The sequence below is a fragment of the Miniopterus natalensis genome, chromosome 1 (genome assembly GCF_054644295.1).
Source record: "Miniopterus natalensis isolate mMinNat1 chromosome 1, mMinNat1.hap1, whole genome shotgun sequence".
Classification (NCBI taxonomy): Eukaryota; Metazoa; Chordata; class Mammalia; order Chiroptera; family Miniopteridae; genus Miniopterus; species Miniopterus natalensis.
In genome coordinates this window covers 113,945,661-114,017,749 of record NC_142081.1, presented here as the reverse complement: position 1 = coordinate 114,017,749, position 72,089 = coordinate 113,945,661, and the positions used below count along the sequence as shown (strand labels likewise).

The 72,089-nt window shown below is 42.3% G+C and overlaps 1 protein-coding gene and 1 pseudogene across 1 annotated transcript; both read right to left on the bottom strand.

Annotated features, from left to right (window-relative positions):
- Positions 1-24,220: 24,220 nt before the first annotated feature.
- On the bottom strand, positions 24,221-70,486 carry LOC148094339 (cyclin-Y-like protein 1). Its single transcript, XM_087815773.1, has 10 exons — positions 70,400-70,486; positions 59,073-59,147; positions 57,755-57,789; positions 51,757-51,857; positions 48,769-48,804; positions 46,382-46,433; positions 45,417-45,536; positions 41,890-42,056; positions 26,192-26,354; positions 24,221-25,044 (listed from the first exon to the last, which is right to left on the bottom strand). The coding sequence occupies exons 2-10, from the start codon at positions 59,077-59,079 to the stop codon at positions 24,934-24,936; spliced, it is 792 nt and encodes a 263-aa protein (XP_087671899.1). The 5' UTR covers positions 59,080-59,147; positions 70,400-70,486; the 3' UTR covers positions 24,221-24,933.
- Positions 33,153-33,214, bottom strand: LOC148094340 (U6 spliceosomal RNA; annotated as a pseudogene).
- Positions 70,487-72,089: the final 1,603 nt, after the last annotated feature.

The window sequence follows — 72,089 nt, the reverse complement described above, 5'->3', positions numbered from 1 at the left end:
CTCACCCCTTCCTCAGGACCCCTCGACTCTGCAGACGGGCTCCGGCAAGTGGCGCCCGAACAGGACCTGAGAGTAAGGAACCGGTGAAGGACGTCGAGGAGGGACGGGTCCCAGAACAAAAGTAAGAGGTTGGTGCGCGACAATTTACAGTCGGGAGTAATAAATCATGGGACAGGGAAATAGTATAGAACTGTTGGTTCAGGTGTTGAAAAGCATGCTTAAAGCCAGGGGAACTAAGGTCACTAGTGCACAGATATTGAAGCTTCTGAGCTTTGTAGAGGAGAGCTGCCCCTGGTTCCCGAAAGGGCACAGTTAACAGGGAAACGTGGCAGCGGGTTGGAAAACAGCTGCAGACGCACTGTTCGCCCCATGGGCCCTCGGAGGTGCCGGTACAAACACTTTCCCTCTGGGCCCTGACTGGGGACTGTCTAGATCATGACCCAGAGGGCAAGCGGTGGGAGACGGCCACAGAGGACGGCGGTCCCGGGGCTGCGGCTCCGGAGGACAGAGAGAAGCCTCTGCCGGAGAATCCTTGTCCCCGGCCTTAGAGGCCTTAGCGCGGGTTGATGGGGGCAGTGAGGACGGCGACGAGCTCCGTCCGCGGGACAAGGCAGACTCAGAGGACGCCGCGGCTCGATGCCGCGAGGAGGACGAATGGCTCCTGGTAATGGAGGGAAAGCCCAAGGAGGAAGGGTCTGGAGGGCGGCTGGGACATCTAGAGCAGCTAATGCAAGGGCTACAAGAATGGATGCAAAAACTGCATAGCTGTCTACAAGAGGCGCAGAGCGTGCCTTTGTGGCCCGCCGTGCCGCAGGCCAGTCCTGCCCCGGCCGCAGTGGCAGGTCTTTGTCCTGAGCCCGCGAGACCCACCTCTGGTGGCGCTCTTGGGGGAGGGGGCCTTCGGCCTTTGCAGGTTGCTCTCCCTCGGCCAGTAGTCGGCCAGGGGGCCAAGGTCTCTCCCCCCTCCAGTTGACCATGAGCCAAGCAGCCGCTGCGCCTGAGGACTTACAGGGCTTTCCCCAGGGCTTCCCCATTTTTGAACAGACGCAAAATGGTCAGGTGGTGCGAGTCCACCAGCCCGTCTCGTTTCAGCAGCTGAAGGAACTGAAAGAGGCTTGTGCTCAATATGGCCCCAGCGCCTCATGCACCAAGGCTCTGATTGAAGCGATGGTGGCAGACGCTCTGCCTCCCAACGATTGGAAAAGCGTCTGTAAGACTTGCCTTAGCAGAGCGGATTATTCATTGTGGAAGTCAGAGTTTTACGAGCAGTGCCAGACCATTGCAGAGATGAACAGGGCTCAAGGGATTCCCATTACATATGAGATGCTGCTGGGGGAAGGCCGGTACCGGGACACTCAAAATCAGTTACACTACGACCAAGGGGCGTCTGCCCAGATTAACGATGCAGGCACTGAGGCCTGGAAAAAGCTCCCCGCTACAGGCAGAAAGACTGAGGACCTCTCTAAGGTGCGGCAAGGTCCAGATGAGCCGTTCCAAGATTTGGTCACAAGGTTGCTCCAGACAGCAGGAAAAATGTTTGGGGACGGTGAAGCTGCAATGATTGTGGTCAAGCAGTGGCCTATGAGAATGCTAACTCGGCTTGCCAGGCCGCGCTAAGACCCTGGAGAAAGAAAGGGAACCTTTCTGATTACATCAGGCTTTGCTCAGATATAGGGCCTTCTTATATCCAAGGGGCCACCCTGGCTGCTGCCCTGCAAGGAAAACCCTTGAAAGAAATCCTGTTCCCACAGCAGCGGGGGGTGGGGGTGGGGGGGGTGGGCAGAAAAAAGAACATCCGGTCCCCCGCAGCTGTTTTAGCTGAGGACAGCTGGGCCATTTAATGCGTGACTGCCCTAAGGCAGGCCGCGAACTCCCAGAAGGGGTGGGGAAAGGAAGTAAGGGAGCCAGGACTATGCCCTCGGTGTAAGAGGGGGAGTCACTGCGTTAATGAATGTAGGTCCAAGAAAGATGCCCAAGGAAGCCCCCCTGCCGGGAAATGGGAGGAGGGGCCAGCCCCAGGCCCCGCAACAATGTTATGGGGCACTCCAGAATTTCCTCCCCGAAGGGACCCTCCGGGACACCAATCCATTCAACTGCTCTACCGAGCCATCCCAGGCAGCTCCGGATTGGACCTCTGTTCCACCGCCTACACAGTATTGACACTGAAATGGGGATGCAGGCCCTGCCCACTGGGGTGTATGGGCCCCTGCCACCGCAGGGACGGTGGGACTCTTGCTGGGTCGCAGCAGTAGCACCATGGAAGGGCTATTAGTAGCCCCTGGAGTCACTGACGAGGATTATACAGGAGAGATTAAGGTCATGGCTCACTCCCCCTCCACCATTTCAGTAGTACAGTCAGGGCAGCCGCTAGCCCAGCTGATATTACTCCCCCGAGTAGTACAGGGGCGAACCAAGTCCCGGAGGCAGAGGGGAAGCCGAGGCTTCGGATCCTCAGATGTTTACTGGCTTCAAGAAATTGGACTAGAATGGCCTGAGTTGATATTAAGTATGCAAGGCCGAAAAATCATAGGGCTCCTAGACACAGGGGCTGATGTTTCTGTGATTTCTAGGGAACAGTGGCCTCCTGAATGGCCTACTCAGGAAGCTATCACTCAGCTGCAAGGCGTAGGACAGGCCCGCAGCCCAGAGCAAAGCACGGACCTGTTGACTTGGACGGATGATGAAGGGCACCAGGAACGTTCCAACCTTGTGTGCTCCCTACCATTCCCACTAACCTATGGGGACGAGATGTGCTGGCTCAAATGGGGGTCTATCTTTTTAGCCCTGACGCCATAGTTACTCAGCAGATGCTTGATCAGGGGCTCCTGCCCTCTCAGGGGCTGGGAAAACGTAACCAAGGGATCAAACATGTGATAGCGGTTTCTAAGAGGCCTGACAGAGCAGGGTTAGGGTATTTTTAGCGGGGGTCATTGGTCGTCCTGCAATCCACGCAGATCCCATCACTTGGAAGTCTGAGGAGCCTGTGTGGGTTGATCAATGGCCCCTAACAGAAGAAAAAATAAAGGCCGCAGAGCAGCTGGTGCAGGAACAGCTGGAGAGGGGGCACATTGCCCCCTCAAGCTCCCCTTGGACTCACCCATTTTTGTTATTAGGAAGAAATCAGGGAAATGGAGGTTGTTACAAGATTTAAGGCGAGTCAATGAGACCATGGAGTTTATGGGGGCTCTACAGCCTGGATTGCCCTCACCCATGGCCATTCCAAAGAATACCTACAAGATCATTTTAGATCTCAAAGACTGTTTTTATACTATCCCTTTAGATCCAGCCGACTGCAAAAGATTTGCATTCAGTGTGCCCTCAGTCAACTTCAAAGAGCCCATGAAAAGATACCATTGGCTTCTGCTCCCCCAGGGCATGGCTAACAGTCCTACCCTGTGCCAGAAATGTGTTGCTAGTGCCTTAGCCCAGACCAGAGAGAAATATCCTGAGGTCTATATGGTTCATCACATGGATGACATTCTTATTGCCCATACCCAGGAAGGGGTCTTGCATGCGGCTTATGCTGAGTTGCAACACCAGTTGACTGCTAAGGGCCTTGTAATCGCCCCCAAGAAAGTGCAAAAGCAGGCACCTTATGAATATTTGGGCTACCATCTAGAGCCTCATTACTTTAGTCTCCAAAAGCTGGAGTTATGGAAGGACAACCTTAAAACACTCAAGGACTTCCAGAAACTGCTTGGGGACATCAACTGGATCAGGCCGCATTTAAAAATTACAACAGGAGAGCTTAAGCCCTGATTTGACATCCTGAAGGGGAATGCCGACCCTACATCTGAGGGGCACTTGATCCCTGAGGGGAGGGCTGCGTTGGCCAAGGTCGAGGAAGCTCTTGGTCAACGGAAGACCCCTTATTTCGACTATCATGCCACCTGGGAGGCTTCCATCTTGCCCACCCGGCACACCCCTATGCGGTCGTTTATCAGAAGGCTCCTTTGTTGCGGCTGCACCTGCCTGTGTCTCCAGCCCGGGTTCTCATGCCCAACCATGACACCGTAGCTACCTTAATGCAAATGACCAGGTTGGAATCCAGGAAGGTAACAGGCAATGAACCCCAACCATCTTTGTCCCTTTTACGAAGCAGCAAGTAGATTGGTTATTGCAGAATAGTGATGCCTGGGGGGCGGCGTTAGCTGGCTATTCTGGACAAGTTGACAATCATGTGCCATCTGATAAGCTACTTCAATTTGCGGCACTACATGAATTTGTGTTCCCGAAACGGGTAGTTACGGACCCTATCCCGCATGCGCTGACTGTTTATACTGATGGGTCCTCCAATGGGACCACCGCTTATTATGTCAACGGAACCACAGTCAGTTGGGCAACGGGCTCCACATCAGCGCCAGTAGTGGAATTGAAAGCCGGAGGCCGTGCTGCAGGAATGCCAAACTCAAGCCCTCAATATATATACAGACAGTCAGTACATTTATAGAGCCGCGCTGCAGATTGAGACCGTTCCCTTTATAGGGACCCAAAATAGTGAGGTACAAACCTTATTCAGAACTACACAGCAGGTTATTTGTGGTCGCCAACACCCTTGTTTCTTTGGCCACGTTCAGGCCCATACTAACTTACCTGGCCCTTACCTCTGGGCAGTGAGCTAGCTGAGGCTGCCACGCGTCAAGTCATGGTTACCCAGGAACAGCTTGCTCAGCAATCCCATAAACTACACCGTCAGGACAGCAACGGTCTCAGGCAGCAGTTTAAGATCACCAGGGAAGCGGCCCGACAGACTAACACAATGTCAGCAGTGCCCCACCGCCTTACTTGTTCCCCACCATGGGGTTAACCCGCGTGGGCTGATGGCAAATCGCCTCTGGCAAATGCGCGTCACCCATATCCCATGCTTTGGAAGGCTTAAATACGCCCACGTAACAGTAGACACTTATTCAGGATTTATGGTTGCAACAGCTCAGGCCGCAGAAGCTGCTAAACACGTTCTTGCCACTGCGTCCGATGCTTTGCCACCATGGGCCTTCCAGAGTCTATCAACCCTGACAATGGTACAGGACACAGCAGCCAAAAGTTCCAGACATTCTGCCAGCAATTACAGATCAAGCATATCACGGGCACACCTTACAGTCCCCAGGGACAGGGAATAGTAGAACGAGCCCACGGGACGCTCAAGGTGCAGGTGCAAAAAATAAAAAGGGGGGAGCTGTACCCCCTGAGTCCAGTGAACTACCTTAACCACACTTTATTTATCCTTAATTTTTTAACTCTGGACCGCCAGGGCCTCTGCAGCACAGCGCTTTTGGCAGGCCAAGTCTCGGTCTACCTACGCCCTGGTGTGGTGGGAAGATCCACCCCCGGGGCAGTGGCCGGGTCCCCATCCAGTGCTCACTTGGGGGCGAGGGCATGTTTGTGTTTTCCCACAGGATGCCGAGGCGGCACGGTGGCTCCCGGAGAGGCTGGTGCGGTTCGCGGGGAACCAGGCGACTGACCGAGGGGGTGCAGCGGGACGCGGACTTAGATTTGTTGGTATCGCACCAACCTCCGTTTGTAATGCTTCTGGTTAAGATGCAAGGACGCTGGTATGCTAATGAAGGACGTGAAGTGTTGCAAGAGTTAATGAACTGTTGGAGAGACCTAAAAGGTTCTTGGGACTGTTGACAGCCGGTATTGCTGCTTTAGTTTCTATTATCGCTCCTGCTGTTATTGCTGTTATTGCTCTTCCTCAAGAAATACGTACAGCGAGTTTCATTAGTGGGTTCGCAAAAAATGTATCTAATGCTTTGGGAACTCCAGAAAGAATTGATAAGAAATTAGAGGATAAGTTGAATGCCTTGGAAGAAGCTGTGTTACTTATAGGAGATCAAATTCAAAGTGTGAAGGTTAGAATGTCACTGCAATGTCATGCTCAGTTTTGATGGATTTGTGTTACTAAGAAAATATAATCACTCTGAATGGGGATGGGATAGGGTTAAAAACCATCTTATGAGGACATGGTTCCTGGGCAAGGAGGGACGCCCCCTGCCACGACCATCTTGGCCATGGTAGCGCTCTTGATGAGCCAAGCTCCTGCGGCACGGGCCAAAGTATATTATACTGGGCTTATGTGCCTGATCCCCCGATGCTCCACGCTGCGGAATGGGGCCCTCGGCCCGTTCCTGTTTATACCAACTACACATGGGGGCTTGGGGGGCTCAGCAGCGGCCACATAGCTGCCTTTGGTCAGTCCAATTTCAGGTTTGCAGGGACTACTGGAGAGCTGCCCATTTTTCTCTCTGCCATCACTGAGGCCACAGGGTGTGTCACCATTGACACAACCACCCACCAGACATGGACGCCTCAGTGGTACCTTGATGTGACTATTAATAACTCCACCTACAGGATAAGAGCAGGAAATTACACCCGGTAGAGAGTAACCCTCATGGGACTACAAAACAACGGGGCTCCAAAACAGGACAGTGGGGGAGCCGATGTCCCTCTGTGTGAGCCGGACACTAGGAACCATACCGGGGGCCTGTATGGGCTGCCTGCAGGAAGGTCAAGGCCACGGCGTGGAGCATACCCGGGGTCAGTGAGACCTTGCAGGACTGGAGCCCCTACAGGGCCAACCTGACTGAGCCTGGATCCACTCATCGGTGGACTGTTGAGGGCCTTTGGACAGTCCCCGGGGAAGGCCACAAACACAGCTGTGGAGGTTGGCTGCAGCCATGGGACCTAATATTTCCATCACACATGACGAACGAGGCCACATCCAGGTTGGCGGCCTCTCAGCTGAGCGGAATCAATGGGCTCAGGCCTGCGCGCCACACCCTTGGGGGCTTGTCGTCGGGACTGTAAACATTACCAAAAGTGACTGGGGCTATAATGGGACCTGCAACAGCTGTACTCTTGCCAACTGCGTAAGGGGGGTGGCCTCGGGGACTCAGGTCTTAGTGGTGCAGCAGCCCACCTTGATGATGTCGCCTGTCAGTGTGTCATGACGCGGGGCTCCAGCTGTGGGGAGAGGCAGAGCATGTTCAGCGCCACGGAGGCGCCGGCTCGTCGGCCTCCTGACAGCGGGCATCGCCGCCCTCGCCTCCCTCATGGCCACGGCTGCCAGCGCGGCCGCGGCCCTCACGACAGAGGGGCAGACGGCCCGTGGGTCAGTCAGCTGTCTAAACCCGTGAGCACGGCCTAGGAACTCAGGAGGCCACTGCTATCAAGGTAAGTGACAGAATTAACGCCTTATGTGATGTAGTTAATTATCTAGGGGATGAGGTGCAGGCATTAAAAATGAGAACTTCCTTTACCCGCCATGCTAGATATAAATGGATCTGTGTCACCCAGAAGGTATATAACAAAACTGAGCACCCCTGGGAAAAAATCCAACGCCATCTCCTAGGGGTTTGGCATGACAGCAATGTGTCCTTAGATACCCAGAGTTTACACAAGGAGATGGGAGATATTCGTAATGCTCCGCAGCGAGATGAAGACTCAGGGAGAACAGCAGAGAACATCATTAACAAAATCCTTAGCATAGTGCCAGCCATGGGAAGCGCTACACATTTAGCTATAGGACCGGCTTGCTTGGCTTTCTTAATGCTTACAATAATGTTATGTTTACCCCTCTTCCTAAAATTGGGTATAAAAGGAATTAAAGAGATTTGCTGTGATCTCCACATGCTGCGCCTGCAGGCAATAGAAACCGGTGTCTCAAAGTAATAAATAGGGGGGAGATGTGGGGAGACGTTGTGGCCCCAGGCACAGAGGAGCTGCCTGGGTGAGCTGCAGATGTGCCCCCCTGCTCCCAGGGAGATGTGGGTGAGCTGCTGTGGCCCCAGGCACAGAGGACCTTCCTGGGTGAGCTGCAGATGTGCTCCCCTGTTCCCTGACCCAGGCCTTGAGGCACCAAGGAGATACTAATTTAGCTTGCGGCCATAAATTTTAGGAAGGCTTATTAGGAAGGTGGCCCGGGCCTGAAAGGTTAAGGGACAGTCAAGCCACATACCAAGCCAAGGACTCAATTCTCCCCAAAAAGTTCCCATTAGAAGCCGAGACAAAGATAGTTACCAAGGTCTGAGCTCCTGCAGGAGGCAAGATGTTTACTCCAGAAGAACATTCATAGGGCCTTAAAGGAATTACTTTGTATCAGGCAAGGGGAAGGAATGCGGGGAGGGGTGCTATTCAGCAAAATCAACAGCGCCGGTATAAACTGAGCTTGGAAAATAAACTCGGGGCTGCAGCCGTCACGAGCTGCAGCCCTCCCGATCCCATCTTTTTTGTGTCTGTCTTTTCTCCATCCTCACCCCTTCCTCAGGACCGTTTGACTCTGCCGGCGGGCTCCGGCATGGAACACTTTGTATAATCATCTACAGAAGATGATCAGATGTAAAATTTTGTAAATATATTTAATTATAACAGAGCCTGGCACATATTAACAAAGGGAAACTTCAAAACACAAAATGTAATTAATTGTTGCTGAATATGATGAATCAGCTTAGAACATCAAAAATTTATTTAAACTGCACTTCTAAAGTCGATAAAAAACTAAACTACTCTTAGTTGCTTTCTAGAGTCAGGTATATTTAGAGTTGGTGGTTCAAGCTCAGAGGGAACTCATGTGCGCAAAGGGAAAGTATGAACAACCCTCTTGATCATGACCGAATGTTAAAACCCTAGTATATGAAATGCGTGCAGTGGAAAAACCCATCCAATATTTTAATATACCTGGTAGAAAGTTTCCAACTAAAATTACCTAATGGTATGCTAATAAAATAATTAAAAAATAATCAGAATAAAAATAAAACAGTCACTTCCCTTTTTATCCACAACAAAGTAATGAACTGGATTACCCCCTCTTTCCTTTATGCAAAAACAAACTCTAAAGGTGTTTCAAAAAGAAATACATGAAATAATTGTTCTCTGACATTGGGCAAAATGCAGTATAAATCTGTGATACTTTAAAAAAACGACAAGGTGAGTCTTGTGAATTTTCCCAAATGATTACCTGGAAACCCTTTTCTCACTGCAGGGCAAGAAGGGTTTCTGAGTGTAGAGTGGGGGTCAGTGAGATTTTCACCTTCTCATGTTTCTATAGAGTAAAGAACATCTCTCTGCACAAGACTCAACAGTGGAGTATTTCTGGCCTGTGGAGAAGCATTAAGGCATTGTTCTAAATTATGGGGCTGAGCGTTTTTGATCTGAATGAAAATTATCCATGAGTTAATTATATGTCTTAATTCATTAGTTTGATTAAACAATTGATGGAATGGTGAATTCAGCTAGTCTGTCAACATGTTGTGTAGCAAAGTAACTGTAATTAGAATAAATGGTTGTAAACCAGGCTTTAAACTCAACAATCTATGACCTTGGATCAGCCTATTAACTTTTCTAGATCTCAGTTTTCTCATCTGTAAAATGAAATAGCTAAACAGGAGCAGTAGTTGGTAATAATTGAAAGTTAGAAGAACAATTACTGAGCATCATTGGCATGTCTCAATAATTCTCCACAACATCTCTCTGAAATAAGAATTCTTAGTGCCTCATTTCACAGCGAGAGTAAGTAGCCCGTCGAAGGTAAAATAGCTAGAGGATGACAGAGCGTGACTGTGCCCCAGGTGTACTTGTGTCCCAGCTCTGTGGACTCCACCAGGTTGTAATGCTCAGAATGAATCAACCAAAAGCCATGTATCTGGACATGCGCTTCGTAACAGAAGGAATACACAGCAGTAGATGGTTAATGTCAATAATAAAAAAAGGAAGGTTGATGTAATTGTTCTAAATATTTACAAAACCAAATTCTAAAAACATAAAGACGCAGTCTGATCTCTTGGGCCAAGATATTTTGGCAGTCTAATAAACTTTAGTTATGATAATGCCTCTTTGAACATGAGGAACAAGTTCTGGTTTTAGTGGAACTGTTTTAGGCAACTGGACTAAACTCATATTGAAAATTAACCATGTTTTAATTTTTTCTATTTAAAATTGTAGCACAATGCACATCTTTGTTGAAAACCCTTTTATATATTTGTTTTATCTAATTCTTGTTACAATTTGTACATATAATCCACTGAAAGTGTATGATTCATTTTTTTAAAATATATCCTTACTGATTTCAGGGAGAGGAAGGGAGAGGGAGCAAAAGATAGAAACGCCAATGATGAGAGTCATTGATCGGCTGCCTCCTGCTCACCCCCACTGGGGATCGAGCCCCCAGCCCCGGGCATGTGCCCTGACCGGGAATCGAACTTCGATCTCCTGGATCCTAGGTCAATGCTCAGCCACTGAGCCACGCCCGGCCGGGCTGAAAGTATATGATTCTGTGAATTCTGAGCAATAATATACTTGTGGGATCATTACCACAATTAAGAAAAAGACCAAATCCAACATGGCAGAAAGATTCCTTATGCACCTTTGTGGCCCATCCCTTCACCTGCCCCTGGCTGCAGACAAGCGGCGATCTGCCCCTTATCACTATATGTTTCAATTTTCTGGAATTTTATGTAAGTGGAATCATGTAATATACACCTTTTAATGTCTATTTCAGTTCACAGAGGAACATTATTTTTAGATTCATCCAGGGTGCGCATGTGTCAGCTGTTCACTTTCTCTTCATTGCAGAGCTGTATCCCATCGTGTAGGTGGACCATCACCTTTAACCTAGTTATTTGCTGAGCATCTTATCATGTGCTTATTGACCACCCATGATTTTTTTTTTTTGTACAGTGTCCGTTAAAATATTTTGCTTATTTCTAAAGAAATCTTTTCTTACACTAAATGGCAAAGAATTTATCTGATATTTTTTCCCAGAAATTTTATAGTTGTAGCTTTTACATTTAGATCTATGATGCATTTGGAATGAGTTTTTGTGTATTATGTGAACTAAGAGTTGATGTTCATTCTTACTTTACCATGGGGATGTGCTTATGGAATAAATTTCAGTATAAATTTTGTGATACCAATCCATCTTGTTTTTTCTACTGCCCGACATGTCAGGCGGCTTCATCCAATATCTTACTACTCTTACACCATGGTGGTGGCAAATGTAGCTCCAAATAAAGAAGTTCCCACTTTTTCATGGTCTCTTATGTCCTTTATCCTGGGTAATACTACAGTGGCTGGTCCCCACTTACAAGGAAACATTCTCCCAAAGCTCATTTCGCCTTGTATTTGGATTCTTTTTCCTTCACTTTTGTTCTATGTGTTTCTTTTTTTTTAACTTTTATGTCTTCGCCAAGGAGAGCTGTGCTGCCTGGATGGCCAGCTGTGCCCCTGGTGCCCACTCGCGTGCAGGCTGCCAGCCGGAGCAGAGGCCTGATGCCGCAGGTGCTCTGGGCTCACAGTTAGTCATTTGGCTCCTAAGGGACAAACAATGGGGCAGGAGTGACAGGAAACTACCCTTTAAAACAACAGCTCGGCCACCACCTGGGCTCAGCATCGATCCATCTGCTCCTTGGTCAGCTCGAAGCAGCCCGGCGAGCTGTGCCGCCCGGTGCCCTCGCTCCCCACCAGCTCCCGGGGAGGTGGATGCCCAGGGCCCGACCCCCGAAGGAGCCTCCCCCCGTTTCTGTGCGCTTTTGTGTATTTGTGCTTCACAATGAGCTCACCCCACCCAGGGAACCTCTGCGCCCTGCTGGGGGAGGTGGCGTGTCCTTCCGAGGCTTTGCAGAGTCCTAGGGCTCGGGGGCTTCTGCTCCCACAGATGCTCCAGAAGCAGGACCAGGGGGTCTGGAAGGAGCTTTTCAAACGCTTCTCCGGTCGCCCTGCGTTTCCGTTTTCGGGGTCCCCGGTTCCCTCGATTGGATTTCAAGACCTCTGCGCCCCCTGGCCCCTGAGCCCGCCTCCGCCCGGCCTGGCGCTGGGTCAGCAGCGGCCGCGGGGGAAGGGGACAGTCAAGTTTACCCCCCGGTCGCCCCCTCCCTCCCCCTCCCTCCCCCGCGCCGCCACCTCGGGGCGCTGACCCTGACCCTCGCCCCGGAGGCGCGAGTGGCCCGGGCGCCGCCGCCCGCCCCGCGGGGCAGAGAAGCGGGCGCTCGGGGCGAACCCCGAAGGCGCGGAGCGTGCGGCCAGCGCGGCTGTTCCGTGCGTTTCATATGCAGCGTTATAAAAAGTCTCTGTAAATACTCTTTGTAAAAGGATCTACTTTCACCTGCATTTGTGACATATAGGTTTTTGTACATATTTTACTGTTGTTTTTCTAGTCCCAGTCATAATGGAATAATATCATTTGTTTGAATTAATGTTTTGGTTTGATAAAAACACATATATTAAGTTATTTTTTATTTCTCACATTAGAAAAAGTTCCAGAATAGGTATCTTGTAATGTCTTTTGAGTGAATTCATAGATTTTAAAAGTCACCATTTAAAAACAATTGTTGTATAACAGGTCGTATTCTCCAGTCAGATGGTGCCCAATTCATGGAACATTTGAGGAGCTGGGTGAGGACCTGCTGCTCACACATCTCACGCTGATCAGGGAATTGTTACAGGGTCTGGGAACGGGCTGCCTCCGCTTATCCACTAGGAATTCATTAGAAAAGGGTTTTCAAACATGACCTGTACCTGTAAAGTGATTGACATTGAGGATAGACAACGACCTTTTGTTCTTATATAAAAATTCATTTTGTTTAAATATGAATCATCTTGATCTCGCTTACACGTGGAATCTAAAGAACTTAATAAACTGATGAAGAGAATAGATTCAATGACATGGAAGCATAGAGGAGACTGACGAATGTCAGAGGGATGCAGGAGGGCGGGGGGGTGGAGGGGGAGAGGGACTGGGGAGGGGAAGGGAGGGGTGGGACGGATCATTGGGGAGAAAAAGGGACATCTGTAATATTTTAAGCAAAATTAAAATTAAAGTAAATTTATGGTTAAAAAACAAAAAACAAAAAATATTAATCATCTTACTTTCTGTGAAATGCAATAATAAGTTAATTCATTTTGTGTAAATGAGCAAACTATATTGATTATGGTGCTATGATAGTCATGAGAACAATGCACTTATTACCTGATATGTTTTATTAATAACTAAACATGCACTGCCAGCTTATCCAAAACATAACATAGCAGCATAGCATTAAGCAATTCCCAAATATGTTTGCAATGTGATTGTTGGAGGAGCATATCTAGACTACTCAATGGATATTTCTGGGACAATTAAAAATTATTTTCTTTTCTAGTGTTTACTAAAAAGGGAATTGACAAAACCCTGACTGGAAATCTGGAAATGTGTAAAAGAATCTCATGATTTTTTCACATCATGTGATTATATAATCTACTGTAGTGAGGGGTTATGCAACTGAGAGACTAAGCGCTTCCCTGGAAACCAAAAAAGTAAAACGAAATTCATGTTTCAGAACTTCCCTACCCCAAACACATGTAATGTAGTAAAAGAAAGGTGGCTTGTAATACGGGCTTTTATATAATTCCTATTCTAACATTGCTAAATTTACCATTGTTCAAAGCATTTCTGTGGTTAAAAGTGCTTGAAAATCTGTGACTCTGAGATATAAATGATATTTAATGTGAAAAATTCATATTAAAACAAATAATAAAAAATGAATATTTGAATTCTACAAGGTATTTAATTTTACCAATTTAAACCTCAATAATATTTTATGAAAGAAAAAAAGAATGTTACTCAGAGCTAATAGCACTGTTTCAATTTCCCACAGCACCTCCAGACTTCTACTTATATACCAGGATTTTTAAAAATGTCCCTTCACATGTTCTTTTATGTGACTTCCAGACTCTTTTCCCTGATGCTGACGTAGCAGAGTTCTTTATTGTTCTTTATTGTCATTTCCATTAGTTGTACAGCTCTCAGTTTTCATTACAGAAGATTTTGTATTTAATTCTTTACAAATGGATTTATGCGGCTCCTGCAGAGTGAAGGTTCCGTAATTTAAACATGACGAGACCGGCGCGGTGAGATTTGTTGTCCGTGTGTCTGTCCCGCTCCGCGGGCATGAGCCGCACCGCTCACCGCACAGAGCTGGTGGCTGTCGGTCACTGCGGGTCCCTGTGCATTACATTGAGCCGAAGGGGACAGGACACGGGGCGCGATCGTCCCCCCTGGGGCAGATTCGCACGGTGTCCCCTCCTGTCCCATTCTCTCCGCGTCCCTCTGAAGCCGTCTGCTGTGTGGAGGATGACAGCCTCCCTGCACGGGGACAACTTCATTTCACTTGTGAAGCAAGTGCTCTGAGCCTCTGTCACCTCGATAATATGTGAAATTATTTATATTCTCCTTCTTCAAAAGAAGGGGATTTGAGGTAACAGGTGTTTAAAATGTCTGCTGGAACTTTTTCCTATTAAGTGACAAAGTTGACAAGAGTAAGGCATGTCCAGGCACTGACGGGCCTCCCGAGGCCTGACACCTCTGTCACCCCTCAGGGCTGAGCAGCCCGAGGCAGTTCACTCAGCAAACCCGCCTCAGTCTACACTGACCCCGATTCCCACGGCACCAGGCGCCCCGAGGACAGAGGCCACAGCACTGCGGGCGACTCAGGCCACGGGAAGGGTGTGAGTGTGTCAGGAATGACACAGAGCAGGCCTGGCTGGTGTGGCTCAGCTGGTCGGAGTGTCGCCCTGCACATCAGAAGGCGGCGGGTTTGATTCCTGCTCAGGGCACAAACCTGGGCTGTGGGTTCCATCCCCAATCGGGGCAAATACTGGAGGCCACTGATTGATGTTTCCCTCTTCCTCCCTCCCTTCCTCTCTCTAAGATCAATCAAAATAAGTAAAAGAACAGCGGGCTTTGAATATATAAAAAATAAAAAAGAATGATGCAAAGTTCTATAGGGACTCGGAGGAGGGGGTGTTCCGATTCGGTTTATTACCAAAGACTTTCTGGAGTTTCATTCACAGCGGAGCTTAAAGAATTGTAGGACTGGAGAGATGGTCGGTGAGCACGTCAGTCCAGGCTGAGAAAACTGGAAAAGAGGCACAGAAGTTATGAAAGGTAATTTGTGTTTGAGGAATGGTCAGTAGTCCCCTTTGATTGGACAATGAAATAAATTGAGCGCTTCGTAAGGCTCCATCTTTTAAACACTTTATAGGAATTATTTAGGAGGAAACTGGCTTGGAGAGGTAATTTTCCAAGCTATTTACCTGGTTAGAAAATGGTAAAGCAGGACTTGGACTCCAGCAGTTTGGCTCAAGAGCCTGACTGTATAATGATTAGATCAGAGCTGGCTCCAAGGAAATGTGTGAAATAAAGTGAAAGTTAGGTTTGGTGTGGACTCTAGATGGCGGTGACCACGATGAATGGCGGCCTAAGACGTCTCAGCTTCATTTGAAAGTCATGGGGATCTTTAAGTTTTGAGGTCAGGAAAAGAAAGAATTTGAAGACAGTTTAAAAAAGTATCAATAGGTAGCAGTTTACAAAATGGATCTGAAGGTTAAATTAAGAGCCAGTGGAGGGGAGTCAGTAATTGGCTGGAGTGGCCCCGGCAGGCTCTCACCTGACACAGGGTCAGTGGGACAGAGGGGACTGGGGACGCTCTGATGGCAGCCGCAGGGAGGGTGAGCATGTTCTTCCAGAAACAACATCGTCACAGATAATTAAGACACGTCTACATTTTTTGCATTCAGGCCATGAAATTTTAATTAATATTATTAATTAAACTGACTTGACAAAATCCCCTATATTTTATAATATTATAAATAAAAGGAAGCTGGTAGAGATCAGCAAAGTCCTGACTGTTCCTCCTTGAAACTTTCTTCATTTCCTTCTTTTTTCCTTCCATTCTTTCTCCCCTCCTCCCTCCCATCCCCTCCTCCCTCCCTCCCCCTCCTCCCTCCCTCCCTCCTGGGACCCTCCCCCTCCTCCCTTCTTCCCTTTGTTTTTCTCTGCTTCTGTCTATTATTCTTTCTGGCTGGCAACACAGCAGAAAACTATAGTGATATATAATAGCCATTATCTTACACACAACTTTTTCAAGTTTCAGTAGCAAAAAATGCATTACTTTCAGTACAGGGAAATTGCCCACAGCTGCAGCACAGGCCGGCCTGTCCACAGAAACACTGGGCAAGAGCCTCTGTTTGTGTTTTGCATATATGTCTGCTTATCACCTTGAACTGAAATAGAGAAATGCTTAGAGCAGTGCCCGGTACAAAGCAAGTACAACAAGTGTAAGTAAAGTTTTACAAAATATAATGTAAATACATGGAAAACAGTTTGTACAGAATCACATCAACGCTTCATGTTCTTGGGTTCACAGTGTCTTCTTCCATCTTGTCCTCTGTCATCAGATGTATATTGTCCCATCTCTTCTCTTTTGAAGCCAGTTTCTTGTGAGAGTTCCTTCTTTTCTAAAAGGGGTTGTTTCTAAAACATTAAAGAAAATATATTGGTTAACATCAAATTACTACTTAGAAATGCAAAACAAATATTTATAATATGAGAGTACATTGGAAATGACCAGTATTTCCTGTCTTGTGACTTGTAAGGTTACTCTGAGTACAAATTTGGGAGAGCAGGAAGTAAGGGATAAATCCCAATTATGGTCAAACTTGATGGATACATATATTTAACATGTAGTAACACAATTTACTTCACTGCACATATTTGGGGAACTAGTCCAGTTTCAGATGAGAAAGGGTCTCTTAATCCACAGCTGTCCTGGGAAGCCAAGGGAATTTCTAAATCATCTTCAACCGGAGGATTTCTGAGTAAACATAATATAATACATGAAATGTGACTTCTGTCTGTGAATCTCTGGACTAATACTGATCTTCGATGCATCAGAAAGGATGTAATTTGCACAGAGCAAGAACCCCAGAACTCCTCAGAGGGATCCCCAGTGTACTCAGCAAGAGAATGGATCAGTGCATGCGTGTGAAAAAAACTACCCAAGGCCACGGACAGGACCATCCGAGAGGATCAGGGAGAACAGCGCCCCTCCCCCGCCTATCATGTCCATTCTCAACAGCCACTCTGGGAAATGCCACTCACAGTGCACTGGGCAGAGCAGTAAATGGGCCTTGCCTCAGGGCCGGGAATAAGGAGCCCCAGATTGAACATGCTTCTGGCTCCATCTAACAGGTTTTAAAAGGCAAGACCTATAACAATCAAACTGTTTCTAAATAAATTATCTACATCCAAGGGAAAAGCTAAAGACATTTATAAAACATAAAAATACTCAGCACCCAAAAAGTAAAATACATGGTACCTGGCAGCCAATCAAAGACTACTAAGCATATCAAGAAGCAGGGAAATATGACCCATAAAATGAGTAAATTCATCCAAAATGACCCAGAAATAACACAAATGTTAGAATTAAAGAAAAGAACATTAACTTAGATAACATATTCATATCCCACATATTCGCAAGTCAAAGAAGAGACATAAAAGATATAAAAAGGACCTAAATAAATTTTTAAATGTGTGAGACAGTAATACAATGGATACATTAACAGCCTAGTAGACAATTCAAAAGAAGAAACTAATTAATGTTTGTTGAGGAACAGAAACCATCTAAAAGAAAAAGAGAAAAAGTAAAAAATTACAAAAGGAAGAGAGTCTCAGGGAGATGGGGGACAGCATCAAGCAGCCTCATGTGTCTGTAGACAGGAGGGACAAAGACGTATTTGATAATGTTTATTATCACAGCTTCTATTCTACACTATACTAGAGGTTCTAGTCCACTATCAGGCAAGAAAAGAAATACAAAAAAGATGAGAATTTGAAAAGAAAAAATAAAGCTACCTCTGTTTACAGACAATATGATCACTTGTGTAGAATATCAATTGTTATCTGAAAAAAGACTACTAGAACTAAATAAATATTTCTAATAACCCAGAATATAAGATGAATATAATATTGGTTTTCTATAACATCTAATTTGGAAAAAATACAAATAATAATAGTGAAAATTATGAAATACCTAGGGATGATTACATCAAAAAGATGTGTAAGACTTGTACACTACAAACTCATAACATCGATAAGAAAAGTTAAGGATACCTAAATACATGGAGAGACATATTTGGTTCAGGAGTTGGAAAACTCAGTATTCTCAAGAGATCAACTGATTCCAAACTAATCTACTGAGTCAACACATTTCCAGTGAAACTGTCGGGAAGATTTCCTGTTAGAAATTGACAAGCCGATTCTAAAATTTGTATGTCTATGTTAAAGGGCTTAGATTAGGAATAACAACTTAAAAGAAGAACAGCCCTAGCCAGTTTGGTTCAGTGGTCAGAGCACTGGCTCAAGGACTGAAGGGTTCCGGGTTCGATTCCGGCCAAGGGCATGTTCCTTGGGTGAGGCTCAGTCCCTGGCCCTGTCGGGGTGTGTGTGGGAGGCAACCGATCAATGTGTCTCTCCAACATCAATGTTTCTTCCCCCTCTCTCTCCCCTTCCACGCTCTCTCAAAAGAAATGGAAAAAATATCCTCAGGTGAGGATTAAAAAAAAGCAATCTACAAAACAGCCTCTGAGGCATAACAACATGAGCTTATTTATTTATTGGAATACATGAACATTCAGAGAAATATTGTGTGTGTGTGTGTGTGTGTGTGTGTGTGTGTGTGTGTGTGTGTGTGTGTGTATACCAGTAAATAGGGTGACACTGGAATTACAAGCTATTTTTCTCTTAAACAGATTTAGACTCTAGCATGGCCGGGGTGGCTCAGCGGTTGAGCATTGACCTAGGATCCATGAGATCGGGGTTCCTTCTCCTTCAGGGCACATGCCTGTGTTGCAGCCACGATCCCAAGTAAGGGGCCTGCAGGAGGCAGCCGATCAGTGACTCTCTCATCATTGATGTTTCTATTTCTCTCTCCCTCTTTTTCCTCTTTCTGAAATCAATGCAAATATATTTTATAAAAAAACAAAAACAAATACAAAAAAACAGATTGAGACTCTAAATCATAAAATATTATATATTATTGAAAACTCAAAGCACTTACTCCAAAATTAACTGGTGGTAACAATTGAGAACTTTTCCCAAGAAATTCTGATTGTAAGAAAAAGTCAGTTATATAATTTATTTTTCGACAGGGATTGGAAGTATAGTTTATGGTGTGAGAAAAATTCAAAAGTAGTTACATCAAATAATAGTGCAATACTTTTTATATTATAGTCAAAATATAATAATGACAGATCTATAGTAAAAATTTCCCTAACTTTCAGCTTCGTATAACGCAGATCTTTGGGGAAGCTGATCCGTCGTCGTCCTGTGTAGTGTACTTTCAAAAATCAAAACCAGCAGAAGCTTCTCTGACAGCCGAGATCAGAGGCGAAGGGAAACCTACCTTCTCGGCGCCCTCTCCTCCGCTTCTGCGCCGCTGTCCCTCTGTCCCAGCTTCTCCTTCAGCATCTTCTGTGGCCTTTGCCAGAAGCAGCATCTCGTGCCGTCCATCCCTAGAGAGCACAGTGTCACTGTCACTGGTGTTTACAAGAAGCCTCTGCAGTGTTTCCACCACCAAGCAGGTCAGAGCAAGTCAGGAGCCCGACAGAAGCCAGGTCCTGGGTAATGAGAGTCGCCCTGGCTTTCGGACGGGCGGCTCCCTCCTGCCCTCCGACTGGGGGTGCAGCCTGGTTCTCTCTGGCAGGGTGATTTTTACTAAACCTAAACTGAAAAAGTCTCCACCTCACACTGAGGGCTGGGGGGGTTAAGTGGTGTCTATAACTTTCACAATCGTCTCCTTAAGAGCAGACACTGGCTCATACATACAGTTTGTGGTATGAGTCTCAGTATTTTATGTAACAACTTGTATATTATAGCTGTGAAGAAAGATTAGTGTGGGTAAATTATTTACACCTGAAATGACATCAAGAACTATGACAGACAGCTAAAATTATTTACAAATTAAACACTGCTCACAATTTTTCTCTTTATATTTTAAATGTATCACCCTGGCCAGCTTGGCTCAGTGTCAGCCTGTGGACTAAAGGGTCCTGGGTTCAATTCCAGCCAAGGAATGTCCCTCTCACCTCTTCAGTTTTGCTACGAAGACTGTTTCCTCCCTGTGTCTCCCGCTGTCGTCTGTCTTCTCTGTCCATCCACAGTGGCCGCTGCTCCTCTGCTGGGAGCTCAGGTTGGTGTAATTTCCTGCTCATCGTGTCCAAGTATCTGAATAAAAGCGCGAATGCAAGTGAAGGTGAGTTGGGTGCTTCCCTTCTAGTGGCATCAGCTGCTTTGATGTGCCCGACCCCCTCCTTGCTCACTTTACATTTCTTGAACTACAGGAATTTCAGTTTTTCCCTCGGTTCTGCTCATGGGCTTGTAAGCCAGCGCTCCCCATATTCTGTTACACAGGTCTCCCCACCATGCCAGCTGCTCTTATGGCCAAAACTACGGTAAAATGTGGAGCAGATTCTGTCAAAACATTTTGCACAGTAATTATTCATAACTGACTGGGCTTAGGGATATGAGTTTGCAAAGCAGGCTGGAATTACTGAAAACTGATTTCAGATCTAGAAAGAAAAACCAGATGTGAATTTCCTAAGAAAAAGATGTATCCTGGGCCCCTGCACCTTCCAAGGCCTCGATCAAATCTTCCACGTGTAGGCCGGGTCTCTGGGATGTCAACACGCTTAAGGAACTACCACAAATGAGCCCATGGAAGACAGAAGTCAGGCTGCGCAGACCAGCCCCTCAGTGGATTAGAAGATTGCTTTCCTTTCCTAATTTTCAGCCTCCCCCCTCTCGCCTCCCCCCTGAAAAGAGCCATAATGGAAAACACCTTGGGAAAATGAAGCCAAGCAGACATGGTTTTGAATCCTAACTCTGTGACCCTAGTTCATTTTTCCTTGTGTCTAAAATTTTCTCCACTATAAAAGAGGGAAAATAATGCCATCCTTTCAAGAAAATTTCTGTGAAGATAAGTGTAAAGAACATACCTGGTTGCTTCATGGAAACAGGTCCTCAATAAACAGTAACTGTTCAGTTTAAAATCCTACAACATTTTCCCCAAATTGCTAACATCTAGCACCTCTGTGTTTACCAATCACATTTCAGAAGTTGTTATGCATAAAATAATATGGACTTTATTTTTTTACCTTTGATCACATTTTGATAATTACATGTAAAATAATATTAAGTGATCTTCTTTCTTCTCTGCCTAATCTTTCAAGAGCTCCTCACTACAGCTAATATAAAATCCAAATTCATTACCATGGCATTGAAAAGGGCAACAGGACCTGTTTTCCGACTCTCTACAACCTAATGTCACGTCCACTAGAAACCTTTACACTCACTCAGGACAGAGAAACATTAAGCTAAGATTATTTTTCACTATAATGATGAAAAAGCTTTTATTGTTATACAAAGTGTAGTTTGATAGTTAATTTAGGAATTTAAATGATTTAAGTACACATTTACAAATTATTTTTTTAATTTGAAAACAGATTAAAACTCAGGCATAGAAATGTAAACACCTTTCCCCACTATGAAGAGATTTAAACGGCAATGTGTCCACAAGGTAAGTATTTTCAGGGTTTCAATGTTACTTACTAAATTATTCCATGAAATCACTGAAACACAAGCTCTTCCACAGCCAAGTCAGCTTTATATAAAGGACACTTTTTAGCAGCACACATGGCAAATAAGTGACACAAGATACACACGGCAGGCTGCAAACACCTTTAAGCAATCAGAATTTTCCCTCTTTTCTTATTCCCTTAAAATCCTCACTTTACTTTCAATTTTATTATAATATAAATTTATATTTCAACATCTTACTTAGGAGGATTATAATTAAATGAACAGAATACTGAGAGTATTGCCGGGCGATTTAATAACAAACACTTCTTGTCAATTCACTTATGCTTCGAAATTTTATAAAATATGAGAAAATACTGGCAATCATGGAGCTTCACACATTATTGTAATGTGTCCTGCACTTTTAAATAATCTTTCAAACCATAGATCCAAGTAAAATCATTATACCTAATCTTTCTCTTTGTAATATAAATCTTTAGGTTTAATGTTTAATTATTCAACAAATGTGTATAAAAAGGCATAGCGCTTTGAAACTACATGGGTTCAATGACAGCTTTGTTGACTCAGTAAATCATATAACTGTTGAGAAGTTTTCAGTAACTTATTTAGATTATGTTTATTAATATGGTACAATTATAAATTTGAAAAAAGTCCAAGTAAATCAAAGAGCATTTAAGTCAAAGGTAATGCTTAGTTAGCACTTCTCCAAGTGCCAGGCCCCTTCCCAAGTGCTCTACAGGTCTCACCTCACTTAATCCTCATAACCACCCTGTCAGTCCTCATTCTGCACAAGAGGAAACTGAGGCACAGAGAAGAATCCTGTCAAGTGCACACAGCAATAAAGAGAGCTGAGATTTCAACCCAGAGAGTGCTGGCTCCCAAAGTTAGTCTTTAATGATAAATCAAAATACCTACTCCAATTTATCACCACGAACAATTTCATAGGTGTTTATATACATTTGTAAAGCAAATCTTACTACTTTCAAATATTAACTCTCACTAGGGAAAGAAAATGATTCAGTAAGCATTAAAAGTTAAAATTTTTTGATTTACAATTTAAAAGGTCACAGTACTCTAGACTTTCAAAGTCTAGTTTTAATTTTGTGTGGGAAACAATCTGAAATTGAACTTGAGGATTCATTACTGCAAACAAGTGCATTACTGGAAGCCAAAACCATACACACCACACAAGCCAATGAAATGAGTGTTTGTGCAGAATGTAGTATTCACAATGGGGAAAACTTCAGGATCAAATAAAAATTCTATCTAACCTTTCACAAGTTATACTAGTTTTTCTGTGCCTGATTAATTAAATAATTTTACTGGCATACACTACAAAAGTTGACATAAATATAGTAATTTAGAGAAAGGAGGGAACCTAAATAAAAAGCTTGGCAGGCAGGATGCTGGAACATATAAAACATGAGAAAAAAGAACACAGTTGGGAAAGAGGGAAAAAGAGGTCAAATAGATTGTTACCTGGAAAAAAATTTCAATGTAAGTTAATTTAACTTGTCAACATGTAAGGTAAATTCTCACATTTTCAGCTAAGAAAACTTTTCAAATTTATACAATTATAAAACACAAACTTAAAATATGGTATTATTCATATCCACTTTTAAAATAAGGCCAAGTAAATTGGAAAATTACTAAGGTATATATTTTGGAGGGGAATTCAATAGAGTATGCCCACCAATTACAGGAGAACCAAAGTTAAGGTATTACGAGGCCATGGAACCTATCATGACGGAATATACAGCACAGTCTACAGTCCGCAGTATATTCCAAGATACAAAGAAAAAATGTTACAGAAAAATCTAACTATTTCCTTACATTTTAATACAGACTGGCTTTAAGCACCTAATCTTTAAAAGAAATTTTAATTTGTTCAACTATTCCTGCCAAAAGTTTGATAATCTTAGTGAACTAGTAAACATACTTACATGCAACCCAGTAAAACCTAGAAAATATTTAAAACAATATTAATGACATTTTTTACTATCATCCTTGTGAATATTTTCTACTCATTTTCTTCTACTGTATTACCAACTCTAAAAATGGTAAATTTTCTGAAAGCTTATACTTGAAAAGCCTGAAAAAGAGATGTGATAGAACTATTCTAATTTTATAAATTCTTCCTTGCCAATGTGCTGCTCCTACAATTTGCCACTGTAACTGCAGAGCAGGAGAGGAGATTCTGACGACACAGACACATTTTAGCTCAAGGAGGAAATAGGGCATCATAGACAGTCCCACAGGGAAAGCGAGATGGATATCACAGACAGTCAGAATTCACTTTCTAGAAATCAGTTGGCTAATTTCTTTAAAAATAATTTCCAGAGATGATAGTCGATGGAATGCATTATAGGTAGAATAAGTCACTTATTCAATATAAGCCCTTGGAACTACCGATTACCAAAGGCCACCTGCTAGCAAGATAGTTCCTAAAAAGAAAAAGAGAACAGCCACTCTTTTCCTCTAGCTTCTGTACCACCAGAAATCTCCATTTTACTAGTTCATTCTGGCAGCTTTTAGACCAATGACATAAGAATATTCAAAGGATAAAGGCCACAGAATATGTGATTTTCATAATGAGAGGAGTTGTTACTTAATCTCTTTTAAAGAGGATCTTTCCCTTGGCCAGGTGGCTCAGTTGTTGGAGTGTCGCAGGTTCAGATCCTGATCACGGCACATACCCGGGTTTGGGTTTGATCCCTGGTCTCCGGGCCTGTAAGGGAGGCAACCGGTAGACATTTCTCTCCCACATCTACGTTTCTCTCTCTCCTTCTCCTTACCTCCCTCTCTAATATCCATTTAAAAAAAAGTGAACTCTTCAAAGTCTGAAAAACTCAAATTAAAACTCATAAATAAAATTACTTTAAAATAATTCTTATACAGTAACAATGTCTAAAAAGTTCAGGAGGAAAGGAAATGACACATAATGGGGAAAAAAAGTGCCCATTTTGAACTAGGGAGCAACAAAAAATATTTAAGAAATTTCTGATGTCCAAAAAGGCCCTCCCTCCCAATATCAAAGTAAACATTAAAACATTTAAAACTATAGTATATAGAAATAGGTACTTTAAGCTTTCTAAATGAGAGCATGAAGGCTCAAAAGAGAATGTTATGTAGGTGGTTAACTAGAACTTTAGAAAAGTTTAAGATACACATTTCCCTTTTCTCCAAAAATGAAAGCAAAAATAAACAAATGTAATATCCTCTAGTAATTAAAATAATCAAAAGGGAAATGAAAAATACTAAGGCTCATGAATTAAGCTTAGGCTAAAAGAGTTCCTCATGATGTTGAAAATCTTCATTTCTGTTTTAAGAGGAAATACTAAACTTGCTGGAAGAGGAACCTTGTATTTCCACAGCCCTTGTTACTGTAGATGAGAAGCTGACCATGTTAATTCCCCTCATTTCTCCCCTAAAAGGAAATCACTTAGCTGGGTCTGAGCAGGAGCGGTGACATTTCTCCATTCGTGGCACATGAGGGGCTCACCATGTCCCAGCCCCTCACTCCTCATTTAAGATAAGATGGCACTGGCCCGCTGCGCAGCACTAAAGTTATCGCAGCTGCGGGATTTTCTTACAGCCGCCCTGCACAGGCTTTTGTTTTCACAATATCTGGAAATGGCCTAGGAGCAGAAATCAAAGAGAGCACAGACACGTTAGAAATCACAGGGCTGCAGCCTGAGCACAGAAAGCGCCACCGCTGAGCCGCACATGCCGCTTCCTCAGGCGGGTGACAGCTCCTGCCCGTGGGCAGCTGCGGGCTCCCTGCCGAGCCCTTGGGCTTCTCCTTTAAGCTAATTCACTGAGGCGAGTCTCTTAGGGGCTGTGATTAGATGGCCAGAGGAAAGGGGGACGGAGGGTTTATTTTAAAGTTTGGGTTTTCTCAATGGCGTCTAAGGCGTGACAGGCTCCTAACAACACTATCACCTGTTGCCTGCGCACTTGGTCCCTTAAATATAATAAACGCACGGGGGCAAAATCAGTGTTACTCAGCTATTTAAATTCTACCCAGTCTTTATTAGCTATTATCTGCTCTAAGCAAATTTAAATGAGACAGGCTTCTGCTGTACTTTCCTGAAAGGTAGGAAAGATCTAATGATTGAAGCACCACAAGGTACTGTTTCACTTGCAAGTTAATTATGGTAGAAACACCCCATTTCCTAAAGTGCGATCAAAGTCCCACAGAAAGTGTCCATTTTAAACGTGTCCATTTCAGTTGTGAATAATTTTGTTGTATCACCAAAGGTCATAAGCCATAAATATGACTGTTCCATGTACTTTACCATTTCCATTAAAAGCCCGTGTACTTTCTACTCCCAGTATTTGAAACACACATTCCACAATTAATACAGGTCCCTCAGGTGAGCTTGTCTCACAAACTCACGGGACTGAACTGTGACATACAGAAAAGGCATGAACTTGCAAAGTGAGTTAAGGTGGTAAGTAGGTTACGTTTGTAATATGACTAGTGACTCAATTTTAAGAAATTATTGAAATATGGTTAGAAAAAAGAAAAAGTTTCAAAAAAAACATCAAAGATTAAATTTGATTTAAAATACTCTGAATCATGGTCACAGAAAAGACAATTTTCTTATAATGTGGGATTCTTTCTATCAACCATAAGAGATACCAGAAATATGTGAAAGAGTTAATAAGTCTTCTTCACCCTGGTAGTTTAAAAAGCTTTTCATTGTCCTACATAATCTGACCTACCCACAGATGGTGTCTGGTGTCTGGTGGAAACCCCACTCTGTGACTCCGCAGCCTTACCTCCAGGGCCTGTGCTCTTTCTTTTCGCAGACAAGCAAATTCATTAGGCAATTTGCGGTCACTCGCTAGGGACCGAAGGTCAAAATAATATTTGGCATAGACACTGGCAGAGACGTGCAGACGAAACCGGAGTAGAAATAAATACTGCGTCTCCAGCTCATTTCTGAGGAAGAAGGAAAACACAAAACCCACACGGGCGCGTCAGTCCCGGGCGCCCGCAGGCCCGGCTCAGCCCGAGGCTGCTCTGACTTAGTTACGAGACCGCAGAGGCCCCGCTGCGCTGCTGCGCTAACGCTCAGACAGCGCCCAGGGCGCAGGGCGGGGGCCCTTCCGCACCCCAGCACTTTGAGTTCGGGACAAGGGGGAGCAGGGGACGTCCCCCTGAGCCCTGTGCTGCTGGCCCGGGCTCGTTCCCCAGAGTCCCGGCGGCGCAGCTGGAGGCTCCCGCTCCTCCCCGCGCACAGGCCCCGCTGCGGTGCGGGCGGCAGGAGCTGCGGGGCTGTTCCTCAGCTGAGACCCTGCGGGCTTCCTCACCAGGCCTGTGCCAGGAAGGGGCTCATGAAAGGAGAGATGTGCCAACACAGGAGCGGGCACATGGCCATGGCAGCAAATGGGGCCACTGAGAGCTGCCACTATTATCTTAGAGGGACAAGTCTTGAGGCAACAAGGATTCACCTCTAGTAAATAAATAAACAAAGATGCCACACTCGGTGGGAAAGGGGAACCCTCCCCGCCCCAGTGCACCGGGCTAATGTCAAAGGGCACATGCAAGTTTCTGTTCACCTGAACCTTACTGGGGAGAGAAACTGTCACTTTCACAGAACTGGACACACTTTTAAAACTTTGGAAGGCAGAAGATTACAGATCGATGTCTTGGCTGGACTAAGCCCACCTTATGATATGGCTTCTGAGCGAGCACTAGAGTCAAACTCAAACAGTGTTCCCCACGCTGGGATGAGATCCCGAAATGTTCAGCCTGCCCTGCCCCTTCCCAGAACAGCAGGGGGACATTCCCAGGTGAGGTGTGTTCAATAAAGCAGGAAAGGAAATTTGGGAGCAGTCCCTTTGCTATGTGACCATAGTGCTGTCACTTGCCAAGAAGTTAAATAAATATAAAATTACAGTAAATTGTACTACTTAAGTCACAGTCATCCCTTGATAGTCATTAATAAAATGATAAATACCTCAACAAACATAAGAGAAGCTTTTCAAACATATTTGCTTTCCTAGTTTTAAAGCTTTAATATTTTATCCATTGGATAGGTCAGCAAAAGCTTGACGTTCTCCGGTATGGAGAACAGTCAGAATATGAGCAGAGATGAGGTTTTCCTCACTTGTTACACTTTAAACCTAACTGAACCTACTTCCAAAATTAATTTCCTGTCCATTGGCCATAAATCTACAGAACTGTAAATCAGATAAAGTTCTGATAACCAGCTAAACAGGACTTACAACAGGAATAGATGCACTTTACTGTCCCTTTTACAATTTCATCATAACTGCATGTTAACTGTGACATACAGCACCTTCCTAGGGTCACCACTTCCCTTCACAGGGATTAATCATGAAGCAAAGCGTGATGCCTACCGATCATGCAGCGTCTGGTTTATTCTCTGTTGTTTTTTTAGTTTTTCAGTGGCTACATGGCTAGATGGCAGACCATTTAGGGCACAGCAAATTTTCTGAGTAGCAGGCTGTTCAGTTTACCTTATTCTTTTGAAGGGAAATCATATTCTCAAAAGACACATAGATGTTGGAAAGTTTTAAGAAAAAGCTGATAGACACCAATTTTCCAGCTTAGACTCCAAGGAGATCACTACCAATAGGAGACAACAGCAGGTGGATGATACCAATGTACATGAAACACGGTTATAGTGCCTTCCAGTTTCCACAGATCATTAACAAAAGCAGCCTATTATAAACATAGCTCCTGGGGTTTCTCTGTTCATACTCAAAGAGCATTCTCTACAACAAATCTATACCTAGACACTGCCGCCATTTCCCCTGAAGCTCACATCGATGACACGTCACACAGCTTCCTGCACGTTCTCTGATGTTATAACGAGAGCCAGAGGCCCACAGGGTGAGCTGCAGGTGTTGAGAAAGCTTCAGCTGCCACCACAGTGGGGCTACTGTTCATGAGCACAAATTATCCTTCCCTCCAGAGACAAGTTTGAAGACTGATGACAGTGGTGTCAAAGTCAGTTTAGCTTCTGCAACTTCCCGCAGAAAACTAATTCCATTGGTTTCAATTTTATTATTTGCTGTCATAATGTTTGCTAAGATTATTACCAGCAAGGTCACTCTGACTACCCATTTTACATGATTATCAAAGTGTCCTTTTCTATCAAAAGCCATTTTGAGCTACTGATAATCCCTGGACCCTTCTCTTCATCACAAGTATCCTCATGTTAGTTCTCAATATGCATTTTGGTCATTCTGAAAGGGTATTTATCTAGAGTAATGAGAAAAGGTAACAGAAACCAATTCTGGCTACTGCCCACCATCATCTCAATTTCCTATGCTGTCAAATATAATCTAGGGGGGTCTTCCCACATTTTCTTAAATGCCACCCACAAAGACATTTTTGAAAATTGTTATTAAATTTATTCGGGTGATACTGCTTAATGAAATTATATAGGTTTCCAGCATACAGTTCTCTGATATATCATCTGTATATGGCATTCTGTGCAGACCACCCAAAGTCAAATCTTTTTTCATCACCAGATATTGGACCCCCGTTACACAAAGACATTTTCACTGTCAGGTAGGCACTTTGTCTGCTGGAAATACCTTTTGGGCTCATCCTGCCTACCACCCTCAGGGCCCTTCACAGCAGTTAATGTGGCCCGATCAAAACTCCTTGTGATGTTTGGTGTTCCACTCCCATCTCTGCATGCCAGCTCTGAGGAGCACCCTCATGGGTAACCTATAGCTTCCCACAAAGCAATGCTGTGGTTGCTGAGTGCCCCTGAAAATTCTCAAATGGGGTGGGCACTGTGCCGCGAACCAGCCGCGGCGAGCAGGACTGTGCTCCGGAGGTGAAGAAGAAAAGAAAGAGACGAAACAATGGGGCTGGGAGGGCTCTCTCGCTCAGGGATGCTGAGTGAGAGTCAAGCAAGCTTTATTCAGAGCCACAGCATTTTATACAGCGTTTCAGGGCATCCGGCCAACCTTCTGACCTTCTACGACATTCCTAGATACAACACTTTAGAGGAGGTTGCAGCCACACTGGCGTCTCAGAGGACTGTTTCCCAGATAAGGTAGGGGAGTATCTGGTCTGATTGGATCTGGGAACCATGCGGGGCTGAGCACACGGGGCAGCAGACATGTAGGCACTCCCTGATTTACAGGGGGCCTCGGCACTGACGCGCCTGGCTGATCTCTTTCAAGAACACCAGTGCGCCGCGGTCCGCTGCCCCGGGGCCCAGGACCCCACAGCACTGGAAGAGGCCAGTGATGTTTCTCTAACTGCCTGAGAGGTAGGACCTTCCTAAATCAACAGACCTATTTTTAAACATGTGAAATGCTCATTCAAGAGCAGGAGAGAGCACAAGAATCTGAAACCTGTATATGTGGCTAATCTTCTATCATGGTTTCTTTAACAACACAACTTTAGATAAAAGGAGGAAAAAACCAGTAAATGCAAATATACAATGTGTGACTCAGGTTTGAGCTGTAACCCACTCAACAGTCTAAGGCCATAACAGTGGCCAAAAAATTATTTAAAAAGCCAAATGTATGCCCCTTAAAAACGGAATGGAGACAACAGAAAAATGTTGACTGGGATCCAAACGGGTGGTAGAGTAGGTAAAAGTTACCCTCACTCCTCCCAGGACAAAACTGGAATTATGACTAAAATATAGAACCATCACATCAAGTTGAATAACCAATAGAAGACTAGCTGAGTAGAAGTCTTATAACCAAGGATTTATGAAGAAGCCACATCGAGAGGCTTCTGGTAGGAAGGGTAGAGACTTGAAAAGGGCTGGCCCCGGCTCCCACGTGCACTGGCCAAGCACCCAGAGGGCTATCTCAGCCACAAAGGTCTCCTCTTAAAGCACAGGGTCTCAGCCCCACACCCAGCTCCCCAGCCCAGAGCACCAGAGCCAGGAAAAGGAGCCCACATAACATCTGGCTATGAAAATAATCAGGGATCTGTCTTCCAGGGAGAGAGAGGAGTCTCATAGAAACCCAGGTCCCGTCCTCAAGAGCCAGCACACAAAATCTTGTTTATGGTCACTTACCCCAAGCACAAACAAAAGGAGGGTGGCTCAGTGCACACTAGTGAAAAGAAACTGGGATGTGTGGCTCTGAGCAGAGAGCTAAGGGACAGCTGCCAGGATCTCTGTGCTGAGTCCCTCTAGCCCACTGCCCACAGACATCATCTTTCTTGGGTTGAAGACTCTTCTCCTATGATATCACACTGAGGGAAAGCATAATCTCACCCTTCCAATCCCTGTCCTCTCAACCTGCAGAGCTCATATCCGACAGAAAATTCAGCTACCTGGGCCGAGGGTGTGGAGGTCTGGGCAGACTCAGGGTGTGTCAGAGACTGAGTTGTGTGGCTTTGGGTCAGGGGCCTTTTCTCCCCACCCCCTTCCTTAGAGCTTAACAAGTCCCACCCCACCCCCATAAGAGATCCACTAGTTCCACCGTCTGGAATCCTAAGAGCCCTGCCCTACTGGACTTGGGGTCTCCAGGAGCTCTCAGCTAAATCAAGGAAGACTGAATTGTGTAGCTTCAAGTCAGGGGTCAATTTTCCCTCGAATATTCAACTGGTCTAGAACCGTCTCTTCACATCACCAAATCTTGGTCTGTTTGGGCCTGGTAAACTCTGTTGGTTGACCCCAGATGACTCCCTGAGACAGTGCTCTACCAAAAAGTCTGTGGGCACCCAGCATTTGACAGCTGGATTTGATGTACTCTGGGAACTTTTTTCTGAGTGGCCTGAGACTCGGCACGGACACCAAGTTTGAATATGTATCAGTCTGGTGAACACCACTGGCTCCTACCTGATGACTCACTGAGAACGTAACTCACCTAACTTGGTACTGCCAGAGGCTCTTTCAGTGACCCAACTTAACAGGCAGCCTACAAGTGGAGGCAGGTAAAGGTGGATTGTGAAGTGCCTTGGGCCTTTTGCTGACCTGCACTAAAGCTCACTGCTGCTGGGAGGTGGCCTTGATGAGCAGCTTGGCCCTTCCCATGCACTCCCAAAGCAAGGGCAGCAGCAAACTGTGACTCGCTTTATAGCTCCAAGATGATTGCCCAGGGCCAGTCACAGGTAGAGTCTGACACTGACCTGCACTGAGTCAATCCCAAAAGGCGTAAAAACCAACACACCCAGTGGCAAGCTTCAGACAACATCAGAGCAGGACTCAATTAGCTCCATAAGCAGCACATTCAAAGGGAGATCTCAGGAAGCAAAGACCCCGCTGAGGTGAATTCTGCTTCATGTGTAAGCTCCTGCATATCAGCTCATACACCGTGGTCAAGGTCAATCTCCATAGTCAACCAGCATGAGGGCCAACTCCACACATAGATGGGCCAACAGCAATCATAACTAAAATACAACAGAAGGCTTTACATATCTCACACAAGAACCATTCCTGGAGCACCAGTAAATGTGATCACATAGTGTGCCAAGGGTCCCACAGGATACCTACTACATAAGGCCACACCACCACGACAGAGACACATAGCAGAATGACTTAATACACAGAAACAAACACAGAGAGGCAGTCAAAATGGGGAGACAAAGAAACATGCCTCAAATGAAAAAACAGAAGAAGTCCCAGAAAAATAATTAAAGAAAATGAATGCAAGCAATCTACCAGATACAGAGTTCAAAACAATGGTTATAAGGATGCTGAAAAAACTTAGTGAGAACTTCAACAGCATGAAAAAGAACCTAGAAATCATAAAATAGAACCAGTCAGGCCCTGCCCGGTGTTGCTCAGTGTTTAGAGCATCACCATGAGGACCAAAGGGTCATGGGTTTGATTCCCAGTCAAAGGCACATACCTGGGTTGCTGGTTCACTCCCTGTCCCAAGTCTGGGTACGTGCAGGAGGCAACCAGTCGATATGTCTACCTCACTTCAATAATCCTCGCTCTCTCCACCTTTCTCCCTCCTTCCCTGCCTCCCACCCTTCCACTCTCTCTGAAAAGCAATGGATAAATATCCTCAGGTGACGACAACAGAAAAAAAAAAGTCAAAAAAAAAAAAGAATACAATATCTGAAATGAAAAGTACGCTTGAAAAAATAAATAATAGTTTAGATGAAGCAGAGGACTGAATCAGTGATTTGGAAACAAAGCAGCAGAAAACAATCAGAAGAACAAAAAGAAAAGAAAATTGTAAAAAATGAGGATAGTTTAAGGGACATCTGGACAACATAAACGGTAACAATATCAACATCATAAGGATGCCAGAAGGAAAAGAGAGAGAGCATGTGAGCATGTAATTAAGAACTTATTTGAAGAAATAATGACTGAAAATTTCCCTAACCTGATGAAGGAAAAAGACACAGAAGTCCAGGAAGTGCAGAGAGTCCCAAACAAGACGAACCCAAAGAGGCCCACAACAAGATAAATCATAATTAAAGTGGCAAAGATTAAAGACAAAGAGAAAATCTTAAAAGAAGCAAGAGAAAAGCAGTTAGTTACCTAAAAGGGAGCTCCCAAAGGACTGTAACTGATTTTTTTGTTGTTTTTTTTTTACTTTTAAAGCCTTCCTTTTTATCTTTAATTTTATTTTGTTGTTGAAAGTATTACAGATGTCTCCTTCCTCTCCCTAGATCCATTCCACTCTACTGCCACCCTGTTCCCAGGCTTTTATTGTACTATTTTCTGTGTCCATGCGTTGTGCATACATGCCTATAAGTTCTTTGATTAATCTCTTCCCAACTCAGCCTTTTCTTTTGATATACGTCAGTCTGCTGCATACTTCACTGTCTAAAAATATGGAACGCTGCACAAATTTGCATGTCATCCTTGTGCAGGGGCTATGCTAATATCTAGGAAGTGATCATCATGGTAACTGATTTCTCAACAAACATTTCAGGCCAGAGGCACAGGCAGGACATATTCAAAGACATTAAAACAGAGGATCTACAGCCAAGACTACTCTAACCACCAAGACTATCATTTAAAATTGAAAAAGAAATAATGAGCTTCCTAAACAAGAAAAAGCTAATACCAAAACAGAATTACAAGAAAAATAAAGTATTTTCTTTAAGAATATGAAAGGAAGACAAAAAATCAACAGGGAAATGCAGACCTTAAATGAACCACTAGACCTAATGGATTTAATTGACATTTATAGAACATTTCACCCCAAAGCAGCAGAATACACATTCTTCTCAAGTGCAAATGGAATATTCTCAAAAATAGACAACATGTTAGGGCACAAGGCAAGTCTCTAAAAATATAAGAAGATTGAAATCATATCAAGCATCTTCTCGGATCACAATGCCATGAAACTAGAAATCAACCACTATAAAAAAACTCAAAAATATTCAAACACATGGAGGCTAAACAGCATGTTATTAAACAATGAATGGGTTACCAAGGAGATCAAGAAAGAAATCAAACACTTCATGGAGAACAACAAAAATGAACAGACAACAACCCAAAACCTATGGGACAGAGCGAAAGCAGTCCTGAGAGGAAAATTCATAGCATTACAGACCTATCTCAAGAAACAAGAAAAAGATGTGATGACCTATCTAACACAACAACTAAAAGAACTAGAACAAAAACAGCAAGTAAAGCCCCGAGGAAGCAGAAGGAAGGAAATAATAAAAATCAGAGCAGAGATTAATGACATACAGACTAAAAAAACAATACAAAAAATCAATGAAACCAAGAGCTGGTTCTTTGAAAAGGTAAATAAGATTGATGCACGTTTAGCCACACTCACCATGAAACAAAGAGAGAACCCAAATAAGTAAAATGAGAAATGAAAGAGGCAATATAACAACTGACCCAACAGAAATACAAAGGATTGTAAGAAAATATTATGAGCAACTATATGCCAACAAATTGGACAACATGGGGGAAATGGACAAATTCCTAGAAGCATACAACCTTCCAAAGCTGAATCAAGAAGAGGCAGAAAACCTGAAGAGGCTGATAACAACTAATGAAATTGAAGCAGTAATAAAAAAACTCACAGCAAACAAAAGTCCTGAACCAGATGGATTTACAGGTGAGTTTTATCAAACATTCAAAGAAGAATTAACACCTATTCTATTCAAACTCTCCCAGAAAATTCAAGAGGAGGGAAAACTCCCAAACTCTTTTTATGAGGCCAACATCATCCTAATCCAAAAACCAGATAAAGATACTACAAAGAAAGAAAATTACAAGCCAATATCCCTGATGAACATAGATGCTAATATATTCAGGTTTTTAATCGAAATGGTTTTAGTTTTTGCCCATAGAGTATGATGTTGGCTGTAGGTCTGTCATAAATGGCCTTTATTATATTGAGGTATGATCCGTCTATTTGCTAAAATACTAGCAAACTGAATCCAGCAATATATTAAAAAGATCATACATCATGACCAAGTGGGAATTATTCCGGGGATGCAAGGTTGGTACAACATTTGCAAATCAATAAATGTGATACATCACATAAACAAAATGAAGGACAAAAATCATATGATCATATCAATAGATGCAGAAAAAGCATTTGACAAAACCCAGCACACATTTTTGATAAAAATTCCCAACAAAGCGGGAATAGAGGGATCATACCTCAACATAATAAAGGCCATTTATGACAGACCTACAGCCAACATCATACTCAATGGGCAAAAACTAAAACCATTTCCCTTAAAAACAGGAACAAGACAGAGATGTCCACTTTCACCACTCTTATTCAACATAGTACTGGAAGTCCTTGCCATAGCCATCAAACAAAAAGAAAACATAAAATGTATCCAAATTGGAAAGGAGGAAGTAAAACTGTCATTATTTGCAGATGACATGATATTGTACATAGAAAACTCTAAAGACTCCATCAAAGTATTACTAGATTTGATAAATGAATTTGGAAAGGTAGTTGGATACAAAATCAACATCCGGAAATCAATGGCAATTTTATACACCAACAATGAACTTTCAGAGAGAGAAACTACAAAAACAGTAGCATTTACAATTGCAGCTAAAAAGATAAGATACCTAGGAATAAACTTAACCAAGGATGTAAAAGACCAGTACTCGGAAAAGTACATGACACTGAAAAAAGAAATAGAGGAAGATTTAAACAAGTGGAAGAATATACCATGCTCATGGACTGGAAGAATTAATACCATTAAAATGTCCACACTACCCAAAGCAATTTATAAATTCAATGCAATTCCTATTAAAATACTGACAGCATATTTCACAGACCTAGAACAAACATTTCAAAAATTTATATGGAACCAAAAAGGACCCCAAATAGCTGCAACCATCTTGAGAAAAAAGAACAAAGTGGGAGGGATCACATTACCAGACTCAAACTGTATTACAAAGCCACTGTAATCAAAACAGCCCGGTATTGGTACAACAACAGGCATACAGATCAATGGAACACAACAGTGTCCCCAGAAATAGACCCACGCCATTATGGTCAGTTAATATTTGACAAAGAAGGCAAGAGTATCCAAAGGAGTAAGGACAGTCTCTTCAATAAGTGGTGCTGGGAAAATTGGACAGATACATGCAAAAGAATGAAGCTAGACCAGCAACTTTCACCATACACAAAAATAAACTCAAAATGGATAAAAGACTTAAATGTAAGTCACAAAACCATAAAAATCCTGGAAGGAAACATAGGCAGTGAAGTCACAGACATCCCACATAGTGGAATTTTCACTGATACATCTCCTAGGGCAAGACAAACAAAAGAAAAAATAAACATATGGGACTACATCAAACTAAAAAGCTTCTGCACAGCAAAAGAAAACAGCCTCAAAATACAAAGGAAACCCACGGTCTGGGAAAACATATTTGCCAAGGATGTATCTGATAAGGGGCTAATTTCCAAAGTGTACAAAGAACTCATAGCACTCAGCAAGAGGAAGACAAACAACCCAGTTAAGAAATGGGCAAAAGACCTGAATAGACACTTGTCCAAAGAGGACACACAGATGGCCAAGAGACATATGAACAAATGCTCAATGTCCATAATCATCAGAGAGATGGAAATTAAAACCACAATGAGCCAGGCCAGGTGTGGCTCAGCATTTGAGCATCAACCTAGGATCCAGGCGATTGGGGTTAGATTCCCAGTCAGGGCACATGCCCGGGTTGTGGGCTGGATCAATGATGAGTCATTGATGTTTCTTTCTCTCTCTCCCTCTCTTTTCCTCTCTCTGAAATCAATAAATATATATATAAAAAAACAAAAAACACACAATGAGGTACCACGTCACACCTTCAGAATGGCTGCCATCAACAAATCAACAAACGACTTCTGCTGGCGAGGGTGTGGAGAAAGGGGAAACCTAGTCCACTGCTGGTGGGAATGCAGACTGGTGCAGCCACTATGGAAAACAGTAGGGAGGTTCCTCAAAAAATTAGAAATGGAACTGCCTGATGGACCCAGTGATTCCACTCCTAGGAATGTATTCTAAGAATCCTGAAACATTAATCAGTAAGAATATATGTACCCTGATGTTCATAGCAGCACAGTTTACAATAGCCAAGATCTGGAAACAGCCCAAGTGCCCATTAGTAGATTAGTGCATAAAAAAGCTGTGGGACATTTACACCATGGAATACTACACAGCTGTAAAGAAGAATCTCATAACTTTGGGACAGTATGGATGGACCTGGAGAATATTATGCTAAGTGAAATAAGCCAGGCAGCAAAAGACAAACATCACATGATCTCCCTTATACATGGAATCTAAAGAACTTAAGAAACTGATGAACAGAATAGATTCAATGACATGGAAGCATAGATTAGGCTGACAAATGTCAGAGGGATGGAGGAGGGCGGGTGGGTGGAGGGGGAGAGAGTAACCAAAGAATTTATATGCATATATACACAACCCAAGGACAGGGACAATGGTGGGGAGAGGGACTGGGGAGGGGGATGGGACAGGGTGGAAGGGGTCATTGGGGAGAAAAAGGGACATTTGTGATATTTTAAACAAAAATAAAATAAATAAATAAAAAACAATATGAAAGGAAAAACAGGCATACAGTTATAAGGAATGAAATGGTATTAAATATATATCGATCAATAATCACTTTAAGTGTAAATGACTTGAATGCTTGAATTAAAAGACAAAGGGTAGCTGATTGAATAACAACACAAGACTTATATATATACTGTCTACATGAGACCCAGCTAGGATTGAAAGAAATATGGAGACTGACAGTAAACGGATGGTAAAAGATAGTTCATGCACACGGGAAAAAAAGCTGGGGTAGCAATACTTGTATCTGACATAATCGACTTTAAAACAAAGGCTATAATATGAGGCAAAAGGGACACTACATAGTGATAAAGGGATCAACCCAATGAGAGGATATAACCCTTGCAAACATTTATTCACAAACATAGGAGTTCCTAAATACATAAAGCAGATCTTGATGGATATAAAGGGAGAATCCACAGCAATGCAGTCACAGGTGGAGATTTTAACACCCCAATTCACATAAGTGGATAGATCTTCCAGAAAGAAAATCAACAAGGAGACACCCATATTAAATGACACACTAAACCATATGGATTGAATTGATATTTTCAGAGCATTTATCCTCAAAGAAGCAAATATACTTCAAGTGCACAGAGAATATTTTCTACAATAAATGGAATGTTGGAGCACAAAACAAGTTTCAATAAATTTATGGAAACTGAAATCATATCAAGAATTTTCTCAGATTATCTTTTAGTATTATACACTAAATTAACTTTTTTAGTGTATAGTACTAAAAGTTAACCGCAAAATAAACTGAAAAACACACAAACATATGGAGGCTGAATAACACCCAACTGCGCTGGCTGGGTTGCTCATTTTGTTAGAGCACAGTCATGTACACAAAAAGGGTGAGGGTTCGATTCCCTATCAGGACACATACCTAGGTTGTAGGTTCAATCCCTGGTGTGGGCACATATGGGAGGCAGCTGATGGATGTTTCTCTCTCTCTCTCTCTCTAAAAAAACAATGAAAACGTATCCTCAGATGAAGATTTTAAAAAATGAAGTAGCATTTAACTAAACTATCAATGGGTTAACAATTAGATCAAGAAAGAAATTGAAAGGTACCTTGAGACAAATGAAAATGCAAACACAACCCAAAATCTACTAAATACACCAAAAGCAGTCCTAAGATGGAAATTCATATACCAGTGTTCCTCAAAAAATAAGAAAAAGTTCTAATAAACTATCTAACCTTATGCCTAAAGGAATGAGAAAATAAACAAACAATGCCCAAATCGAGTAGAAGGAAGAAAATAATAAGACCATAGTGGAAATAAACAAAATAAAAATTAAAAAAATAATACAAAAGATCAATAAACCTAGATCTGGTTCTTTGAAAAAATAAACAAGATTGATAAACCTTTAACCAGATTCATCAAGATAAAGAGGACTCAAATACATAAAAGCAGGAATGAAAGAGTAGGAACTGACACCAAAGAAATACAAGGGATTATCAGAAAAGATTATAAACAACTATATTTCAACAAATTAGATAATCTGGAAGAGATCGATAAATTTCTAGAAATACACAATCTTCTAAAAGTGTACAAAAAGAAATAGGAAATCTGAATAGACTGATTACAGCTAATGAAATAAAAGTTTTAATAATTAAAAAAAAAAAAAAAAGCTTCCAACAAACAAAAGTCCTGAACATGATGGCACAGATAAATTTTACCAAATATTCAAAGAAGAACTGAAGGTAATCCTTCTCAAACTATTCCAAAAAATTTAAGAGGATGGAAGACTCCCAAACTTATTTTATGAGGACAACATTACCCTAATTTCAAAACCAGATAAATACACTAAAAAGAAAGAAAATTATACAACAATATCCCTGATGAACATAGATATAGAAATCTTCAACAAAATATTAGCGAACTGAATTCAGCAATACATTAAAAAGGTCATACATGATGATTAAGTGAACTTTATTCCTGGGATACAAGGTTGGTCCAATATCCGCAAATTCATTTACCTGACACACAAAAACATAAACAAAATGAAAGATAAAACTATATGATCATATGAAGAGATGCAGAAAAAAATTTGACACAATCCATAACCCACTCAAGATAAAAACTTTCAGCAAAGTAAGAACAGATGGAACATATCACAACATAATAAAGGCCACATATGACAAACACACAGCTAACATCATACTCAATGAAGAAAAATTGCTATAGTTTCCCTTAAGATCAGGAACAAGACAGGGATGTCCACCTTCCCCACTCTTATTCAACACAGTGCTGGAAGTCCTAGCCATAGCCATCAGGCAGTAAGAAAAAGTGAAAGGTAACCAAATTGGGAAGGAAGAAGCAAAACTGTCAGTATTTGCTGATGACAAGTTACTGTGTATAGACAACCCTAAAGATTCCACCAAAAAACTACTAGAACTGACAAATGAGTTCAGTAAAGTAGCCAGACATATGATAAATATCCAGAAATCAGTTGCACTTTTATGTGCCAATAATGAACTATCAGAAAGGCAAACTACAAAACAATCCCACATATAATTGAATCAAAAACTACCTAAGAATAAATGTAACCAAAGAGGTAAAAGACCTGCGCTTGGAAAATTACAAGACACTGAAGAAAGAAACTGAAGAAGATACAAATAAATGGAAGCATATACCATGCTCATGGATAGGAAGAATTAACATCTTCAAAATATCCATACTACCCAAAGTGATCTATAGATTCAACGTAATTCCTATCAAGATACCAATGGTGTTTTACAGAAGTAGAACAAATAAGCCAAAATTTTATATGGAACCACAAAAGACCCTGAATAGTCACAGCAATTGAGAGAAAAACAAACAAGGTTGGAGGTATCATGTAACCTGATTTCAAACTATACCACAAGCCTATAGCAATCAAAACAGCATGGTAATGGCATAAAAACAAAGCTATAGATCAATGGAACAGAATAGAACGTCCAGAAAGAAATCAACACCTATATGGTACATTAATATTTGACAAAGGAGGAGAGATCAGTCAGTGGAGTAAAGACAGTGTATTCAATAAATGGTGTTGGGTAAATTCCACAGATACTTCCAAAAAATGAAAGTAGACCACCTTCTTACAACATATACAAGAATAAACTCAAAATGGATTATTAACTTAAATGTAAGATTCAAAACCATAAAACTCCTAGAAGAAAAGAGGCAATAAAACCTGAAACATTTCTCTTAGTAATATTTTTTTGCTGATATATCACCTGAACATGGCAAAGACAAAAAAATAAACAAATGGGACTACATCAAACAAAAAAGTTTTAACACAGCAAAGAAAAATATGAACAAAATAAAAAGACAACACACTGATGGGAAAACATATTTGACAATAATATATCTGGTAAGGGGGTTATTATTCAAAATTTATAAAAAACGAATATAACTCAAAACCAAAAGTACAAACTATCCCATTAAAAATGGACAGAGGACCTGAACAGACACTTCTCTAAAGAGGACACACTGATGGACAACAGACATATGAAAAGATGCTTAACATCACTAATCATCAGAGAGATGCAAATTAAAACCACAATGAGATATCCCCTCACACCTGTCAGAATGTCCATCACCAATAAATCAACAAGCAGGAAGTGTTGAGAAGGATTTGGGAAAAGGGAACACTTTTGCACTTTTGGTGGGAAGGCAGATTGGTGCGGTCATTGTGGAAAACATTATGGAGTTTCTTCAAGAAATTACAAAGGGCACTGCCTTATGACTCAGTGATTCCACTTCTAGGTATGTGTCTGAGGAAACCCAAAACTTGAATTCAAAACAATCTATGCACCTCTGTGTTCACTGCCGTATTATTTACAATCCTCAAGCTATGGAAGCAACTCAAGTGCCCATCAATAGATGAGTGGATGAAAAAGCAATGGCATATTCCTCAGTCATAAAAAGAAATCTTAGCATAGAGTGAAATCTTACCATGTGTGAGAGAGCATGGCTGGACCTAGAGGGGATTATGCTAAGTGGAATGAGTCAGTCAGAGAAATACAAATACCACATGATTTCATTTTGCAAAGCGTATGATTTTCTAACCATTATGCTGCACACCTGAGAATAATACAAAATAATATTGAATGTAAAGTTTTATTGGAAAAAATAAGAAGTAAATAATAAAGAAGAGGGGGAAAAAGGACTGGAACGGGCAGACAGCTTTCAGAAAGCCATGAAGATATTAATAGTACTATTCTTTTAGGATGTGAGCTTCTAAAATGTTTGCCAATAACCATCAGAGAAATACATTTCAAATTATCACAGAGATTACTACAACAATAACATATGAAGGCCTACTGATTAGTGAAGTATATCAATTGTTATAGCAAATGTGCATAGAAAATTGAATGTACTTCTATGCCTCATTCAGTTCTCTGCACAATGGAACCTTTAAAAATATTTCTTAATATGTAAACTTTATGGGGGCAACTGAGGTATTGGAAAATGGTTAGAAAGTTCACCAAAACCTTTCCAACTCACATGTCCTTGAGTGTGATGCCCTGGTGGATTCGGCAGAAGTGCAAATTCCATACAGCCCGGTCTTTCAAATACTTGGCAGCAAGAAGAATGGCTCCCAGAACAATTCTTCTCCAGTTCGTGGGGCAAATGTCGATCTCAGCATACACTGTAAGTCGTTCTAAGTAAATCTGCAAAAGTAGAACACTGGTCTTTGATTCTAGTTCAGTTTAGCTGCTGCGGTAAGAACTGTTAGGAATGACAGATTTCATCTGTTTCTGACACGCCTTTTACTCTTAGGTTCTACAGAGGCTGCTGGGCCAGCCAAAGCCAGAGGCCAAGTCACAGCTGCAAACCAAATACTTTTGTTGCCTACTTTGCCCATGTGAATTCCCCGCCCATTTTTCGGTGACAGGAATGAATGGACACCTTGGCAAAGGGCTTCCTGAAGGAATGTTATTACCATCCCACTGGTAAAGGGCAGCACACCCAGGCCCGGCGCAGATGCCTGAGTGCCTGCCATGCGCGCTGCTTCATACCTGGCTGGTAGTTATGGGGCGATTTTACAGAGCACTTGAGTATGTAAATCCCTGGCAATACTGAGCACATTCGTATCTTCTTTACACAGTGACTACTCCTTTTGTGGCACAAGCTGAAGGAAAAACCTTGTTGTCAAGAGAGCCCCCCAGTGGCTGCTGTGGGTGCAGCAGGACAGGCAGGACAGACAGGAGTGCCTGAGGCAGGTCCGAGCAGCTGTCAAGTATTCCTGGACTTAGTGTCCTTGAAAGAAACACACACGCACACAAAGAACAGTCCTGTTATATCCCCCAAGCTTCACATCTCCATTATCATTTCATGAAATTCATCTCTGTCTCACACAACCAGAAGCTTAGTCAATTCTATTGGTTTCAGGTGGTAACACAGCTGCCAGCGTCTATCCCTGGTCCTCCTCTAAACCTGCCAGGTAGCTGGTGAGGTTTCGTGATTTCTTTCACATAGTGGATGTCTATTCCACAAAGAACTGGGTGAAGTTAACAGCTAAAGAAAGGCTATAGAGGCAAGTGGTGACTTGTTACCTCAAAAGGTGCTTTGCAGTACAGCATGTGTGCCATCGGACAAAAAAAAGAAAGTCCCATTTTGAAGAGTATCTTTACTGTCTGAGGTTATCAGATTGACAGCTCAGATTTACCAAAGGTCTTCAAACTCAACAGTATTTTAAAACACAAGTGGCTATTGAACATTATTTGTTAGTGAAAGTTTCCGACAATCTCCCAAAATTCAGCGCTGTCAGGTATTCTAAGAATGAACCTCCTTACAAGGTTCAACTTTCTACTTTATGGGAATAATTAGAGGCACTTATACAATGTTGGTAACCTCTCAACTTCCCATCACCTTCACTGGCAGATGTGCTATGTGCCACTATTCATTCATTTATACCACTTGCCCCCCCGTGTCAGTGGAATTGAGATTTCTCTTCTCACTGAAACTCTTCTATCAGTGAAGCCGATCTCGTCCCACTCCTGAAGAACACCTCCCACAATTGCCTCTCTCTGAAGAATCCTCTGTCTTCCAGAGATTGCCCCCAATGTGAATGTTTATGTTGTTCCCCTCCCACCCCCCACAACCCCAAGACTGCTTCCTCACGTTGCTCACAGCAAATGCCCTGATGCTCCTTCTCATCTCCCATTCTCTCCTCAACCCACTTTAGTCTGCCCCTGGCACTGACACTCTACTGAAGCTACTATTGCTAAGGCCATCGATGCCTTTGGCATACAAACCAGAGCTCTTCATCCCCCCTCCCCAAGGACTCCCTAACATCATATAGGGCACTGTCACCTAAGTGTTTGGCCAAAACCCGCCAATAAAGTTACCCTGCTCAAATCGATTAGCAATTCTTGTCATCTCCACCTGTCATTGGAAATCAGACTGCTATCTCCTATTTGTCACGTCTCACCTGTGTCACTGTTATTGTTTGCTGACTTCTTGGCCTCCACTTGGACTCCCAGCTACAGTCTCTTCTCCCCATAGCAGCCAGGATGGCCTCTAACTAAGAGCACTTCTCTCCCCTGCTCAATATCAGCCAAAGGATTCCCATCAAACAAATAAAAATGTAACTTCTTCCCATGGCTTGCAAGCTACAAAGCCCTGTAATATAGGACTTGCCCTTCTATGGCCTCATGTCCTACATTCTTTCCTTCATTCCACTCAGAGCACAATGGCCATACCTCACTGTTCCTCAATCACAAAAAACACATTCTCATCTCAGAATCTTGCACTTGTCCCCTCGGCCTGTAAGGACAGAGCTCCTCATCTTCCCAGTCCAGTGAGGTCTCTCCATCCTCAGCACTTAGATCTGTAAGGACTATCACACTAAAGGGAGAAGGCCCCAGGACTGGCTTAGAGTGGTGGCAAAAGGAGAAAATAATAAATAGAAGTCAAGATAAGTGAGGTTCAAGAGAGTGTGTTGAAAATGCTAAATGCTGCCAAGAAGTTGCTCATTCCATAAATGTCCACTGAATATCTACTCATGTCACTCTTCTGTCTTCTATACACTTTTTATTCACATTCTTTTTCTGCATTTGAACAGCTAATCCTAATTCCCTACCTCTAGCTCAGATCCATGCTCTAATTCCATGCATTGGAGTGATTTCTAGAGACCTCCACTCTGCTGTCTCCCAGGTGCATCGAGCTTAACTTGTCTACAAAAGACCCGCCTCCTCCAACCCAGATGCTCTCCCTCCTGTATCACTTGCTCCCCTCATGGGAGCCCCACTCCTGCCTTTCTCCAGCATGGGCTAAGCGCTCCAAGTGGCTGGTAGCTCCATGAAAAGTCCTGCATCTGACCCATTGCCCATTCAGGGGTCTCTATTCAGAAGCACAGGCTGCCTCTCCAAGGTTTGAACTGAATACTAAAGGAGGCGGCACTGACCTAAGGAATCTTTCCCTCCAGGCCAAGCAGCAGACTTTCCCCTTTAGGTTTGCTGGAGCAGGAATTAGTACAATCCCATTACTTCTCACTAGAATAGGACCACCTATTCCAGATGATACAATCTGACCATAGGAATTCTGTATGAATGACACAAAGGTCCTCACACAGCTGTAGCTTAGCAGGCAACTAGAATCCTGGGCAACTTCATGGGCAGGCACAAGAGGACAGCAAGGATGGATGAACACCCATCATCCAAAGAACAGATAATTTAGAGCTCTAGTTTCCAATGAGGACACACATTAGGACTGCCTGGGGAATACAGCCTGGGACTCAGCTTAGGCCTACACTGAATCGGTCACTGCCTGGGGCCCACAAGGTTTTGTTATTGCCAACATCCTGCCCCATCAGCACACCTTGTAGGTGTGCACATGTGTGCACTGCATGTGCACGTCTCGAGGTGTGGAGGGAGAAACCGGAAACCTCTCCTGCTGCCTTTAATAGCAATTCTTTTGGGATGACAAAAGCAAGGGGATTTGAAATTATAATGATTATTAAGCTTAAATGTGTGTATTTCAATTCCTTTGATAGGTTTCCCTTAATAAAGTTCTGAAAGAACTCTTACCAAAGTTGTTATTGAAAATTCAGCTGTTAGCTTTAGGGCATTGAAAAAAGGCCGAATGAATGTATAAATAGATTGGGGATCAGGATTATCATCAAAGTTTTCCTCTGGAACCGCTTCCTGCTGAAAGAAGGAAAAATGCAATGTAAGTATCCACTGAAGATAAACATGAAGTGCTTTCAGGAGACCTATCTCCTACCTGTGCCCACGTGCCCCTGAAAATAATTTTGATTGGGTGACATGTCTTTTAGTCTTTTAAATATAAACAATGAGACCTAAAAAAACAATAGTGATTCAATACCTACACTCATTTAAGATGAATGCAGGCACAACCTCAGAAAAGTTACATGTTCCTTTCCACCTTCCCCATACAGAATTCTATCTAAATGTAAACTATCTTTAGGCTCAAAGGACTTGTTCATCCTCATGTCCTACTTCTCTGCAACCAACTCTGAAAATGTGTTTCCAGTTTCCTGTACCCACAGGGCCCTAAGGCTGTGCCGTGCTAAACAGCAGGCAGCAGTCACATATTGCTCTAGGGCATCAGAAGATGGGAACTGGAAATTTTCTTGTCATTCTAATTAATTCAAAATTTAAATAGTTGTTTAATTTTCTTCATAAAGACCTTCACATATCTGTTAGGTTTATTTACAAATGTTCATATTGTTTGATGCTACCGAAAACTATCTTTTAAAACGAAATACTTTTCTGGAGGGGGCATGTTTACTCACCTTAGCTCACCACCTGTACAAAGCTGAAGCTCAGTTCTTACTGACATATTTCCTATACAACATTCTTTTTGCAAAATAATTAGATACATGAGGTGAGGAATAAAACCAAAAAAAGATAATTTTGACTTCAAGTTGGAGGTAGTAATTTTCTTCTAGTGATTAATTTCAAAGCAAATCATCATGAAATAAACACAATTATAAGGGAAAAAATACAACCTCAATACAACTGATACTTACTGTCAGCGGGTGCAGCCTTTCATCAAAAATGTCCTTGGATCTGTCTCCATCTCTATAAAATAAGAAGGTGATTTTAAAAACCCATCCAGGAATTGCTAATATTTTAGTAACACATGTGCTGGGAATAGAGAGAGAGGTGGAGGGAGAAGCTTAACCTTCTACAGAGTCCCACTAATTCTTCTTAGATTCCGTAAGAAGTTTCTGGCCTCTTTTTACCCAGCACATCCAATTCTGTGAAATCTCCTCCACAGTGAGCAGCCAGAGCTGCCCCTCCAGGCGCTGACCCTCCCTGACAGGCGACGCTGGTCACCCAGACAGACGCGATCCGCTGCCTCGCCCTGGGCCACACAGGAGCGCGTCACCGAGCAGGAGCGGGGCCATTCGTGTGAATACGAGACTCATGTTTCCCAGTTTCGCTTCTCTTGTTAGTTTCCTATATTATTATTATGTGTTTCTTCTTGTCTCTTTTAAATAGTTTGAGTTAAAAACTTGACTTTTTATTTTTAAAATGACCAGTTACTGGTTTTAGAGAGGAAGGGGGAGTGAGGGGAAAAATGCACATGGAAAGGCTGCCTCCTGCACACGCCGAACTGGGGATCGAACCTGAAACCCAGGAACGTGGCCTGATGGAACCGAACCCACAACCTGGGCATGTGCCCTGCCTGGGAATGGAACCTGCCCCCTTGGGGCGATGCTCCAACTGAGCCTCACTGGCCAGGAAAACCAGTCTTTTAAGTTTAATTTTCCACACAGTGGTTCCCCAAATGTGTCTTGCAGGCCTCTGGGGTTCCCCTAGACCACTTTCAGGAGACACATGAGGCCAAAACTGTTTTTATAGAAATCCTAAGGCATTGCCTGCGTCTACACTGACACTGCAATGACTGTATAAAAGAAAAGTCAGTAAAACTGGCTTCTGAGCCTGCGTCCAGGCAGGGGCACCGCCCTGTGCTAGGAGTCACTCTATTCCTCACGGCCACTGGTGGAAAAACAAATTCTGCTTCACTGGAGCACATCCTTGACAAAGCAGTAAGGATGGTGTTATTAAACGCTGATTCTTATTTCTATCTGAGTAAGGGGGAAGTATGCATTAAGCACTTCTGCATACCGAAATGTGGTTGTTGAGGAAAAGCAGTTGTGACTTAGTTGTGAGCTGAACAAGTGACTTTTTCATGGAATAACTTGTTTATTTGACAGTACAACTGTCAGTCTCTCAAAACTGAAGAGTGAGCATGTCACTTCAAGGAAAGTAACTTGTATATATGCTGCCAGTGACACAATTCAAGCTATCAAGCTAAAAATCAAGGCTGGGGAAAACCTGTATCTTTTTTGTGTTAGCTTGACAGCTTTTCAATACTTAAAGGATTTTCAGGGAAGACTGGTGGTGATATGATGCTAACTAACAAAAGTGAGTTTTAATACTGTGTAAAGAAATGTGAACCAATACTTTCCAAATGACCAATGTATTATATTATCATAAAATTATTTACAATAAAAAGATTCATTCAGCATATAAGATATCTGAATGGATATTAATTTAATAGAGACCTTACTGCAAGTTCATGGATATGATTTAAAATTTCATTGAAAATACTTTAAGAAACCAGCATTTGTGAACTTTGGGTACAGTATCAAAGAATATGCACAATTATCTGAAGGCTTTAAAAATACACCCTTTTCTAGCCATACAGCTACATGAGGCATGGTCTTCACATTGTTTCTTCAAAACAAATTATCGAGATGACTGAAGTAATCACAAATGACTGAAGACAGGGTATACATGAGATCAGCTGCCTTCTATTACCAGACATACGGAGACTTGCAAAAATGTAAGTAAACGACACAATTTCCACTCAACGTTTTTGTTGTGCAAAGTAATTTTCCTTTACACAAAATTATGTTAATACTATGGTTCCCAATCAGGGGTGATTTTGTCCCCAGGAAGCATCCCGCCCTGGCTGGAGACATGCTCTGCTGTCCCCGTGTGGAGCGGGGAGAGTGTGCTGCTGGCATCTAGTGAGGACAGGCAGGGATGCTGCCAAACAGCCTACAGCGCACAAGGCAGCCCCCAGAAAAAAGTATTATCCAGCTCAACATTTCAACAGTGCTACAAAAAACCATGGTTCAACATACAAGGGACTCATTTCTAAATTCTCAATTTTAATTTCTAATTTCTAATACAGTAAATATCAGTATAGCCCACATAAACAAATATCCTTTGGGATCAATAGCTTAAGGGTTGAGTCCCAAGACAAAAACGATTCACTTTAATAATGTAATAAAAGCACTCGACAGCTTACTCCAATAATGACTATATTTATTAACTAATACTAAACTTTATATCTTGTAAGTTTATTAGCTAGAATAACAAGACAGGTTTTAAAACTCACCTTTTCTTGATGTGGTAATATATTGCTAATACCAGGCTGTGGAGAGAAAAAAATGGAAGAACTGAGTCCATGTTAGGTCTGAAGACATGTCTTCAAAGGGACTGTGGTGGGGAAGGACCTTCCCAGGGCCCAGTGGCCATGAAATCCTCATTCAGAACAGTTTCTCATGGGCACTTTTTGCCTTGTTGCAGTTCTCTGGCTTTGAGCAAAATTAGGAAAAACAAAATGCTAGGGAATATGCTGTTAGAAGACATGTTGTGGTTGGTTATTTTAATATGTAAGTTATTACACACTTCTCCTGTCATTTCCCCTTCACCATAGAATCTTTGATCCTGTACAAGATAGATCTGTTTGTACACATGCTTAATTTTAAGCCATACAGTAGTTTTTCCACCCACCCATCTTCCATCATTTCCCTAAAGGTAAATAAAATTCTCTATGCCAAACCAAATCATTTAAGAACCTACAAAATCAACAGGTCTAGTTCTCCTAAAACAAGCAGTGCCAACAACACAGCATAACAGTATACAGTGTAATATTAATAACATTTATTTCCAAATTAGTTTTATAGTGTAATATTAATAACATTTATTTCCAAATTAGTTTAAGTGCAATCTTAATGAGCAGATGTACGTCCTCGGGTACTGTGTAAGGTACTGTATTCCTAAGGTATTCGCAGATTCCGTGTAATATGAAACAAAGGAGTACTGTAGATTAAGTTATATGCTTTTCCTCTTTGCTCTCAGTTTCTAAAATGAAGCTCAAAATAACTAAGGGAAAGCAAAATTGAATTTTATAACTAGGTCTATAGAATATGCGCACTTGTAAAAAGGCCTGTAACATTGTTAGTATCTAATGGGTACTTCTATAGGGCTTCAAACAGTTTCATGTTCAAATTGATTTTAAAATCAGAGAATTTGAAGCACATAAGCTGAAAAGAACCAAGGAAGTTGTGATGACATTTAATTCAACAACCCATTTTACAGGTAAGGTAACCAAGGTGAAAACTGACTTGCTCAAGGTCCCGGCAATGGTGAGCAGCAGACTCTCCCTCCTGCCCTCTCACCAGGCAGTGTGCTGCCCAAGCTTGGCTGTAATTGGGATCCTCAGAGGGGCTTTGAAAACCGCCTGGCTCCGCCCTGAGATGCTCTGACTTAACCGGCACTGGGTGTGACTCTGGGTTGCTTTGAAAGCTTCTCAGGTGATTGCAATGTGAACACATGGATTAGGGTTGAAATCAGGATCACCCTGGATGCTTTTCTCCATGTAATGATGCCCCCCATCCTTCCTCAGCTCATCAAAGGCTTGTGAGAGGGAGTGTGCTGGGGGAGGGGACAGGGGCTGCGTGTGTTTAGAGACACACATTTTGAAAAAAGCTGCATCCGTGATTCTAATAAGGCTCCCCCACCCCATTGGGAACAATGCGCTACTGCCCCATAATAAACATCTTTTCAAAACCATTCCTAATAATTTTCTCAGAAAACCTTTATTTTACAAATAGTAAATGTACTGATCATTTTCAAAACCTGATGAGAGCAAATTAAAGCTGACTGTACTTCCAAAAATTAGACTAATTTGATGAAAAAAAGCATAACACCTACTTGTCTGAGCAAGGTTAGTCTTTACTACTACTTTTGATTTATATACTGTAACATCAGAACCTGGGATTCAAAAGAACCTATGGAATGCAGCCAGAGTGGAGTTGTTTTCTTACTCCTGGATGGATCTGTGTCCTGCCTGGATAAAAAGATTAAATGATTATGCCATAGGTGCCAAAGCTCAGGACTTTAGAGAGGGATGGGGCTCAATTTTTGATGAGACACAATTTGACCTCAACTACTGTTATAAGTGAGAGAAGAAAGTTACAGTATTATGATTGTGAACTTGCTGTTTTTAATTAAAGTAGAAGTTACTGAGAATTAGTAAAAAGGCTGGTACAATAGAAACAAAATTAAGTTTATGAACAAACTATGTTTTTAGGGCTGAAAAATAAAATTAGGAATGATGGTACTAATATTTCAGGTAGCATTCCCCAAACTGTTCTGGAAAATCAGCTCTCATATCCCAAGGAGACACTGATAATGCTCCTTGGACAACCCCAAAGGGTTCAGGAAGCTCTACACCCTATTTTGGTTTTATTTCACTCTTAAGCAGCTTCAAAATTTCATCTTAGGGTGTTTTTAAAGTGCATCTGCAATTGTGGACTATGTGGTGCTCGCAGAACTTACTGAATAATTTTCCGCAGCATCATGACACTGTTATGTTTGCTTAAGTATACACCTAACTGTGGCTGCGTTTCCAAAACTTCACCAAAGTAACTTTTTTCTGCTTTTATTTTCTTATATATGGATCAATACAGTGTCTCAGAGGTGTATTTATATATCTATATACATATATAACTAAATTTAAAACATCTATAAAATTAAAACCTCAGATGAACAAATTTTATTCACGAAGAAATCAGCCTTGAGAAGTTGTTCCTTAACCCTGGTTTGGTGCATTTTTCCTGGGAGGAGAAGTGAATTTTAATACCGAAATACTGCAGGAAAAAGAGAACAGGGGCAATCTGAGCAAATCCAACTAAATGTAAAGGCAGATGCCCTGGGCCAGTGGGGGCCGAGCTGGTCCTCCTGCCAAGAGCAGCTTGCAGAGTAGCACATGTGGTTTTAGGCCTTTATCTCATAAAGAAACACTTTTCTCTACAAAGAGTCAATGAGAAGCACCTCTCCTTGCATTTTGTTCAACAACGTCTCAGCCACAGTATTTCCTCAGGTAAAGATGAATACTTTTGGGGGGAAATTTATATTTGCTAACTGGCTTTCCCGTCTTCCATGTTCTCAGATTGAAATGGAAATTGAAATCAACAATAACTGATACCAGTTTCTTAACCTGATCATGGAAAAGAACAATCAAATGAGCTCACACATGGGTAGGGCGCCTGTAGCATAAGGTGTCTGTCACTGAGCCCGGGCAGCCTATTTTACTCACCATTGCACACTGATTCTCGTCTCGGGCTGGCAAATTGTGCTGTTGTCTAAAAATATTGTTGAGCATGAGCTATATTTTTCTCTAAGGTGATCTGGAAATACCTGAAAGGAAAGGGGAATAGAAGAAAACATCACAGTAAGTTAAGAAAAGTATGCTTTTTCTTGGTTAAAATATCAAACATGAAAGCTCAGGGGGTGTAAACAGCCTGACCTGTGATATGCTAGGGAAGGAAAGGTCACCCTGGGGCAAGGTCCCCATCGCTAGGAACAAAAGCGTTCTACCCTGGTGACAAACCTGGCCTGTCGCTCCTACGCTGTTCATCTCTGCCTAACTGCCTACTGTATCGGTGCTGCTGAATTTTTATAAACTAATTCAGATGAGCCTTCCTTTCTCATATTATTATAAAGCAGCTTTCAGCATGCGGTCACACTTTCCCATCAGGATCTCCCACAAATACACAAAGACAGGACAGGGAGAACACCTAGCTGATATCTTTTAAAATACAGAGCATTTAAAAACTGCCAGTAGCCAAAAATCAGAAATATCTTTATATTATCTAAAACACAATTTTGCCTGTTTCAGATGTCTTACTTCAAAGCCACTTATTCCTCATTAGCCAAAAGTTCCAGAGGGCATAATCTGAAAAGACTCACTCTTTGGAGGAATAAATTCTTTCAAGCTACAAATATTCTAACTATAGCTAAAACTCTGATATGTTCCTTAATCTATGCAGTTAACCTGTAATTTACTTTTGGGATCTCAAAAAGACAAATACAGCATAAAATGTGAAAACTCATTCGAATACTTTTATTCTAAATGGAAGGTTATCTTTTAAGAGCACTGCTATACAAGTGTAATATGGCATATAAAACACCTTAATAAAGTCAATTATGACCAAAAACCTATATATGGGGAGGGGAGAGAAGAACAGGAAAAAAATGTACCAAGATATAGACTAGCTGGTAAAACTTTAGGTGATATTTCCTCTCCTTTTCCTGTAGTTAAAATTTTTTTCTACTATAAATGTATATTGCTTTGTATTTGAAAATATTCGTGCTAAAACATGGAAAATTTTTAATTAGGCATGGGCTCAAAGCTCCATGGGGTTCATTTAGTAAATCAACAACTTACAGTCTACTGGCCTCATCCAACCAAAGGAACACTCAACACTCTGCCATCAGTCCAGGCCTCCTCCCAACTATTCAGACTTCCCAGGATCGAGTATCTAGCATCCCCCAGAGGGGGCGCAATTAAGCCTCCTGGCAAAGCCTGGGTATACTGGCTGCAGGTTACTTTCCCCTCATCTTCCTTGAAAATTTAAAACAATTGTTCTTTGTGGTTAAAACCTTACTATTGATGGCTTACAACCACAATAAACTACAGTGACAAACATAAAGATAAAAAATGCAAATACAAAAAAATGCAAATACAAAAATACTACGGAAAACTTAGTGTTCACAGGTATCTGAACCCCTGGTGGGTCACTAGAATGGACAGAGACAAAAATCCTGCTGTATCTTCCTTCACTCGGCACAAACGGCAGAACGGATGGACTTTTACAATTTTTGCAAGAAAGGGAAGGGGTTACTTAGTAGACTTGAAGTTCAATAGCAAAGACTAGACAAATAACCAGCCTAGAAGTTTAAGGAGTGACAACCCAAACCTTACTATCAAGTCAAGTACTTGTTGAAATCCTGCCCCCGCCCATTGTGCCCACTGTCTCATCTTAACCCATTAAAAAATAAAGCTGAAGTTTACTGTTTTCTCTCTACTTTTTCACAAGACACATTTTGGATAGTAAGAACTAATGACTTTTAGTTAACTTGAAAATTTCTAGCACTTTATGCATTAATGAAAACTGCACCATCTACGTTGCACATAAATGGGACAATACTGCAAAGTGCATGGTTTGAATAGAATTCTTAACTAAGACTTTAGGAGGAAAGTGTAGTATGCTAATTATAGGGAGAAACCAAAATATTCTATGGATTAATATTAATTTTCTTGAATTAAAACTTTAAACTTTGATTTACACTTTAAATATAGGTTCTAAGTTTGAGTTAGAACCTATACATTTGAGATTTGTAAACTCACCACAAATCTATTTCCACTCCCCTTCCTTTCAGAGACATGTCCTGAGAATTAAAGGCATAAAAAAAGCCATACACACTATAAGAACAAAGGGGGGGAAGCACAGCCTTGGTGCCCACAGAGAGTGGCTAGAACAGGGGTCAGGAAGCCAGTGTGTCTTACAGAACCCAAGGCAGGCTCAGAATCCGCCCCAAATTCTTGCAGTGCAGCCCTGTCAGTTGCGAAACTTCTGCTCACTCCTAGTGCTTCCAGTTAGATAGCAACAGGCGGTCAGGGACCACCACACATCTGAGGGACGCCAACAAGTAGGACAGATCAAAACAGATGGTGACTATGAACAAGACAGGTAACAGCAAGCGTGGGAGAGGCTGTGGAGACAAAGGAACCCTCGTTCGCTGCTGGTGGAAACATAACCTGGTCCAGCCACCATGGAAAACAGTAGGGAGTGTCCTCAAAAATTAAGAACAGAGCTACCATATGACCCAGCAACCCCCCTTCTAGTTATATACCTGAGAAATTTGAAAACATTCATTTGCAGAAATATATGCGCCCCTTTGCTCATTGCAGCATTATCCCCAGTGGCCAAGGCACGGGAGGAAACAAAGTGTCCTCCGGTGAAGGTCTGGGTGAAGCAGCTGTGGGCACACACAGCGGGACAGCTCTCGGCCGCCAGCAGAGGGAAGCACCGCCACTGCGACAACACGGGGATCACGATGCTCAGCTAAACGAGGCAGCCAGAGAAAGCGAAGAGCCCCACGATTTCACTCACGTGCGGGATATAAAACGAAAACCCACAGACACAGACAACAGCACGGTGGCTGCCAGAGGGAAGGGGTGTGGGGGTGGTGAAGGGCAAGGGGCCCAGATATATGCTGAGGGAAGGTGACTTGGCTTTGGGGGCTGGGCACACAGTGCAATATACCGATCATGCATCACAGACATGCACACTTGAAACCTATGGGACCCGATTAACCAACGTCCCCCCAATGAATTTAATTAAAAAACATCTGAACTCATAAACAAAAGTTGAAAACATTTCCTAAAATCTACATGCTAAGAACATCACTTTATTGAGTGATTACTTTAATAAAGCAACTTAGAACCTATGGTATCAGCAAATGAGTTGTCCTATGTAAAATAAACTACTGCATAAAAGAAAAGAAAATTAATGGGAGTGATAAAATTCAGGAGCAAGTGAAAACGTAAAAAAATTATTCTTAACCTCAGAAAGGCAAAAAATGTCCTTGGTAAAAGAACAAAATGCTTTATAAAAGAATGACAGGATGTAAGAGACACTGTACATTAAAGACAAGATGGACAAAACAGAGAATTATAAAGGGCTGGGGCATAAAGGCAAGGAAATCTCCAGAAGATAGAAAAAGACAAAATGGGAAATAAGAGGGAGAAGAACTTACAGACTCATGCAGGAATCCTGGCCTGAGAGTTCCAACTTCTGAGTAATGGGAATACCAAAAAAAAGAAGGAATAGAGGATATAGGAAAGAATCAAAAACAATTCCCTGAAAGCAGATCAGACCTGCAGCCTTGATGGCCACAATAAAAAGGAAAGGTACATACCAAAACATATTATAAATTCCAGAATATCAGGAATAGGGAAGGTTCTAAAAGTTTCCAAGGAAGAAAGGGGTGGGGGAATTACTAAAATTGGTAATATATAACGTATCATCCAATGTCAACAGATTTAAGAACTGTGGTGATTAACAGTAGAAATGTCTTTAGAACTGAAAAAATTAATTTCAACCCAGAATCCTATATTTTATTAAACAGGAGGCATTTCAGAGAGGCTAGATCTCTAAAAAATTTCTGCCCATGTATCCTTTCCCAGGAAAAATTGCTCCAGTAAAACAAGGGAGTATAAGAAGACAGGGGAAAACATACCACCTAGGACAGCGATTTTCAACCAGTGTAAGGGCAGGACACTGTGGCGCAACAAGAATTCTTAAAACATGCAATACCTGACTATTCCCTTAGATTGTCAAATAAAACAATGACAACAGCCAACACAACAAGAGATGTCCAGTGTGACTTAATCAAAATTATAACTACCTTTTTTGTCAGATCAGCAAAAAATATATTTTTTGATGTGCCACAAAATTATATATATTTTTTAAAAAATATATCTTTATTGACTTCAGAGAGAAGAAGGGAGAGGGAGAAGAAGAGAGAGAGAGAAACATCCATGACGAGAGAGTCACTGATCAGCTGCCTGCTGCAGGCCCCCAACTGGGGATCGAGCCCGAAACCCGGGCATGTGCCCTGACCGGGAATCGAACCCTGATCTTCAGGATCATAGGTCGATGCTCAACCACTGAGGCACACTGCTTGGACCACAGAATTTTAGTCATTAGCTTATGTGTGCCGTGAGATGGAAAAGGTTGAAAATCACTGATCTATAAGACATAGGGGACCCCACACAAGAGAACAGTTATGTGAGCTCCCAGGTGACTTTAAAGAAATATGCCACAAAACAGGCACAGAGCAGGCCTAGGGAAAGCAAGTCTCTACTAGACTAGGATAACAAGAGGCGGGAGATTGCTTCCAATAAAACATGGAACTCTGTTTAGGAAATGGAAAATATTTTTGACAGGCCTGTGACAAATGTTACAGAATTTTGGGAAAAAATATTTGTTAGAAAACAAGAAGTGAATATAGTCAAAAAATTAATTCCACACACACAAAAGTGAAAACTTACTAGGTATTATGTTAATGTAGCATAAACGTAGTATTTCTGTCTGATAGCCATCTTTCTCTGCCAAATTACCAGATTGTTAGGAACAAAAAATGTATTTTGAAAGCAGGGAGACCAGCCTACTTGCTGCATCTGGCTGTGTGAGGTCATGGTGACTAGGAAGAAGGGGTTGGGATTGTCCTGGAGAAGTGCTCAAGTTTCAGTCACATAGGGGTCCCAAAACTGTATACACACTGTAACAGCTGGTAACACACTCAATTTTCACTCCTTTCCAGGTTTAACTGATTTGAAATAATGGGGGAAGACAGGCTAAGCTTTGAGCAGAGAAAACTTATCCTAAAGACCCACCAGACTTTCTTCTATGGGGATTCATACAAGATAAAGTTTACGGTACAAAACCAGCCAACAGTCAACAAATTGAGGGCCCAAAATACTGAACCAAATAATTCTTGCTGTTTGCGATTCCATTGCTTTGCCTTATCATCTGTGCCTGGACCAGAACGGTCATCGGTTTGAGAACAAGCAGTGACCAAAAAATTACTCACTTCTATAGATTTTTTCAAATTCTGAAACTGAACTATATGTTACTAAGCACTGACTTGATAATCATTCAAAGTGCATGTACATCTTTTGGGACACTGTGTATTTGAGAAAAAGAATGAAGGGTATACAAGAAAGAGGCACAGCCACAGATCTACATGGCTCAGCAGTAAAAAAATATTTACAGAATATAATAATGTAAACATTGATTCTGATTTAATAACAACCATGTTACATGTTGAGAGGAAAGGGGGAGGGAAAGAAGGCCACCCTGGAGTTGAGAAAGCTAAGCTTTCAGCTGCTATGACAATAAGTCAATAGATGGTGCTAAAAAGTGACTTAGCTATTATATTGTTTATTTTGTAAAAAACAAGATTAAAAGTTAAGGAAAAAATTTAAGGCAGATCTTTATATCACAACCAAGTTATTGAAATTTAACTTAAAGGTCAGAACCTCTTAAAAAGTGGGGATTACTAAGTCAAAAGCTTTCCTGAATATGTAAGTTTGATAATTAAGATAACAGAAATGATTTAGAAAATCTACCAAAAAAGGGCCATGTTGATGACACTGGGTCCATTATATACTTTTAAAAATCGTGGCAGACAATTTTAAATTCAGATTATTAATTCCTTACTTAACTTTTCCAGTGTTTACTTACATGGTGTGAAGAGCTGTTCCTCCTCTTTCCTTGCACTAAGAATAAAAAGAATAAGTGATCAATGCAGATACAAACGCCTCAGGGAAACAGTTATGATTCCCTGACAGATATCAACATGTAAAATAAGACAAATTAAGCTCCATTTCTTTTATCACTTCCCCAAAATTTATAATTTAAATCACCTGGCAAGATGAGTTCCATAAAGTAGAATCTTTAAACTCAGTTTGACTGTTTTGACCTAAGAGATATTCTGTATTGGTACAAATCAAAGCCGCTCCATGTACTGAAGAAAAGGCAAAGCTAATTAGGCCGGGTGAGAGTCAACTAATGAACAAGTTTAACTGCTGCATCTCTGAGCCACTGCTCAGCCCTGGTTCCTAATTCTGCATTTACACCCACTTTACGTGAGTCACCAGCATCTAGCAGTTGATGGCTCCAAGAACCAGTTTCTGGCCAGGCCCCTGGAAGCATCCTGCACCACTGACTGGTAACCACCTGGAATATCCTGCAAAGGATCCCATAGTTTAAATTGTAAAATGAGTGTGGCTAACCTAACTAAACACCTACAACACAAAATTGTTTTGCTCTCACAAAGATCAGAAGAAAACTAAAAGCCCCAAAGAGGGTCCTGGGCTGCACTTTGTGCCCCCCGCTGCCTCCTGGAAGGTGGGGGGGCATCACAGGCACCTTCCTAGGACTGAAGGCAGCTTTTCCTTTACTGTCTCCCCCTCTCTACATGAGAGCAGCCCATGGTTCTGGAAGAAACCGAAATACAGCAATCCTACCAAGAACGATCAGCTCCAGAAAGTCAAAATGCACACGTACCATGAAAAGGCATGTTAAAAAGCCCCACTGTTACTGCGCTGCGTTAATTCAGATACACTGGAGCCTGCCCTTCTTGTGCTCCTGCTGTCTAATCAACTGAAAGCTTGATCTGTGAGCCTTTTTAAGCAAGAAAACACGATTTAACATAACATTAAGGAAAATAAGCAGGCAAGCAGGGTGATAAAATCCTACAGTTCTGACCCTTTTCCTAAAACAAACAGGACACAGGAAGCTGACACTAGTTTCCCTGCTGATGCTGAGCTTCTGGGGCCCCGCAGGCCTGTCTGCTCTGATGCCCCTGGGCAGCCCTGCAGCAGGTGAGGGAGCTGGGAGGAGCTGGAAAGTTCTAGATGTGGGGAGGATGGAGCATTTGGTTGAGCGTTATGTAAAATAAAGCCAAAATCACAAATTCAATCCTCACACATGAACAACTGATTTTTTTGATTTGTTCAAATAAAAACCTAACTGTGACCTAAATTCTATCTTGACTTACCATGCATTTGATATTTCTTTAGGAAAATTGTTGTTGCTCTGGGATGGTCGGAAGGGATTAACTGTAAATACCACTCTGTATAGGAAGAAGAGAAATAAGCATACTGATTTAGTTGAGTAGAAAAATACAAAATTTAAAAAATAGCTATACATCCATTTTAATCACTTAAACGGAGTTAGAAAGAGTTTTTTGTGTTTTTTTTTCCATTTTTTTAAAAATGTATCTTTATTGATCTCAGAGGAAGGAAAGGAGAGGGAGAGAGAGAGATAGAAACGTCAATGATGAGAGAGAGTCATTGATCGAGCCTGCAACCCGGGCAGGTGCCCTGACTGGGAATCGAACCCTGATCGCCTGGATCCCATTTAGACGCTCAACTGCTGAGCAACGCCCGGCCAGGCAAAAAAGTTTTTAAGTAATGATAACAAGACAATTTTAGTGAAGGCAACAACATAAAAATTCTACCGGGGTTATTAAAAATTGCAAGATCTTTCTAGATATGAGGAATCAACCCAGGCTATATCTTAGACTTTTTTTAAACTTGCACATAAGTAATCTAATTTAAATTGGGGTATCATATATGTGCTTTCCCCTTTCCACTTATCAATTAGAAATATAGTCACTCTCTTTTATGCTGATATTACTAGCTCATTCCAGAAACAGTCTCAAGAAACAAGTTACACTGTGGCCAATTAGCATCAGATACCAGCTAATACATCAAATAGGCCCAAATCAAGTGAGCTGCTTTTGGAAAATGTTCTTTACACACGTAGGCTGATTCTAACTCCATTCAGATAATGAACTTACTTAGTCAGCTGAGGCTTACTTGGGGCTGTTCATCGTGGCGCATTTTAAAGGACAGCATAAAAGCTCAGTGCTCTAATCTACAGGAATAGTTTCATGACAGTGACTTTTTATACTTTTGACAAAGTGATTTTTTAGTTCTGCTCTCAATTTCCAAAGCTAAACTCTCACTTCTTCCTTCCATGCCCCATGATTAATTTGGGGCTTCAATAAGAATTCTTTCTCGGCCTGATCACAGGGCTGCTTGCAAACATGAAATCTGCTGTGAACACATAAAGTAGGTCCCTTGCAGCGCACCTTGCACCGAGGTGGGATAATCTTCTACTTAGGCAAGAATAACAAACACGTACTTGAATTTTAATAACACACAGTTCCCCACTATATGCAATTATAAAGTTGTCATTTAAAAAAACAAACCCTATGATAGGCCTTAGCAATGTCCATCTCAAACCATTTAACCAAACTTGTAAGAAAGTGGACCAAGGTCCTGACGGAATAATGGTTCAGGCGACACTCCCCACGTCACATAATAATGGGCCTGTTTTTAAAAGGACATTTGGAGGTCAAATATAAATAGACTATAGCCCTGGTTCTTGGGGAATCAAAATGCTCACTGATATGTTAAAACTATAGTAATGAATAAAGTCTAACGTCATGTCCAAATGTATTTACCTAGAAGACTTTCCCCTCCGACTAACACAGTTAGAATGTTGCCCAAACGTCATTCGGGACTGGCTGGTTAGCAGACATCTGAGCTGTCGGCTTTGACAGTCCCGCCAGCAGAGAAATTAAATAACTGAGCCAATTGCCTTGTGCTTCAAGGAAGCTCCTTCCCTGAATTTCAAGTTTATTAAATTGCTTTTGAAGACACTATTCTATTCAACATTTTTTTGTAAAAAACTCATACAATTATTTTAAAGGATTTTCCCCACATATTTGAAAAATGAGACAATGTGAGCTATTTGGAAAAATAAACCAACTCAGTTGTGTACAAAGTGAGAGGCAGAGACTATCAGAGCAGCCTCTAAGCTCCAGGTGCTGAGAGAATGCAAGACTATTTCCTACCAAAAATAATGCAAATATACTGAATTTGAATAAAAAATAACACATTTGCATAAGTAGCCATGTTTGTATAGGTCCCTATGCCATGATACAGTTAAATTAATAATTTCATTGGAAAGCCCAAGAAAAGTATGTACTTCAGTCAAGGAAGCTGCAGGCTTACACACACACACACACAAAACAAGATGTGCTGCTATGGCTCTAAATATAAAAATCAAGAAGGCTGGAATGAAAGAAATGACAATATGCAGAAAAAAACAAAATTAGCTCAAGTAACAAACAAAAAGCTGGAGCTTCCCCTACCCTACACCCAGTTCTAGGGCAGGCACATGCCCCAGGGCTGGCCGATCAATCCCAGCTGGTCTGGCACCTCCCAAGAACCTCAGAGAAAGGCAGAGCTGACCTCTAGGACCCTTAGGGCCTCTGGAGCTCTGGGCTCTGCCTTTACCAGCATGAGGAGGAAGCCTTTTCAGGAGAAATCCACAGGAGCAGAACTGACGCGAGTTCTGAGAAGCTCATTTCATTCCTGAACCAAGGAGTACCTTGGTTTTTACTCTGTGAACTCTGGTCATACAAGTCAGTGGTTTTAAACTTTTGAATCTCCTTAGAAAAGCTTTTTAAAACGAAATGACCAGGCCGAAATGTTTGGTTGTTTTTATGGCTCAATGCATACAACTAAGTTGCTTTCTAAAACAGGTGAGGGCACACTAGTGTATAATGCCTCCAAACATACCAGTTTTAGCTTCTACCCCAGCTTTAATACTTAAACAAATCCTAGTTATGTGAATGAGGAACCTCCCAGTGTCTCTAATTTGCATTTCTTTGATTATATGGTTTGACCACAGTTAACAGTGTTATTTCCACCTTGGTGAGTCGCCTTTTGTTTACAGGTACTGTATGTATTGTGCCCACGAGAACCCTAAGGTTATTAATTTGCATGAGCCTTTCATAAAATATTTTCTGTTTATAGCCTCCAACAATTTTATATATATGTATAACTTCCACTTTTTGCTAACGACAAATACTGCATCACTATTTTATAGTATGGTTTTAAGCAGCATTTTTCAGAAAGACATTGATTTCAATTTATTCCAATGAAATAGAAATGTCAGAAGTTTCTAGGCCAACTGCTGGGCACCTGTTCACTTAAGGTTCCTGCATGTACTGACTGCTCTATCCCTATACTACACATTGTGTTTACTGTACATTGTATTGGTTTCCTGACCCATAACACGAAATTTAGACTCTAACAAGTGGATTATACACTAATGATTTTCTCTCTCTGAGTCTGCACTTCCCCCCAGGCAGGTGGCTCCTTCCCCAGGGCCTGGAGCTGGCTGCCCCACCCAAGGGCACAGGGTGAGCTCCTGGGGCCCCCAGGCTGCTGCTCCTTGAGCCTTGCTTCCTAGGAAGCCTCTGCCCCTCCCAGCTCTGGCTTCCAAACCCCCTCTGCAGCCGGCTCGCCTTGGATCTCAGGGCTGCCTTGTTGGAGTCCTCAACACGTGTCAGTGACTGTGACCGAGACGGGACAGTTCCCACAGTGAAGTACACCCTTCTTCCATTATGTATTTTTAAAGGTACTTTGCTCAGTGTCTTGGGCTTTTAGGAACATTCCTCAGTAACAATTTACCTCAATTTCATCTCAAATTATGGAATGTTACTGTTTTAACCCTGAAGTTTAATTACTCTAATACACTGGAAAAAGGGTGTGTGAAAAAAGGTAGTATCCCCAAAGCTGATCACATGACATGTCACTCTATCAGTCCCATCCCTGTGTCCATCCATCTGAAATTCACATTCCTGCTCCAGCAACCTGATGTTCAAACCTCGGAAAACTCAATTTATACCACTCAGAGCCTGTCTTCTCACATGTAAAGCAGATAAAATTCCTATATTACTGAACTCAAAACACTGTAAGGGTCAAATGAAATGCAAGAGGAATTGATGTACTATATATAGAGCACCAAGAAATGACAAAAAAGCTTTCATAAGTTAATTCAAAAGCAAAATATGAACATTTAGTATCATTTCACAGGAAGTGTATGAAGTGCCTGCTCATTAACCAGCACCCCCACGTCATCTTAAGTAAATGTGAGCCTTGGCTGCCCGTTGAAGGGAAAGGAACCAAAGTCACACAATTAGCAGGAATTTCAGCATTTTTGTAAAATAAGCAAATACATATTTCCCCTGCTTTGTCATGTACATCACTGGATGTCCTCTCCTTCCTTTTCCATGTAACTTATCCTGGAGATCACCACATAGCAGGAAAGAGACATTTTATTTTTTAGAGCTCCATAGTAGTCGACTGTGGGGACGTACTAGTTTATTTTTCTGTGACTTGTCATTCCTATTGTGTCACTACATTTAGATTTACTTAATTTCCTTAACTCGGCCCATTTTAGGCCCTTACAGTTTCTGTTCAATCCACGGTTGACTCCCCTGCGCTACTCTGCCCGCCGTCTACCTGACACCCCTGCATCCCCCCTTCTCACCCGGGAGCTTCTCTCTCTCTCCCTTGCTGTTCCTCTCTCTCTCTTTATACAATTAGCATCATTTCCCTACATATAATCCTCCAGTGGTTTCTAATTACAAGACTAAAATTCGTATTTTTTGTCAAGGCCCACGGGCATGCAGGTCTGAACGCACCGCCTTCCTCCTCCCGGCGCCCGTCAGTCTCCGCAGCCGCCCCCCCCGTGCCTGCTGTTCGTGGCCTGCACTCTGCGCACCCCCACCTGAGGAACCTGCCTGGAGCGTGTTCACAGGGCTCCCTCATTTTCAGACCGGCTCAGTGTCACTGAAGGGAGCAGCCGTCTTTAACCCTGACTTTCTTGACTGTCCATGTGCTGTCCGCCCCTAGGATCCTCTAGAATGTAGAAACCTTTGCTAGGGTGGGAGCCTGGCCTTGAGTATCACTGTTTGTCCTGCATCTGGAATGGTGCCCAGTAAATATCTAACTATTTCAGTGTACCCCAAGTCAATTAAGTTTCTCCCAATTCTCTTATAACTCCTAAGATTTTACCTAATGCAGTCTTCTGATTTATAATCTAAGATCAGCACTTCTTTCAGATCTTAGCGTATTTACTCAGAATTAGAGACACAAAATCCCCCAAAAACCTAAAAGAGTTCTGCTGTCCAGTGAAAAACCAATGGTGACTTTACTTTGGGATAAGAATATTTAATGTTAAAATACCTTAACTGCAAAATGACATCCTAATCAAGATATAAGAAAGCATACCATCTGAAGTCTACAGGTCAGTATAATGCATCTGTTTTTATCTGGGTCCCAGAATAAAGCATTATAATGGGAGTGTGTATGGTTTCACTTTGGACAATGGCCCATCCTAAAGACTGGGCACCTGAGTGATGCTCCAACCATCTGAAGGTACAGGGACAGTTATGAAAAGGCCTGCAGCAGAGCTCCACGCAGTTGCATAGAAATGCCCCTTAGAGCGCCCTCCAGGGGTCAGGCACAGGTCCAGGGGCTTTATGTCATTACTTCTCTTTATAACACAGAGCTATAAAGCAGCATACAAACAATGATTTCATTTTTGTAGAATCACATGTTATGTTTATATGCGTAAGAAAGGTTCAGGAAGAATAAACACCGAAATATTAATAAACGTTCTGGGTGTTCTCAGCATAAGCAAGTGACTTTTCTGTATTTTCCAATCTTTTACATCAAATGCTTATTAATATTGTCACCAAAAAAAGAGGGTTTAAAATAGCTCCTGGAAAGAGTGAAGATCTGCTGCCCAGAGGTTTTTCCTCATAGTATTGCCAGTTCCTTCCTACGCACCCCTCAGGGGCAGCGGGAGGAAGGGTTCCCTGAGAGAGCACCTTGAGCCAGCAAATTAGCAAAGCTCATGAAGTCAGGACACGAAAGGCTGTGTGAGCAGTTGGTGAGTAATAACAACACTGCATGACAGGACCTTAGTGTCTTTTTTCTGTTACTGAGGCCACCATAGGTTATAGTCGATATATTGTTGATAAAGGCAAGGTGCTACACAAATTCTTTTAAGTCTGTCTGAAATCTGTACTAGGCTCTTAAGAATATCCCCTGGAAATGACTTCAAGAAACCACCTTCTGTTCCAGAAGAACAAGGCAGAGCATCATTCAAGCGTGATTCTGTGTAAGAGGCACATGGTTCAATTCTCCAGCACAGAAAAGCCAGAATGTTTTACATCTAAGTAGGTATTTCCTATTTCCAGGGAAATTGATGTAAAATTGTCTGAAATACAGACATTAAAAGCAAATTTTCAGTGTCCTTGGACTTTACATTTACCATTTTCACCTTGTTTCTATGGAAACTTAATAACAGGCAAATGCTGAAATTGAGGTTTCTCATATCACGTTATTGAATGTCCCTTCAAAATTAAAAACAATTTGAAATAGAAAATCTATCACATTAAACATAAAAGGCAATTCTATACTTTGAACCCTGTATTTCCAGCTTCTCTGGTTTACATTACTCACTACAGGCTTGTGCTCACTCCCTGGTCCTTGACCTGCCCTCTCACCAGCTTCTCACAAGGTCCCTCTGCGTCCAGAGCTCTGTCGGCTTCCATCCGAGGCCGTCGGAACACACTCCCTAAAACACAGCAACTCGCACCCGGGGAAATTCCTGGTCCCCCGTGACTTCTACTTTGACTCTTACCCACTGTGATGAGTTTATAGACACAGGGGGAGCAGCTGTTGCTTCTGAGTTGTATACAGTGATTTCAAACGGGAGTAATCACGATGGGAGGAAGTTAAAATGGGCTCACTTTATGGAGAAATATGAAATATAAGCTGCAATCTAAAGAGTTTGTAAGCACCACAGAAACTGAATTTGGCACATTGCCACCTGCACGTCAGCCTCTTCTGCTCAGCAGCTGTGCCACAGTCACTTCACAGCCTAAGTCTCGGTTTCCTCGGCAGCAATGGAGGGAGAGTATACACGGGCCTTATTTGCAGTGAGAAGGGCCAAAGGAGATATACGTGGAAGTGAGTTGTACACCTTAAAAGAATTAAATCAAGGTCCTCTTTAGCCTCTCATCCAACACTACCCATACACTAACTGGTTTATAAAATCACTCAGAGGCTTACCTGGCAGCGCCAAGCAGAGCGAGCAGAAGCTTTCACAGGTACTTACTTGCCTTGTGTTTAAAGGTACACTTAATTCACGTAATTTGTTCATTTCACAATATTTGAATATTCTGAAAAGCGAGTACTTTTCAGTTACAGAGCCATGTGCACCATCGGGGTGAATTCACACGGCTAATTATTCTAACATTTAAAGAAATTAAAAGCTCAACTAGAGTTTAAATAGAATAAGAGCTATAGTACATTTGCTCTATGAAATAATTTCTGGCATTTACATCAAACAAATGAACCAAGGGGGTTTTAACATCTTTGTGAAAGAATGTTTTCTACTTCAAAACCACAGTCTTCATTAGCTACACTGTCACTCAGGCTTATTTTCCAGCAAGTACTTCTTCTCCCTCCCTCTCTCCTCCCTCTCCTCCCCACCCCCTTTTAGGCACCTGGTCTTCAGAAGTTTTACCTCAACATTCCTACAGTTAGACAGGAATCTCCCTGCAGGAGGGAAGGGGACCTAGAGGGCGCCATGCAGACGAACGTTCTGAAGATATATTTGTCTCAAAGTAAATAAATTAATCAGACTCAGAGGGTTCTCCTTTGTGTAAAACAACAACCAACCAAAATAGTATTCTCGGTAGCACTGGCAGCACATTACACATCACTCAGTAATTTCAAGTCCCTCTCCCACCATTTCCCTCTGTATTCAAATTACAGTTGGGAGGAATAAAGCAGCTTCTAGGCAGCCAACTGAACACAGCCTACTTAAGACCACCACATAGAGTCCATGTCAGTTGTCTATTTTGAATTGAAATAATAAACTCTAACATCTTTGCAGTTGAACTGTCCTGAGTATCAACTATCTTAACAGGTGGGAGCCAGGGTATCTCCAGCCCCTACCTGGTTCCTTCATTTAAGTACCTTATGGATAAGTAAGGAGAGGGAGATGGGATGGATACTCTGAAATTGCGGTATTCAAGTTTTCACTGACAAAAAGGAGAAAATATACCCAAAAGTCTTTACAGAGGCCCACGAGACATTAAACAGAGGCATAAACAGGAAGGGCAAAGGACTGGAGTGTCTCAGGCTGGGTTGGGAGTAAGAACTGGGCGTTTGGGTACTGAACAGGGAAGGAAACTGGCCAGACAGGACTGGAAGGGAATAAGGGGTGGGGATGCCAGGAAGAGCCAGCTCCATGAAAGCCGGCTCCAGGCAAGGAGCCTGAGGGGGTGGCTCCCTGCTAGGGGATCCTGGGGTCAGCACAGGACAGAAGTACTCCTGAGAGCAGTGAACACCCGCCACCTCCTTACCATCGGGCATTTCCACGTCACTGAGGCGCAGGATAGGGTGGCCATCACAGAACAGGGAATGCAAGTTGTCAAGTTCCATGGCAGCCGTGGCTGGTGGTTCTGCCACTGAGTTCCTGGAGCCCCCCCCATACACAGGAGTCTCATATTCCCGAGGCCGCCCCCCAGAGTGCTGGCCCAGCTTGGGGCTGGCATTGGGCTTCAGGCAGCAGCAGGACAGTTTGTTCCCCATGAGGACCCTTCACTCCTTGCTGCTGTCACTGCCTTCACTCAACAGCCCCACCCCCCAACTCCCAACAGTGCCAAAGCCCTGTACAGCACAGGGGCCACTGGGCTGCCAGGCCCTGGGCAGGGCTCAAGGCCCGGCTGTGCCCCTGCTGCTGCCCCCGCTGCTGTCAGCTGTGACCGCCTCCACTGAGCTGACTAGTCTGTGAGGACGGCGAGCAGCCTGACTTAGTCCAAAGGTGTGGAGATCAGACAACTGCTGAGAATCACAGCCACCGCAAGAAGAGAGCACAGCCGAAGCTCCTCCTCCTTCCACAGCTGCTTCTCAACTGAAGGCAGTTCACCTGGTTGGCACCAGCCAACCAGAGCACATTCCGCGGTCACCTGGTTACGAGGGAAGAATCCCGCCCAGAGTTCCATCCAGGCCCCCACCTTACAGGGAAGGCAGTGGTTCAGGATGCCCCCTCCCTGCCCTGCACCCACTCCACCCCCTTACCAAGTGCACAGGCCTGGCCCGGTCTCAGCTTCCATACATAATTGCCTAACCAAGTCCAATGTTGTCAGGAGGGCAGGAAAGCTACAAATGTATTGGCTATGGCATTGGGGTGAAGAAGTAAACAGGAAGCGAGAAAGTGAAGACAGCAACTGAGGACTTCTCTTCCTGAGCATTTGGCTGAGAAGAGAGATGTGGCAGTAGTGAGAGGGAAACACACTGCTAGGATATGTTTATTCTTAGATGAAAAATACATGTATATTTATATGTTAAAGCATAAGAGCCAATGCAAAAAAAAAACAGAAGTCAGAGGAGCCGGGAGAATGACAGGAGCAAGGCCCCCGTGAGCAGGAGGGACACACTCAGAGCAGGGATGGACGAGCTCTGGAAGGACAGAGACGCCAGGAGGGAGCACGACCTGTGCGGCCACAGAGACATTTTTGGTAGAGGGGAGACTTAGGAATTGCTCGTCAGACGACCTCTGTCTTTATTTTAATAGGCTCCTACAGGGAAAGCCTCTCGGAGGTAGAGGGTGAGATGTCGAGAAGTGTGCACTTCAGAAAAGCTGGAAGTACCCAACAAAACCCAAATATCATCTTTCCTCAAAGGTGGGTGGGTTCAAAAGAAATTTGAGCAAAACTAAGGAGCTCTACTATAAATAGATGTCACAGAAGTAGAAGAGAAGGCTAATTATTTCCCCAAATAATTAACAGGAATAGCACCAACTTTTGGAGAAGAGTAGAGAAAAATTTAAGACAAAAATGACATGTAACTGAAAAAAGTGTGAACTTTTACAAGCCCTTTAATCACACATGTGCCAAAAAAATAAAAAGGAGCAGAGGGAGTGTTCCCCTTTATTAAAAGGACAGCAGGAGGGAAAGGTCAGCTCAAAAATCAGAGAAGCAGAGATTATTAATATTTAATAGTTTAAAAGATATAAGTAAGGTTTAGTGACAAGAACAAGCGATGTATTAAAATGTGGAGACCACAGTGAGTGGGAAAGGGCTCGATGAAGTTCAGTTTCAGTAAACAACATGGAGTTAAATCCTTAGGACCTAGTGAACGAATTCCATGGTGACAATATTATTGTCTAACGTCCTAGGAATGTCATTAGATACCATTCTGGATGACTCTTGTACACTTGATGGATGCCTAAGTTTATGTGACCAAGTAGTGCCTGCATTTATCAACAGATCCACACAAAAAGAAATGCATGACCTTGAATATTAAAGAATTTTAAACTTGTTAAGCCAAAAAATAATAGAAACAATTATTAGGAAAGTAGATTTTAAAACATTTTGTTTAAAGAAAACATTGCAGAGCAGTAAGAAAAAATTCTCTACTTCTATAACAGTAGCAAACCAGGGAGAGCAAAGGGAAGTGAATAGGAGTGATATGATTTGAGTTAGGGCAGAGTTTGATTTTGTGACAGAAACGGAGACCTTGGTTTTGCTCCTGATGGCTGAATATCCCCTGGGAGGACTGTATGATCAGTGTTTTACATGGTCTGGTGTGAACTCACTCCATTCATTCATTCATTCATTCATTCATTCATTCATTCATTCATTCAATACCCATTCAATACCTGAGCCTTTACCACAGCCTACATGCATTTTTAGGTGCTGGGGATGTTGCTTTCACCAAGATAAACAAGGTGCCTATTCGCATAACATTTATTTCTAGTAGAAGGGTCAACACACAGTGTTGCCCATCACACCACAAACTCATGGCTCAGGATGGCTATTGATCTCCAGCTATTCTGTCTTCATTACAGACAGCAGGGCAAAATGATAAGGGAGATTTTTTTCAGAATATCCACATGGCACAGTGCTTACATATTACTGCCTTAAAGACTAGTCACATGGCCACACCTAGCTGCAAGAGAGGCTCGAAAAATGTAATCATATAGCTCACTAAGTAAGACAGAAGAGAAAAGTGATTATTGGAAAGTAGCTAGCCCTGTATGCCACAATATGTAAGGAAAAATTAGAAAAGTTTCAACTTCAGGAATAATCATGATAAAATTTCATAGCCTTTTGTAAGCATAAGTGAAAATTTTATACCAGCAGGTCTGTAATAATCTTTTCTGAAGCAAACAGGACAGGAACAGCGGAGAGAGGTTTAAGCTATAAAATGAAACTAGGTTACATAGAAGAAAGACTTTCCCGCAGTCAAGTGATCAGGATTACATAGAACATGGGTATTGTGACTAATAGGGGTCCAGCCTGAGTATTATAACGAGTGGTTCTTACAGAAAAGGATTTTGTGTGTAAGTAATATGCATATTTTTCCTGATCTGAGCTGATCATCATCGTCATATTCTCAAAGGCATACATAACAAAAATGCTAAGAATTACTATACCTGATTTGATGGGGAACAACTCTCCTTCCCAACTTCAGAAAATTATAATCCAGATTTGTTAGGAAGTAGGGCATTCGATGATGTTGATATTCACATTTTAGTGAACTGTCCGGTGCCTCTTCCACCTGGCCCTTTCCAAGCCTTCTGAATTCTTCTCCCATCTTCCCTCTTCTCACAGCATGTAGGTTTCTTTCTGCCAAGTGAGTCAATTGACATGAGAATTTTAATTTATTTGATATGATGCTCTAAAAAAATAATAAGGGTGTTAGTTTGCCAGACCATCAGGGCATTAATGTTTATTGGACAGGTCAGTTTCAGCCCCAAAGGTCCACTGTGATTACAGTCCCAATCTCGGGGCATTTTATGAGACCAGTTCTAAGACAGGCCTGCAGTGTTAGAGGAGGGTTTTTTTCTTTTCCTTTCCTTCCTTTTCATTTCCTTTTAGGTGTTCAGTAAGTTTATTAAATAAGTATCAGCAGAAAAAATGCCCGTCTCTCTGGTGAGTTCAGTGAGGTGTATGTGCATCACATATTTAATGGTATCTAGCTGGCTAGCTGGCTTTAATATACCCCTTTAAAAAGAAATAACCTGCTGACCTGTAGTTTATGATGAGAAATCAGCTGAAGAGAGCTCCTTTGTAGGTAACAGCTTGTTTTCTCTTGCCACCTCTAAGATTCTCTCTTTGCCTTGGACTTTTTGGCATTTTAATTATGATGTGTTTGGGTGTGGGCACCTTTGGGCTTTTCTTGCTTGGGACTCTCTGTGCCTCCTAAACTTGTGTGACTTTTTCTTTCATTGGTTAGAGACAGGTTCTGCCATTATTTCTTCAAACAGGTTCTCTAACCTTTGCTTACGTTCAACCTCTTCTGCCACCACTATGATGCAAATTTTCTTAGGTTTCATGTTGTTCCACAGCTCTCTTAAACTATATTCCTGTTTTTCAATTGTTTTTCTTTTTGGTTCTCTAATTGAGTGATTTTTTTCCACCCTGTCGTCTAATTCACTGATCCGATCCTCAGCTTCCCCTAATCTGCTGTTCATTCCTTCCAATGTTTTTTTATTTTATTTCTACTATGTCATTCTTAATTTCCTTCATAGTTTCTGTATCTTTTTTCATGCTGTTGAGCATCATTATAATCAGTATTCTGAATTCCATATCATCAGGTATTCAAGGTAATGCAAAACAAGGATCTGAAACCAAGAATACTCTATCCCACAAGGCTATCATTCAAAATAGTTAGTGAAGCACGGCTGGGCATGGCTCAGTGGTTGAGTGTCGACCTAGGATCCAGGCAATTGGGGTTCGGTTCCCAGTCAGGGCACATGCCCCGGTTTCAGGCTCAGTCCCATTCGGGGGCGAACAGGAGGCAGCCGATCAATGGCTGTCTCATCATTGATGTTACTACCTCTCTCTCTCCCTCTCCTTTTCTCTCTCTGAAATCAATAAAGATATATTAAAAACAAAAAAATAGATGATGAAATAAAGATCTTCCCAAACAAAAAAGGCTAAAGGAATGTATCCCCACCAAACCAGCACTGCAAGAAATGTTAAAGGGACTGTTGTATTGAGAAGTTGAAATATAGAATGCAAAACACAGGCATAAAGAAATTATATGGCAATGGACAAATACCTATCAATAATAACAAATATAAGTGGAATAAATGATCCAAGCAAAAGACATAGGCTAGA

Excerpts from the sequence above, each read along its gene's own strand:
- LOC148094339 (XM_087815773.1), bottom strand. Across the intron at positions 46,434-48,768 it reads TATTACCACATCAAGAAAAG|AGATGGAGACAGATCCAAGG; the intron begins GTGAGTTTTAAA and ends CTTATTTTATAG. Across the intron at positions 26,355-41,889 it reads GGCATCACACTCAAGGACAT|AAATGAGCTGGAGACGCAGT; the intron begins GTGAGTTGGAAA and ends CTTCTTCCTCAG.